We start from the raw sequence: 67,691 nt of genomic DNA, 5'->3' as shown, positions 1-67,691 counted from the left end.
CAGCCTGGGTGACAGTGCAAAACTCTGTCAAAATAAATAAATAAATAAACAAAATAACAGGGTGTGGTGGTGTGCACCTGTGGTTCCAGCTACTCCAAGGGCTAAGGTGGGACCAGGGAGGTCAGGGCTGCAGTGAGCCATGATTGCACCACTGCACTCCAGCCTGGGCAACACAGTGAGACCCTGTCTCAAAAAAAAAAAAAAAAGAAAAGAAAAAAGAAAAAGACAGAAAGAAAAAGAGGCCGGGCGCGGTGGCTCAGGCCTGTAATCCCAGCACTTTGGGAGGCTGAGGCGGGTGGATCACGAGGTCAGGAGATCGAGACCATCCTGGCTAACACGATGAAACCTGTCTCTACTAAAAATACAAAAAATTAGCCGGGCGCAGTGATGGGCGTCTGTAGTCCCAGCTACTCGGGAGGCTGAAGCAGAAGAATGGCGTAAACCCCGGAGGCGGAGCCTGCAGTGAGCGGAGATCTCCTCACTGCACTCCAGCCTGGGTGACAGAGTGAAACTCTGTCTCAAAAAAAAAAAAAAAAAAAAAAAAGAAAAAGAAAAAGAAAGAAAAGAAAAGAAAGGAAAGAAAAGGAGAGGAGAGGGAGAGGAAAGAAAATTTAGCTTTTCTTTCTTATCTTTTTGTCACACTGTAAAGAGCTAAATTGTTTTGGAAAGTTTCTTATGAAAACCTGCAGCCTCCCACATTCCCCATTTCTTGTTCCCTAGAGGCAACCCCCTTCAGTTCTTTTAGCTCAAAATACCATGTTTATTGCTGCTTATTCATTTTCAGTTTGAGAGATTACCGATGAAAGATAAGGATTTACCTACCTCGCCTCCAATCTTTATTATATACTTAATTCTGCACACACCCTATCAATATAATAATATCATATAGAGGAAAACTTGATATGGCTAGATCAGTATCCCATTATTGGAATTACATAAAACCTTATTTATAACATAAACATATAGAATATTACAATTACTTTTCCTCTTCTGCATGTTTTTTTCCTCTAAAATTAATCATTGTTTTTGTTTGCCTATTTTTCTGCAAATATATCACTACTCCAACCTCAAACTCTCTGCCAGTTGTCTAAATCACTTCTCAATATTTTCAGACACATGAGGTATTTCAATCAGTTTCATTTCATGGGAGAATCTTTTCTTAACCAAAGTTTCCCTCTTGCTCTGACCTGTGCTGGCTGCTGTCTATTCCCGCTGCCTGCTGTCACCTTGGCAAGTCCCTCTGCTTCCCTCTTAAGTTGGATTCCTGATTATTGGACCCTGTGTCTTTTCCTTTCTTTGCTTCCTCCCTTGTTTTGGTGTAGTACATCCTCCAGTAGCCCAGTAGCTTCCTGAGAAGGGGTGCATGGCAGATAAGTATTTTTGGAATTTGCTCGTCTTGAATTTCTTCATTCATCTTACATTAAATTGATAGTTTGTGTGGATACAAAATTCTGTGATACAACTTTTCTTTAGAATTTTGAAGGTATGGTTCATTGTCTTCCAGCTTTCAGTGTTACTCTTTTTTTTTTTTTTTTTTTTTTTTTTTTTTGAGAAAGAGTCTCACTCTGTTGCCCAGGCTGGAGTGCAGTGGCATGATCTCTGCTCACTGCAGCTTCTGCCTCCCAGGTTCAAGCAATTCTTGTGCCTCCACCTCCAAAGTAGCTGGGACTACAGGCCTGCATGGCCATGCCTGGCTAATTTTTGTGTTTTTAGTAGACACAGGGTTTAGCATGTTGGCCAAGCTGGTCTTGAACTCCTGACCTCAGCTGATTTGCCTGCCTTGGCCTCTCAAAGTGCTGGGATTACAGGCGTGTGCCACGGCCCCTGGCCTTAGTGTTACTCTTGAGTTGTCTAAAGCCTTTCTAACTTTTGAGCTGGAGTGCAGTAGCATGATCACGGCTCACTGCAGCCTTGACATCCTAGGCTCAAGCGATTCTCCCACCACACTCAGCTAGTATATTTCCCACTCCCCCCTTATTTTTTTGTAGAAATGGGGTCTCACTATGTTGCCCTGGCTGGTCTTAAACTCCTGGGCTCAAGTGATCCTTCTGCCTCAGCCTCCCACTTATACGAACATTTTTTTCTGTCTTTCTCAAGAACTTAAAGGATATTTTCTGTGGCCCTGGTACTGATATTTGGAAATGTGCTTTGGTGTGAATCCATTTTCACCAGTTGCATGGGCTTTCAACCTGGAAACTCACATATTTTATATCTCTGAAATTTTCTTAGCTTATTTAATTGGTGAGTTATTTTTTCTTTTTCTCTATTTTTGCTTGGTGGAACTATTGTTAGTCAGGGGTCAGACTTCCCGGATTGGTGCTATAATTTTCTTGTCTTTTCTCTCCCATTTCCATTCCATTTGTTTTATTTGCTTTCTGAGAGATTTAATTTTATCTTCCAACTCCTATTGAAATTTTAATTTCTGCTATCCTGTTTTCAGTTTCCAAGAGAATATTTTTATTCTCTGAACATTCTTTTTAAAAAATAACAGTCTGTCTTGTTTCTTGAATGCCATATTTGACCTAATCTCTTTGATCTAATCTCAGTGTTAGTGAGATTTCCTTTTCCCTGGATGTCTCTGTTTCCTCCAAGTTGCTCTTTCACTGTGTTTATTTTGGGTCCCATTTTTCACATTTTAAGGTTTCTTTAGATGTTTCAGGTTTTCAGTCAATTTTACCTTCTCTGAAGAAATCTCTTCTGAAGTCTTCTAGCCTGCTCCCATTTCAAATGTCACAAGCCACACTTGGTGATCAGCTGTCATTCCGAGAATGCCTTGTCTGCCCCTGTTTGAGAACTAGGCACTAAAAACTTACAGGGCTGGCTGAGTTCTTGGCTGGGCTTACCCACAGTGGGGTCACTGTAGTGACCTGGCTGGAACTTTTAGGGGGAACCCTTCAGAGTCTATTCCTCATGAGCTGGTCTGATTCTCTAAGAAGGACTCTTTTTTTTTTTTTTTTTTTGAGACGGAGTCTCGCTCTGTCGCCCAGGCTGGAGTGCAGTGGCCAGATCTCAGGGGCTCACTATAAGCTCTGCCTCTGGTTACGCTATTCTTCCTGCCTTAGCCTCCCAAGTGGCTGGGACTACAAGCGCCCGCCACCACGCCCGGCTAGTTTTTTGTATTTTTTTTGGTAGAGACGGGGTTTCACCGTGTTAGCCAGGATGGTCTCGATTCTGGATTCGTATTCCCGCCCTGTCTCTCGGCTCCCAAAGTGCTGGGATTACAGGCTTGAGCCACCGCACCCGGCCAAGAAGGACTTTTAAACCCCTCCCCTGTGGGGTTTAAGACTGTGGACAGGGTCTGGGTGCTGAGTGGAAGAAGAGGTTTGGGAAGGGTGGTCTCGAATTTTAACTCATAAAGATTCCCTGTCCCCATGTTTCCTGAATGGTAGCCCCAACCCTCGGCCGCATCTGGCATCTCACAGCTTAGAGACTGTTTATTTTAACCTCTCCATAATAAACCTTCATCTTTTGGGAACTGGAAAGGGAAGTTGCCCAGCTGTGTTGAGTGTGGAAGAGAATCTGAGAATATACCTGTTTCTTAAATAGGCTTTTAAACAATCTTTTTTTTTTTTCTTTTAACCTACCTTCTTCTCCACTTCCAGAAGTAGCTGGTACCTCCTATACCAGGGTCTTTAGGGAGTTATGTGCAAAGCAGAGCTCTGACTGTGCCTTCTCCACTGCTCGTGTCAGAGTCAGTTATTTTAGGTTTGTTATCACTCACTGTTTGTTTCCAGCTTCCACAAAAGCCTCCTATTTCAATCACTGTGTTTGCCTTTGCCTTTTCGAGAGTCTCTCTCTGTCACCCAGACTGGAGTGCAGTGGTGTGATCTCGGCTCACTGCAACCTCCGCCTCCTGGGTTCAAGCAATTCTCCTGTCTCAGCCTCCTGAGTAGCTGGGACTACAGGCAACACCATCAGACCCAGCTAATTTTCATATTTTTAGTAGAGATGGGGTTTCACCATGTTGGCCAGGCTTGTCTTGAACTCCTGACCTCAAGTGATCTGCCGCCTTGGCCTCCCAAAGTGCTGGGATTACAGGCGTGAGTCACAGTTCCCAGCCACCTTTTCCTTTTAAGGTCTTCAAAGATCTTGTTAAAAGAACCCTTTGAATGTGATAACCAGACAGAAACTTGGCTCCACCCAAAGAAATGAAGAGTGGTAAAAATGGCTGATATTAAAGATAAAATTTGTATCTTTTACATTTTGTATTTATCTAAAGGATAATTTACTATAAAAATTAACTCCAAATGGATCATAGACCTATGTAAAACTATAAATGTCCAGAAAAAAACGTATAACATATTTTTTACTTTCAGTAAGGCAAAAAAATTTTGAATACCACACCAAAGGCATGAGCCATAAGAGAAACTATTGATAAAATTGGACTTCGTCAAAATTAAAAATTTCTGCTCATCAAATGACATTGCTAAGAGAATAAAAAGACAAGCCACAAACTGGGAGGAAGTATTTGCAAAACATGTATCTGATAAAGAACTTGGACCCAGAATATATAAAGAATGCTTAAAACTAAGTAATAAGAAACAAACAATCCAATAATAAATGGACAAAGGATTTGAACAGGTGGTTCAGCAAAGATACATTAATAATAAGCACATGAAAAGATGCTAAGATCATTACTCTTAAGGGAAATGCCTATTAAAACCACAATGAGATACTACTATACATCTATTAGAATGAATAAAAACAAACACACAAATACTCTAAAGCCCTGACAATAACAAGTAATGATGAAGATGTGGAGCAATTGGAGCTCTCACATGTTCTTAGTGGGAATGCAAAATGGTACAGCCCCTTTAGGAAACTGTTTGGTAGCCTCTAATAAAATTAAACATACACTTAACAACTTTTATAAAGTTAAATATACACCTAATATAAGACCCAGTAGTTTCACTCTTTGATATTTAGCCAAGTAAAAGAAAACAGGTTCACTCAAAAATTGGTACGTGGGACCTGGCTCAGTGGCTCACACCTGTAATCCCAGCACTTTAGGAGGGTGAGGCAGGTGGATCACTTGAGCTCAGGAGCTCGAGACCAGCCTGGGCAACATAGCAAGACTCCGACTCTACAAAAAATATGAACATTAACCAGGCGTGGTGGCTCACGCCTGTGGTCCCAGCTACTTGGGAGGCTGAGGTGGGAGAACTGCTTGGGCCTGGGAGGTCGAGATTGCAGTAAGCTGAGATTGCGCCACTGCACTCCTGCTTGGGTGACAGAGGGAGAAAAAAAAATTGGCACATGGGTGTCTATAGTGGCTTTTTTCATAATTGGCAAGAACTGGAAATAATCCAAATGTCCTTCAACTGGTGAAGGGATACACAAACTATGACACAACCATACAATGGAAAACTATTCCACAATAAAAAGAAATGAACCATTGATACACACAATGATGTAGATCTCAAATGCAGTATGATAACTGACCAAAGCCAGACTCAAAAGGCTATATATTGTGTTATTCAATTTATATAACATTCTGGAATAGTGAAAACTTTAGAGACATAAAACAGATCAGCGGGTGTCAGCAACTGGAGGTGGGGAAGGGAGCTGACAACAAAAGGGCACAAGAGAATTTGGGGGTGATTGTGGATTACAACTGTGTGCATTTGTCAAAAATAATAGAACTGTCCTCTAAAAAGGAAGAATTTTGCTGTAAGATCATTGTACTCTAAATAATGCTAACGTTAATCCATTTGATCTTATTTAGTTGTGTTTGGCCAGGAGACAAAAGTACATGCATGTGTTCCATCTGTAGTTTTCACATGAACACCATTCTGTATGCATGTTTAATATAGCTTTAGAATTTCCATTGTGTTGTTTATTTATTCACTTGTTCCCATGTGGGATATTAAGGTTTTTGTTATTAAAACCAATGCTAGGCTGGGTGTGGTGACTCACGCCTGTAATCCCAGCACTTTGGGAGGCCGAGGCGAACAGATCACCTGAGGTCAGGAGTTCGAGACCAGCCTAGCAAAGATGGTGAAACCCCATCTCTACTAAAAATACAAAAATTAGCCGAGTTTGGTGGCGGGTTCCTGTAGTCTCAGCTACTTGGGAGGCTGAGGCAGGGAGAATCACTTGAACCTGGGAGGAGGAGGTTGCAGTGAGCCGAGATTGCGCCATTGCACTTCAGCCTGGGTGACAGAGCAAGGCTCCGTCTCAAAACGACAACAACAACAAACAATGCTACAATAAATACCTCCCTCTAATTTGTGCATTTGTTATATGAGATACAGTTCTAAAATTGGGATTCTGTGTCAAAGGGCCCCCATTCTCTTCATGAGCGGGTGAAAGCAGTGAGTGTAGCTTTAATCCCAAGGGACCGGCAGGAGTGAGTGGAGCTGCCCTGCTGCAGCAGAGCCCTCCATGCTTACCCACCCCTCCATCCGGGAGGAAATCGAGTCTTTTTCCTATTACCTGCCAACCTTACCTCAGGCTCAGAAGTTTTACTAATGACTGACAATTAGTACTTTGCGGCAATTAGACTGATGTTCATAAAGTTTTAATAATGCCTGAAAGAGCTTATGTGGTTTATAAAAATTTGCATCAATATGACTACAGCAAGGAAAAAATTGAGTGCACTAAATGGGAGGAAGCCATCAAAAGACAGCATTTATCGTTGTCTTTGGTGGCTGGAATATGGGTGATTATTTTCTCCTCTCTTCATTTCTGCATTTTTTTAATACATTAAGAGGGTTGGGGCCAGGTGCAGTGGCTCATGCCTGTAATTCCAGCACTTTGAGAGGCTCAGGAGGTGGATCACTTGAGCCTGGGAGTTTGAGACCAGCCTGAGCAACATGGCAAAACCCTGTCTGTACAAAAAATACAAAAATTAGCTGTGTGTAGTGGTGCATGCCGGTAGTCCCAGCTACTTGGGAGGCTGAAGTGGGAGGATCTCTTGAGCCCAGGAGGTTGAGGCTGCAGTGAGCAGAGATTGTGCTACTGCACTCCAGCCTGGGCAACAGAAATGTTGATGGGTAGCTTTATAATGGAGGCTTCAAGATGTTACCAACTGAAGCCACAGGTCACTCTTGGTATCACTAAGAATGGGACAACCTGACATTCGGTGCCTTCTGGTGGCATGTGATGTGAAGTACTTAGTACTATCTCGGAAAGAAATGTTCTTATCCAAAAGAAAAGTTAAACTTGAATCGAATCAAGCCTTTAGATCTAACTTTCAGTTCTCAGGAAATACAGAGGATAAAGGAACAAGTTGAATGCCATCACAAAGGCACAAACAGGCTAATCTGGACTATGGGACATTCCGTAGGACAACCGGCCTAGTTTCTTCAATAAGAAATAGTTTGAAGGAGGATGAGGAGAGGATAGATGTTCTGAGTTAAAAGATATTTAAGAGACGTCATCAAATACAGTCTGCAGATCTTGACCAGATCCAGATTCAAGCCAACTGACTGTAAAAAGATATTCTTGGAACATTTGGGAAAATTTGAAAATGGATTAGATGTTAGAGAAAGCCAAAGAATGTTATTTTCTTAAGGCATGATACTGGCACTATGGTTCTGAGGAAAATATCCACATATTAGAGATGGATAGTGAAATATGTAGGGTTGAAAAGATGTGAGGTCTGGAGTTTAAAACAACAAAACAGAATGAACAGATTAGGCAAGTGGGGCAAATGTTTGACGATTGCTCATTCTGGGAGATGGAAATATGAGGATTTATTATATGTTCCCTCTATAATGTTATTGTATAATGTTTTCATAACACAAATTTAAAAGAAATATAGTAGGTGGTTATGTTGTAGAGATTACAGATAGCAAATGGGTGTATTGGGATAAAATTTCCAGGGATACCACCATACATGATGTAAAAACTGCTTATTCTCAAATAGTTGAGATAGAAGAGCTTAAACAGGCCTAGCAGTGAAAATAAAAGGGATATGAAAGGAGCAATTTGGATCAAATAGTTTCATAAAAACGAGAGAGTGACAAAGCTATATTTCTAAACTAGTCTATAATGTACTATATTATTTTACAAAATGTCACTTTCAATATGAAAGTGTATTAAAATTAACAATATAGGCCTAGCACGGTGGCTCACACCTAGTAATCCCAGCACTCTGGGAGACTGAGGCGGGTGTCTCACCTGAGGTTGGGAGTTCGAGACCAGCCTGACCAACATGGAGAAACCCCGCCTCTACCAAAAATACAAAATTAGCCGGTTGTGGTGGCACATGCCTGTAATCCCAGCTACTCGGAAGGCTGAGGCAGGAGAAGTGCTTGAACCCGGGAGGCGGAGGTTGCAATGAGCCGAGATCGCACCATTGCACTCCAGCCCTGGGCAACAAGAGCAAAACTCTGTCTCAAAAAAGAAAAAAATCAATTTAAATATTTTCAACAGTAACAAACCAAAGATGTGAGGATTAGAGAGCAATAGTTTTCATTTCTTTAGGTGGCCCAATTTTTCCAGTACCAGATAAACACATTTCTAGGTTTAATTCTTTTTGACATTCCCTTGAGGTATATTCTGTATCTTTATTATCTTTTATTTTGCATTTTGATGCATATAAAATAAGATTTGTGACATATATTTGGGATATAAATTATAATATTAAAATAAATTCCTGTGAATCAAACACCCTAAGACCAAAATGGTACCAATAATTCTGCATCTGTCTGTGTACTCCTTCCCGTTCCAAGTCCCTTGGTCTCCCTGAGAGTTTACTACTATCCTGAATTGTGAGTTTGTTACTTCTTTGTTAAGAAATTCTTAATCTGGCCAGGCACAGTGACTCACACCTGTAATCTCAGCACTTTGGGAGGCCGAGGTGGGCAGATCCCTTGAAGTCAAGAGTTTCAGACCAGCCTGGCCAACATGGTGAAACCCCATCTCTACTAAAAATACAAAAATGAGCCAGGCGTGGTGGTGGGTGCCTGTAATCCCAGCTACTCGGGAGACTGAGGCACGAGAATTGCTTGAACCCAGGAAACCAAGGTTGCAGTGAGCCGAGATCACACCACTGCACTCCAGTCTGGACGACAGAATGAGACCTTGTCTGGAAAAAAAAAAAAAAAATTCTTAATCCAATATTCATATATCCTTCAACAAAATATTATTTAGTTGTGCTTCTTTTTGAGCTTTGTAACTCTTTTCAAATTTCCCTGGTGTTATGGTTTGGCTGTGTCCCCACTCAAATCTCATCTTGAATTCCCATGTGTTGTGGGAGGGACCGGGTGGGAGGTAATTGAATCATAAAGGCAGGTCTTCCCCATGCTGTTGTCATGATAGTGAATAAATCTCACAAGATCTGATGGTTTTAAAAAGGGGAGTTTCCTGCCCAGCACGGTGGCTCGTGCCTGTAATCCCAGCACTTTGGGAGGCCGAGGGGGGTGGATCACGAGATCAGGAGATCAAGACCATCCTGGCTAACACGGTGAAACCCTGTCTCTACTAAAAATACAAAAAACATTAGCTGGGCATGGTGGCAGGCACCTGTAACCCCAGCTACTTGGGAGGCTGAGGCAGGAGAATGGCGTGAACCTGGGAGGCGGAGCTTGCAATGAGCCAAGATCGTGCCACTGAACTCCAGCCTGGGCAACACAGGGAGACACCGTCTCGGAAAAATAAATAAATAAATAAAAGGGAGTTTCCCAGCACAAGCTCTTTTCTCTTTCCTTCCACTGCCATGTAAGAAGTGCCTTTCGCCTTCCACCATGATTGTGAGGCCTCCCTAGCCACGTGGAACTGTACATTAAACCTCTTTTGTAAATTGCCCAGTCTCAGGTATGTCTTTACTAGCAGCATGAAAGTGGACTAATAAACATGTTCTACTGGGTTCCTGGTCTACTGGGTTCAGGACAAGCTGTCTTTGAGTTAATTGAATTGTGGGGAGAATAATCTGGACCCTAAGTTCTCCTTGAGACCAGAAGAGGCCATGGGAAGCAATTTCATAATTAGCCTTAAATGGGTCCAACCAATCAGCACCCTGGACAGATCAGGGTCATTTCAAGTATTCTGCTACGTTCCCTTTCCCTGAGGTCAAAATAATTTCTCCTCCTTCCTGGCCTCAGTTTTGCAACACTGTTCCAGGTCCTTACCTGTTGGTTCTGCTGGTTCTAGATTTTTCCCAAGGCGAGAGTCAAGGAATTTGTACTAGGTCCAGGCTTGGGTGGTTGGGCCTTCCTTCTCCATGCAATCCTGGATAAAGATCCCAGTTTTCATTGTTACCCCATCACCACAAATGGCAAAGAGAAAATAGTGGGAAAAAAGTATTTCCAACAATATCCCCAGAAGATTTATAGCCCGACCTGGCCTCTTTCAATTAAAAAAAAAAAATCAGAATCAGGGGAATAAACAGGAACATTATCAAGGCCTGGATCTCTCCCAGGGAGTGTTTCACTGGGTATCTCAAAGTCTCGGGAAGATTTCTGGGCTGCAGAAATGTTTTTTTGAGCTCAGGCAGGAGGAACTTTATGACACTGGATTATGGATTATTCCCCTAAATTAACTCAGTCAGAAAAGTTATCACCCAGCAATTACTCTTCTTGTTATAGGAAGCTGAGCCAGCTCCTAACTGGTTTAGGTAGCTGTCCTCACCAAACCTGACCTAAATCACTACCACAGTCTTTGCCCTGCTCCTCCTTTTTTCAAGCTTTCCTTCTTTCCCCACCACCATAGGCATGGGTGCCACCTCCAGCATATGGTGATAATTGTAATTGATAAGCTGGATGTGCACTTTCACACATAGTCACAGTAAGATAAACACTGAGTGCCGTTTTGTGTTTTTGTTTTTGTTTGCTTTTTGAGACACAGTCTCACTCTGTCGCCCAGGTTGGAGTGCAATGATCTCAGCTCACTGCAACCTCCACCTCCGGGCTTCAAGCAATTCTCCTGCCTCAGCCTCCTAAGTAGCTGGGATTACAGGCGCCTGCCACCATGCTCAGCTAATTTTTTGTATTTTAAGCAGAGACGGGCTTTCATCATGTTGGCCAGGTGGGCCTTGACCTCCTGATCTCAGGTGATCCACGCGCCTCAGCCTCCCAAAGTGCTGGGATTACAGGCATGAGCCACTGCACCCGGCCCTGAGTTTTGTTTTAACCAAAAATTATCATATAATTATATGGAGAAGATAAATGGGGAGGAAGCGAGTATATGGCCAGTGTAAGAGTGCTAAATCCTCATCTTCCTTAATAGATCAATTATTAATAATATTGCTTAAAACTGATGAATCAAGACATGAATATCAGGAGGAGCATGGTATTCCTATATAGGGAGGAAATACCAGAAAAAATAGCAGAAAGGGTTTGGGATGAATGACAAAGGGGCTGAAAAAGAATGAAGCAAAGAACCATTGTTTTTTGTAATAAGAACTTTATACACTTAATATTTATTATTATTATTATTATTATTATTATTAGTTAATCAAGAGAGGTCTTGCTAGGCCGGGTGCAGTGGCTCACGCTTGTAACCCCAGCACTTTGGGAGGCTGAGGCGGGCGGATCACGAGGTCAGGAGTTCGAGACTAACCTGGCCAACATGGTGAAACCCCGTCTCTACTAAAAATACAAAAATTAGCCAGGCGCACTGGCAGGTGCCTGTAATCCCAGCTATTTGGGAAGCTGAGGCAGAATTGCTTAAACCCGGGAGGTAGAGGTTGTGGTGAGCCAAGATTGTGCCACTGGACTCCAGCCTGAGTGACAGAGCGAGACTCTGTCTCAAAAAAAAAAAAAAAAAACTACATTGAGAGTGGTCTTGCTATGTTGCCCAGGCTGGTCTCAAACTCCTGGCTTCAATCAGCCCTGACACCTTGGCCTCCCAGAGTGTTAGGATTACAGGCGTTAACCACTATGCCCAGCCACATTTCATAAGTTTTAAAACACACACACATTTATGATAAATGTAAAAATAAATTTTAAAATAGAAAACCCTTAAAAGGGTTTTGTTCTAGTTTTCTTTGACAGGAAAATACAAAAACTTAGCCAAGCATGGTGGCTCACACCTGTAGTCCCAGCTACTCAGGAGGCTGAGGCAGGAGAATGGTGTGAACCCAGGAGGCGGAGCTTGCAGTGAGCCGAGATCGTGCCACTACACTCCAGCCTGGGCAAGAGAGTGAGACTCTGTCTCAAAAAAAAAAAAAGAAATATCAGCAATATAATCAAAGTCTTTAAGAAAATAGAAAAAGAAGTGGGAACTCCTCTGAAGTCTTTTATGAGGCCAGGAAAACATTTACAGAAAAATCTAATATAAGAAAAATTAGTGTCCAATTTCTTTCATGAGCATAGATGCAAAGTCCACGTAAATTATTAGAAAATTGATTCCAGTGATACATAAAGGGGATAATGCCTCATGACCAGGTGGGTTTATTCAAGAAATGCAAAAGTATTTGAAAATAAAATACCCTTGTGGGGCCTGTGCAGCTCCAGGCACAGGCAACCGAGGCTGCGGCGTGGTGCGTCCCTCTGGCTTGGGCATCTCTGGTCCTCGGGCTCTGCCCGGCAGCCACTGGGCCTGCTGCACCTAAGCCAGTCTGGTTGGGCGGCCGGGCTCTGTCCCCACTGCTCTGGGGAAGCTGGCATCCACACCTGCCTGCCTGCAGGCACCTTGGGACCCATGTGTCCCCGGCCACATCCCATCCTGGGGCCACCCCATGTCGGTCCCAGGTGTGGTACCTGGGGGCAGGCGCCCATTTCTGCCCCCTCAACCTGCATTTTTGCCAGCCTGCGACTTTCTGCCCTTCCAGAACTTTCTGCCCCCTTGTAGCTGGAGATGTCTCTCCTGTGTGTGAGCTTCCCACAGCCTGAGCCTCCTTAACTGGGGAGGGGGATCAGTCACCTGACAGACACAGGATGCTCGGTTGTCTCAGGAACTGATGGTGAGAGGGACCACAGAAATAAGGGGTGCTGTTCCCTCCCCTTTGACCAATGCCAGAGCCCCCAACCTTTTTGGGGAGACGCTTTGCATCCTCCTATTTTTGGCAAAAGTCTCAGGAGACTTAAGGCACCAATTGGTGCCTGCAGGGTCACATGCTAAACTTGGCTCCCATCTCTCTCAGGGGGAACTACTGCTGCCTTGGGAAGGCCCCCAGGTGTGGAAGCGGCAGAGCTTGTGGTGACCCTGGCCCGGGCCATCTGAAGCCACTCTTGTCCTGTGCTCCACAGCTAAAACAACCCTCAGTCCTCTGTCCTAGGACAAACAAGACACCAGTGAAGGGGTAAGGCCAACAGCATCACCCCCAAGCTACAGAGGAGAAGACTGAGGCTCAGGAGGTGAAGGGAATAAATGGCAGAGCCAGGGCCAGAACTCAGGACTCCTGGCTCTTGGTCCTGGGCTCTTCCCTGCCCAGGCTGCATGGGAGGTGGTGGGAGGCAAATGTGCCAGCCTCTGAGGGCTGCGGTCCACTAGGCCCAGCTTGGAGGACAGTGTCTCTCTTGGGCCTGTAACATCTTGCTAAATGGAGGAGAAGGGAGGGAAGGCCAATGTGACCTGCCTTCCGCATCTCCCACCTTTGCCCTCCCTCCCTAGGGGTCCTCGGTGAGATGGCTTCCCACAGAAGCCAAGGCTTCCCTGCTAAACTGGCACTGGTTCAATAGCTCCCTTCCTTCTTGTCCTCATTCTCTTCCCTCCCAGGAAGGCACCGTGGACAGACACCTCCTCCTTCAAACCATGTGCACACACATACACACACTTTGCCCAACGTTAGCCGACAGAACTAAATGCAGGGGTTCCCATCCCAGTGTGTGATAGGCTCTGGGGTGACAGAAGCAGGAGAGGTTTTAGTGGAAACTTAGGGAAAAGTCCCTCTTATCAGGGCTCTGGAGGAGGGGTGTCCTGACCAGCTGTCCTTGGGAGGGATGTCACCTAGAGGTGAAGAGGCACCAGCAAAGGGGGCCTGACCTCCTTCTTCCAGACCATCTGGGCAGCTTTTGGGAGTGGCTAGGGACACCTGGGTCTCCCAGAACAGGGGTTTCCTGACTTGTGCATTATCTTTGAAGATGAAGATGGGCAGGCGGGGATGGCCGGCAGTCCCTAGGAATGTAACAGTGTCCGCTGCTGCTGTTGATCACTGCTGGGCTGGGTCCAGCCAGGGCCACATCCTTGGAGGCCTGATACTCCACGCAGCTGATAGAGCAGCCACCTGTCAGGTGGGGCTTGGGATGAGACTAAATTGGTTCTTTCAAGAGCCCAGGGTGCCCTCTTGAGGATGCCTGGAGAATCTCACCACCTTCATCCTAGATAGACTATGGTTGACTCTCAGGCTTTTCTCTCTGCTTCCTGCTCCTGCCCTGGCCCTTCCAATCTCTTCGTCACCCACACCCCTCCCAGAGCCCAGCCCACCCACCTACCCTCCTCTGGACAGATGCTTCATTTTGAGGGGCCTCACATATTAGGGGTCAGCAAGGCCCAACGTCTCCAGGGGCCTGGCATCCTGGGGCATAGTGCCCACGGTTTGCACTTGCCCATCAAAACCACCCCCTCCACATACCTTAGGGCCTAGAGGCATCTTGCTGCAACCTGAAGACTTTGCACCATGTGATGACATGTGTTAATGAGATGTGGGCCATGCAAGGTGGCTCACGCTTGTAATCCCAGCACTTTAGGAGGCCAAGGCTGGAAAGTTGCTTGATCCCAGGAGTTTGAGACCAGACTTGACAACATAGTTAGACCCTATCTCTACTAAAAATTAAAAAACAAAACAAAAACAAACAAACAACAACCCAAAAACTAGCCAGGTGTGGTGATGTGCACCTGTAGTCCTAGCTAATTGGGAGGCTGAGGCAGAAAGATTGCTGGAGCCCAGGTGTTCAAGGTTGCAATGAGCTATGATCGTGCCACTGCACTCCAGCCTGGGTGAGACCTTGTCTCTAAAAGAAAAGAGAGAGACTTGAGTAGCGCTCTAGAACCCCCACCCGTGGAGCCACGCTCTCCCAGCCCCTGGAACCACCTGCCTGAGTCCCATGCATATCTAACTCTGGCCTGTCGGGATCTTGATAGCTCTGTGTTCCCCTCTGATGGTAATGCCTCTTAGGGTACAGATGAGGAGAAGATGAGGGTGTGTGTGGCAAGAATCAGGAAGACCAGTCCCTGATCCACCACGTAAGGCCAGGTGATCTGGTCAAGTGTCTGCACCAGAAATAGGTCATTGGATGAGCAAGACTTGACCCAGGCCAGCCTGTGAAGGTCTCTCTGAAGTCCTACACTGCCTTCCCTGACCATCTTAAGGGGAACAGAGTGGATTGCAGGGGGAGAGTGCTGAGCCTCTCCTCCTTTTCTACCCCTGCTAGAACTAGAGGGTCTCTAAAAGGGGAAATCACTTATAAAATGTGTCCTTTGCAGTAAGGAGGCACCGTTAAACTAATGACCAAATGGCAAGGTCCCTTGAGCATTCCCTAAAGGGATTGGACATGGCTGGGCAATGTAATCCAGGATCTTTAAGGTGCCTGTGTCAGAACTGGGACTAGAATAGGGCAGCCTAGAATAAGAGAGCTGTGCACCCTTCCAGGGGCAGACTGAGCCAGTGGAATTGAGATCGGATGTAAGATTTCTGCATTCTCAGCAGGTGTCGGTCAGGGGCTGGGGGTTACCCCACCACTGTCCCCACCATCTTCATTCTCCCCGAAACAGAGAGGGTGGGACTCCTCTGCACACATCCCCCTGGACTGCATGCCATCCAGGTGAAGCTGGGAGGCACAGTGCTGGCCCAGCAGCCTCCTCCTGCCCTGAACACCCACTCCACTTTGACCTCATGGAGGGAATATGAATGCCTGGGCCTCTCACCTGGTTCAGCACTCTTTTCCCTCTCTGTTTATTACACACACACACACACACACACAGACACACACACACACACACACACACACCCTTTATTCAGAAGATGCAGGGAACTGGGGGTTTTATGTATTTTTGACTTTTTTTTTCCCTCCTTCCAACCCAGGCGTCCCTATCAGCTATTCAATAACAATTAATAAAATTTTAAAAGATTGCTTAAATCCCTCAGTTTGGGGTTGGAGGGGCCAAGGAGGCAAAATGAGAACTGAGACACCTCCTGCCTACCTTCCTCTCCCTCTGCCAGCATTGCTTGGCCTGAGCATTTCCCTTGCTGTGCAAGATCCATCCTCCTTTGCTCATCTAGGGAAGCGGGTCCCTGGCTTTCCAAACTACTGCACTCCAAGCCTGGTCAAGCGCCATTAAGCCTCCAAACTCTCCCCTTTGCCCCAAGCCCACCATGTCCTGCAACCAAGGCAGGAGGTCTGGGTCTGTGCTTGGCTCCCCATGACCCAGTGGGGATGGGTACTCCTGTGGGACATCTGGACTAGGCTGACAGGCTTGAGAAGGGGGCCCACCATTCCCTTCTCAGATCACTGACTTGAGCACCCCACCCTGGGATTCCTGGTGGACAGGAGGTGGCACCGCTCCCTGAACCCCTGGCTAGTGTGGGCCCCTCACACTCTGTCCATGGAGCACAGCCTGGGGCCAGAACCCCAGGCTCCCTCAGCCTGGCCTAAGCTCCCATCAGCAGTGACCCACAAAGCCCTGGCCAGATGGGGGACATTTCTAAGGAGACCACAGTCCTTCAGAAGGGACTGCCCCCTCATCTGCTGGGCCCCAGAAGGAGCAAAAACAACCTTACCTCCCCTTCCAGTTGTTGAGGTGGTAGCTGGGCTGTGCCTGGGAAAGGACTCGGGGGAGGATGGTGGTTTAGAGGGCACAGCCACAGAGGCAGAGGAGTTTTGAGGTTTTTTGTGTCTCCCCTGGAAAAATAACTTGGGAATTTGGTCTATTTTAAACTCTGGTTCTTTTTTTTTTTTTTTAAGGTGGAGTCTCACTCTGTCGCCCAGGCTAGAATACAGTGGCATGGTCTCAACTCAGTGCAACCTCTGCCTCCTGGGTTCAAGCAATTCTCCTGTCTCAGCCTCCCGAGTAGCTGGGATTACAGGTGCACGCCACCACACCTGGCTAATTTTTGTATTTTTAGTAGAGACAGGGTTTCACCATCTTGGCCAGGTTGGTCTTGAACTCCTGACCTCGTGATCCACCCGCCTCTGCCTCCCAAAGTGCTGGGATTACAGGTGTGAGCCACTGTGCCCAGCCTAAACTCCGGTTCTTAAAATACGTGGCAGTTTGTCACAGGCTAGTGGGTCAGGTGCTGTGGTGCTCTGAGGGGAAAGGGCCCGGAGAAGGACAGTGCATGCTGTTTAAAAATATCCTGAATGTGTGCAGGCCTTGGCTTTTTTTGGAATGGGTTGAGGTTATTTCTGGCATGTGGTGTCAGGACAAGTGTGTTCATTTTGACACTGTAAATAAACTGGAAATGTGGACCACCGCTCCTCTGCAGGGGATGAGGAGGAAGAAAAAGATGACAATGTGAAGGGCTGTCGTAGCTCAGGGGCCCCCTCTGTTCCTGCCACTCTGCCACCCCCCAAAGAAAGCATGACTTCCCCCTGGGACACTAATTGAACCAGAGCAGGACTGGGGTCGCTGTTGCTGCAGGTGGTGGGGTGGGAGTAGGGGAAAGGGGCTAAGAGAGAACGAAAGAAATGAGGAGCCTGGGTCACCTCACAGACGTTCTCCTTTAAGACACGAAAGAAGCCAAATGAGAGACTGAAGCCTCTGAACAGAAGGGGAAGGCAACCTGACCAAGATCACACAGCTTCAGAATCAGAGCTGGCCCCAAGGGCAAGAGCAGAGGGGAGGAAAGGCAGCTGTTCCTGTTCTTCCTCCCTCCCTTCCGCCCTTGAACACTGATCCTGGGGGTCAAAGCGGGATACTAGCACAGACCTGACTTAGGGTGCTGAGTGTGGGGGCCAGCACTCTGTGCCAGACAGGGGGCCAGGGGCCATGTGGTTTTCTACCGGTTGAAGAGTTTGGATTTTCCTCTAGGCACTGGGAAGCAGGGGATGTATTTTAAGCAGACATGAAGTGCCACATTTTCTCTTGAAATATCGCCCTGGAAGCCGGGTGCGATGGCTCACGCCTGTCATCCCAGCACTTTGGGAGGTTTAGGCGAGCAGATCACCTGAGGTCGGGAGTTTGAGACCAGCCGTCTGACCAACATGGAGAAACCTCGTCTCTACTAAAAATACAAAATTAGCCGGGCGTGGGAGTGCATGCCTCTAATCCCAGCTGCTCGGAAGCTGAGGCAGGAGAATTGCTTGAACCTGGGAGGCGGAGGTTGCGGTGAGCTGAGATTGCGCCATTGCACTCCAGCCTGGGCAACAAGAGGGAACTCTGTCTCAAAAAAAAAAAGAAGAAGAAGAAGAAGAAATACCGCCCTGGAGGCCACCGCAATAGTCCAGGCAAGCGTTGATGAGGGCCCAGCCTAGCCGGTGAAATGGAGAGAAGGGGCCAGTGCAGAGAGACACCTGGGGTAGAAGTGACAGGGGATCAAGCAGGAGGGAGGATGACCTCTGGGCTCTTGGCTCAGGTTGGTGATGGCTGTATTCAATTCCTGAGGTTGCTGGAACAGTACACCACATATTGGGTGACCTAAAACAACAGGAATGTATTCTGTCATAGCTGAGGCCAGGTGTTAGCAGGGCTGGCTCTTTCTTGAGGCTCAGTGGGAGAATCTCTCTCAGACTCTCCAAGCTTCGGGCGGTTGCCAGCAGCCTTGGCACTTTCAGCTTTCAGATATGTCGCTCCCATCTCTGCCTACGTCTCCCCGTGGCCGACTCCCGTGTGTCTGTTTCACACACTTGTCTTCCCTTGCGTACGTCTGTCTGCCCAAATTTCACTCTACTTATGAGGACACCAGTCACTGGAGTAGAGCCACCCAAATCCAATGTGACCTCATTTTAACTTGTCTTTGCAAAGATACTATTTGCAACTAAGGTCACATGCACATGCCTGGGGACTAGAAACATTTCTTGGGGGACACAATTCATTTTACCCATGACAGTGGCTGAGGGCTTTCCGCTGACCTTGAGCCCACATGTTTTTCAATGAATGGTCACAGGCCAAAGTCTGGGACAGTCTTTATTGGAGCTGGGAATGTCATAGCAATTCACCCTCATCAGAGGCAGACTGTGAGAAAGAGCAGCGATGTGGCGGACCCCCAGCAGGGGGAAGGCCGGGCTACATGAGGGAGCCCTGCTCGCCTGCAAGCAGGGCACAGATGCACACGCACACACTCTTCTACATGAACTTACACTCACACCTGCGCACTCGCTGCCGGTGGGTCGGAGGCCAGGCGCCTTGGGCTGCTCCCTCCTCACGGAGAGGCCTCCTCCACTCTGGGGGATCCGCTGAGCTGAGACGGGAGGGAACCACTTGAGGATCAGGGACGAAGGAGCTGGAAGCTGCAGGCATTTTGCAGTTAGGGAGAAGGGATCCAGGACAGGAAGGATGGCCAGGGACCAACCAAAGGGAGCTGAAGAAGGCCCTGCAGGGCCAGGGAAGGGGAAGAAGATGCTGGAGATGGGCAGGGGAAGGGGAGGGGAGAACAGATCATCTCTCCTTCACTCACTGCAACCTCACTGCCAGGGACAGAGCCCTGGGCACAGAAAGCCTGGGGAGAATCAAGGGGTCCCCTGTGTCCTAGGAAGGCACTGAAATGGGGAACAGATCCTGGGAGCCAGAGTCTCCCCCAAGTACCCCAAAAGGGACAGGAAGGGGGATGGTGAAGCGGAAAGGGTCCTACATGCTGGTTGTCTGGGGCAAGGAGACTGGGGAAGCACAGATTCTACTTCTCACCCCAAACGGTGGGGTGCGGGGTGGGCTGATATGCAGCCCCTCTGGCCAGCAGAGGGGAGGGAGGGCCAGGGCTGCCCCTTTGGTCTCAAGGGCAGTGAAGGGGGGAGCCTGGCCTCACCCATGTGTCCGTGGTAGGGGATGGAGGCAGGAGGAGTGAGGAACCAGAGCCTCCTGCCCCCGGGGCCAGGGCTACCAGAGCACGGCCCCATCCATGTTCCCGTAGCCTGGCTCGGCCCGCAGCCTCCAGTAGGTATTGTTGGTCACCCACCACTCCTTCCCGCTGCTATCTGTCTGCCGCCTGGCGGGAGAAGGCGGTGGCAGTGAGGGGTGAACATCTAGAAGGCAGGCTAGGGTCCTAAGGTGCTGCCTCCCACACCTGCCCTGTTCCAAGCAGGGCTCAAGGGGAGACCCAGGGCGGAGGGCGAGGCCGAGGCACCTGAAGAAGCGAGCCTGGTGTACGATGTTGTTTTCCTCCATGACTTTGCGCCTGTCTCGCTGCAGCTGCTCGATCCTTCTCTTCTGGGCCTCAGCAGCCTGTATGTTCCCCTCCTCCAGGTACCTGAGGATCCAGATCAAACTCAGTTGAACTGTCCATCTGCAGGGCCCCCAAACCCAAGGCCTCTGTCCCTGCCCAGCTCTGTCCTCTAGACAAGCCCCATTTCTCTGAGGCCACTCAGGGAAGGAAGGACAAAGCCCCAGCTCTGTACTCCGTGCAGGGAGTGAGACAGGTGGTTCTAGGCTAGCACCCATCCGGCACTGACCTCTGGTCTGGCCGGAGCCTCGTGTCGGTGGAAGGCAGTGACCGTTTCAGCTCTGCCGTCAGCTCATTCAGCTCCAGGGCAAACTGGGTGAAGCCGAAGTTGCGCTCATGGTCGGGGGGCATTGAGTCTGGGGGAAGGCAAGGGGCTGGGGTAGGTGCACCATGCCTGAGCTGCTCCAGCCTCATCCAGCCCTCTGTGACCCCTCCACTTACTGGGTTTCCAGATGCACTGGCCGCCTGGTGTGGGTCCCCGGTACAGCCCCTCGTGCCACTTCCCAAAGAGTCGATGGAGGACACGGCCACTCCGACTGAGCACAGCACCCTGCACCTCGTGGACATTGGAACTCCAGTACTTGGCCTGGGGTGGGGAAGGCAGGGGTTAGGGAGGTGTCCTCTTCCGCCTAGCCAGGGTGACCTCCAGAGACTGAGGCTGCCGGGGGTGAATGGGCAGGGTCAGGGTGGCACATGTACCTTGCAGAAGGTGATCTTGCAGTGGCAGGAGCTGTCCTGTGTGTTCCGGATGAGCACCTCCCCATAGTGCTCAATCCAGCGCTGACCGCTCAGGACATTGTGAATGCAAGACGTCACCTTGTTCCACTCAAAGTGGTCCCCAAACCTGAGAGAGACAAGGAAAGGAAGGGCAGCTGGCCGGAACCCAGCGAGTCAGGGGCCTCCTGTCTTGCTGGAGCAGGTCACGTCGGTCTGTGACAGGAACCCTGGGGTCCCAGCTCTGGTTCTGCAGTGAAGGATGACTTATATTCACAAGGCAGAGCAGCCTTCACAGAACGTATTCAGTGAACACATCTCCACTCATCTACAATGCCCCTGAGTGCCTGAGCAACGCAGATGAAAATACACAAAGTGTCCTGCCCTCGGGCACCAGGAACCATGTGTATGTTCACATCCATTATCCTGCTTAATCCTCACCTCTCTTGGGTTTTACTTTTTACTGTCATGTCACAGGCAAGGTGTCAAGTCTTTTTGCTGCTTGCATCACTAACTTTTTTTTTTTTTTTTTTTTGCTCTGTTGCCCGGGCCGGCTGGAGTGCAGTGCAGTGGTGCAATCTCAGCTCACTGCTACCTCCGCCTCCCAGGTTGAAGCAATTCTCCTGCCTCAGCCTCCCCAGTAGCTGGGACTATAGGCTCATGCTAATTTGCATCACTGTTGAGTGGCAGAACTCACGGCTTCTGACTCCAAACTCCAGGATCTCTCCCACAACACCCAGACCGCTCTCAACACCCTTTTTCTTTCTGGCTTCAGTCCCCTGCCTGTAAAATTAGCTAGATGAGAGTTTTTCAAATTTTGTCTGTGACCCCTAAGTCCTGAGATCAATTTAGGTTTCTGTGTGCGTGTATGTGTACGCGTTGGCTTGAAGTCTCAAAGGCATTTCTGACTGTGAGTCATGGTCAAAAAAGTGTGAAAGCCGCTGAGTCAGATGACCTCGATGGGCCCTTCCAGCTCTACTACGTTCTAAGGCTTTTCATCTTTCTCTATTGGCGACTGCTGTAAATATAGGTGTAAAACCTACAGACACTGACCCACTGCAAGCAGCTTCAGGACAGACCTTCCTATCCCATCCTTATCCTGTCCCTAAGGCCACGTCCTCTCCAGCCTGAAGGATTGCCTGTGGCTTGGCCTGGCTGCTGAGAGTCTAAGAATCCCACCTGGGCAGGCTGACATTGACTGTTCCCACAGGCACAATCTCCAGGGATTTGCCCCAAAACTTGTTCTTCCACTTCATATCTGGAATTGGATTAGGGGAGGGAGAGAGAACAACAGAGATAAGGCCAGAGGGTGTTCCCTTTGCCCAGGGCCACCCCGCCCTGCCCTCTACTCCTCACCTTGCCAGAAGGCGAAGTTCTCAGACTCCGCATGGCAGGCCGAGATAGGGGGGTGGTGGGAGACCTTGGTGAGCAAAGAAGTTCTCTTGAGGCTGTCCCTGAGCACCATTAGGGCACCCCAAAGTCCCTTACTCCCAACCCCACTTCCCCTGAGTACCACAAGACCAGTTGGTCCCAGGTCTCTTGTCCCTATCACCCTTGGCCATCTCCCAAACCCATCATCCTCTCTTCTTCCCATGAGGCCTCTATGTTCTCCCTTCTCGCTCCCTCTTCCTCAGGAGCTCCCCTGGCTGGCCTGTCTATGGCGTCCTCCAGAACCCCTGCTCAAGCCTGAAAAGTTCCCCGCAACAGTGACAGGTGGGGCCTCCACCCCATGCCCTGCCTGAAACCCAGCCCTTGTCGACAACCCTCTTCCCCACCATCTTCCCTCACCACACCCCAAAACTGATCATCACCCTGTAACCACTGATAGGTGGGGACCTCATCCCCTGCCTGAAATGCAGCCCTTGCTGATGACCCTCTTCCCCACCATCTCCCCCACACCCCACCCCAAAGCTGATCATTGCCCTGCAACCTCTACCCCACACCCTTGGAAACACTTGGCCTTGTCCCCACTTGGAATGGCTCCACATCTGAAGCCTTCAATTCCAACATCCCACAGCCTGCCTGCCTCGCCTCTCTCTCCATTCCCTGTTGCCCACGGCTCCAGCCAAGATGTCCAGGTCCCCAACTGCACTGCCCTCCCGTGGTCTGCTAGCCCCATCCTGCCCTTTACAGTACTCTCACCTAATACCCTCAGCCACCTCCACCACTTGCCAGAAATGCCAGCACTGGCCTCCTCTGTACACCCCTGGCTCTGACTCTGTTGCCAAAACACAGACACGACCCACACTAAGAAACTGCTAAATCTACAATGTCCTGTATCTGGGCCCTTGACATCCCTCACCAATCCTTCTCTGAGGACCTAGGCACAAGCCAGGCCCTTCAAACCTCATTCGCCTCCCACAGTCTGCGGCAGAACAGAGGTGGGTCAGGGAGGTGATTCCTTCTGCTCTGGCCGCAGTCAGCCTGCTCCCACCGATGCCCCCCAGGTTCCCCCGTCCTCCTCCTTCCGCACCTTCAGTCTTTCCCTCTTTATTTCTCTTTCTCTCTGAATATAAAGATTTTCTGTTTCTTTCACCTTAAAAAATAGCAAACCTTTCTTTTCTAGACACACACATCTTTGTTCACATATGCGTAAAACATTTCTGGGAGGAATCCCAAAAGCTGGTAGCAGTAGTCCCTTCGGAGCGTTGGGATGAGACGGAGGCTTATTTTCTATTGTACACACGAGCGTACTGTGTCAATCTTCACCATGTTTTCAACAACACTTCAAATCCAAACAAACAAACACACAAACTGCCTCGACCTCTATCCCCCACCAACTGCCACCTTCTCTCTCCTCTGTCCCTCATGGTAAAATTTTTGGAAAATAGTCTGCTTTTTTCTCTATTTTTTATAAAACCTACACTCTACACCCTCTGCAATCCAGTCTCTGTCCCCATCCTATCTCGGAAACCTTCCTCACGCAGGTAGCCGATGACACCCCTCAGGTCCCAGGGACCCGCGCTCCCTCCCCTTTGGGGCTTCCCAGCGCTCCTGCCTACCCTCTTCCCTAGACACTGCGGGCAGTCCTCCCGAGGGCGGTCCTCCCTTGATGTCCTCCTCCCTCTAAGCTGGCGACTCCTCGACCTGTTGGTGCCACCTGGTGCTCTTGGAGGAGCTCCAAGCCAGCGACTCCAGAGCCTCCTGGCCATCTCCCGTGGAAGTCAAGCCCACATAGTCAGTGTGCTCCCACACACACTGTCCACCTTGCTAACTGGCACCACCATGCACCCACTGAATTCCCCAGATCAGGCCGCCCAGACTTCTCCCTGTCGACAAAAACCTCCCCTTTCCCTACACGAGAGAGTACCCTGCTAAGCACCAGGCCCTGTCAGGGGCAGCACATAAACAGCTCTTGAACCAAACACCGCAGCCTAAGCGCAGGGCCTCATTAGCTCTACAGAAATGACAAGACGGACCCTGTTGGCCTCCACCAACCAGGCATATGCCACCCGGGTGTGCTTTGCACACTGAGATTCTGAGCAGCCACTCCACTGCCTCGAATCCTCCATGGTGCCAATGCCTTCAGGATTTAAAAACACACATACAAAAGCCCAAAGCCTCTTTCCCTTCACTGGCAGGACTCCTCAGCGTCTGGCCCACCTTGTCTTCCAGCCCCATCTCTAACCTTCCCAAGCCTGCTCCATGCATTCCTCTACACCATCTAGAAGGAACATCCTATTCTCCCCAGCCCCTGTACTCCCAGCTCTCTCCAATTCATCCTCCAGTTCATCCTAGCCCAAGATTGGCCCCTAGAGCATGAGCTCCCAGGTGGAACTCCTGGGATCCCGTGGCTGGACCTCAGAACGTGGGCCAGGAGCACCACAGAGCCCGGCACAGAGCCAACTGCCCATGCTCCTCTCCCAGGCCCTGGTCTCTCTGCCCCAGCTCTGGTCCCAAAGCCCAGGTCTCTCCTTGTCCCAGACACCCAAGGCCAGCCGTCTTCTCCCAAGGCCACACCTGCTCACTGATGAAGCGGAAGCCTCGGTCAGGCCGCTCACACTCATAGGTCTCCCCCAGGACAGGGTTGAAGGGCTTGCAGCCAGCTCGGTGGTATGTAGAGGAGTAGGCTGAGACAGCAAAGGCTGCGATGTACACCTGCGGGGAGCAAGGCAGGTGCAGGGTGCTGAGGATAGGGCCGCCACCCCAAGCAAGCAAACTATGGGATCTTGGGGTGGAACTTCAGCAGCAAGGAACAGCCCAGCCAGGATTTTCTGGGAGAAAAGGTCCCAGGGAGAAGGAAGCAGCCTTGGGCTGGGCATAAGGACAGGTAGCAGGTACCATGCGCTCGCAGGGGTCGGCGATGTGGCTGGCCTGGTCCAGGAGGCTGCTGTACTCCAGCTCCTCGCAGAGCCGCTGCAGAGTGTTGAGCGGCTCGTTGAGCTGCACAGGCATTGACACCTTGGACAGGTCTTTGCCGATGTTGTTGCGCAGAATGTTCCACAGGCTCACGTCAGCCCCAGGTCCGCTGGCCGCCGGCAGGCAGCGACGGCGGGGTGGCCCCATGGGTCTCCCTGGAACACACCCCCCTGGGGCCGCCCTGCCATGTCACTCTCCAACTGGGCACCAGCCATCCCAGACACGGCAAGCCCACAGCCCAGTCCAGGGCCCAGCTGCCTCCCAAGCCCCTGGGACACTCCCCCCTGAGCCTGTGTCTCGACTCACAGCAGGGCAGGGTGACTGGGGCTCTAACTGCTGACAAGTTCCCAGGGACTGAGTTGGCTGGCAGGGGTGGGAGCCATGCAAAGGGGCGGACGGTTCCCACTGCCAGAAACCCTGCACCCCAGGAGCCCCTCCTGAGTCCTCACCCTTGCCTTTTGTTCCCTTTATAAACACAGAAACAGAGGTCAGAGTGCAGATTACCCAGCCCATCTTATGGATGAGGAAATAGGCTCTCAGAAGTAAAATGACAGGTCCAGAGCCACACTGCTAACAAGCAGCAAAGTGGGATCTCTTGCCTCCCTCCAAGGCCCTAGGCAAGCCTGCTGCAACAGAGGCCAGCCCCAAGGCCGGAGCCTGGCCCACCCCAGCAGAGCTACTCCTGGAATATTTCCCAGTTCATGACCTGGCCTTCCTTAGCTCCTGGGGTCAGCACCCAAAGCCACTAGCCCATCAGTCACCACAAGGGATGGCCTTTGCATGGGCCTGGGCTGTGGACAAACCCTGTTTTTCCACCTGCCTCCCACCCCTCCCTGCCTGCCCACCCAGCTGGCACCTTTCTGACAGCGCTCAGCTCCCCTGAGGTCCAGCACCTCCTCAGACAGGCTGGTGGTGATTTCACTGGTACACGACTCCTCCTCCTCTGAGCCCTGGGCCGGGACAGATGACAGGCCGGGCAGACTGGGCCTCCCCCGGGCAGCTGGGCAGTGCCCAGGGCCTGGCAAGAATCTGCCCAGCTAGCCCTTTGGTGGGAAGGGGAAGAGAATGTATTGGGGGAGCTCTGAGCCCTAAGACATTGCCCCGGGACACCTGGCATCACAGAGTGTGCCCAGCCACCTTGGGAAAGGGAGGGCCGGGTCCTGTGGCTGGTGGTAGAAAGCTCAGGGACTTGGCCCTGTGGCTGGTGGGAGAAAGCTCAGGGACTTGGTGGGACACAGACAGAAGGTAAGTTGGGGATTACTGAGGTTCAGGGTCTGAGAAGAGGGGATCAAGGGAGCGCTGAAGCTGAGACAGGGTCATAGGAAGATGACTGGGGTTGCAACTGTGGCAGTAGTTTCAGGAGAACCCCATGGGGATAAAAATGTCACACTCCTCTAGGAGAAGAGTCCCCAGCAGAGATTTCTGAGCAGGGCCACACAAACCCAAGTGATCTGGACGTATTCCCAGAGACAGTAGCTGAGGTGGTGAGAAGGGGCTGAGGAATCTATGGTCTCTGTGGACCCCACCCTTCTGTTCCCAAGGTCCCCCCCAACCGCCCCGCCTCACTGCCAGCTTCCCTCTTCCCTCACCTCATTCTCAGAAGAGCTGGCGGACAGGAGAACCTCACAGGCATCGAAGAACTCTGTGTGGGAATCAGCAAGGGACAGGATGCTGGTCTGCGACAGCTGGGGGGTGAGCTCGCGCCCCTTCATGTACAGAGCTTCTTGCTGTGGGAGCAACCAGATGGATGTCAGGCTCCGGGGCCAAGCCGGGGGAGTCAGGTTGGGCACCCGCTTGCCTGACAGTTCCCGTGAGAGGGAGGCATGACCGGGCACTTTTGCTGAGTCAGACACCTTCTGAGCAGAAGAGGCAGAGGGGAGTGAGCAGGGGACAAAGGCATAGTAGAATGAGCCCTGGCCTGGGAGTGAGGGCACGCAGGCTCCATGATAACTGCTTACACTTCCTGGCACTGACCCTGAGCCCCACTCCAAGCCCTCTGTGTGCACTAACCCACTCAATCCTGACACCCACCCCGTGAGGTAGGTGCAATTATCACCCCCAATTTGCAGATTGGGACGCTGAGGCCCAGCATCACAAAGCTGGCAGGCAGCAGAGCCAGATTTGAACCCGTGGAATGCAGCTCCAGAGTCTGTGCTCAGAGCCCGAGTCTCAGTTCAGCCCACCTATAATTGCAGGAGCCTCAGCTCACCCGTTAGACCCTTTGAGTCTCAGTTTTGTTATGTTGAGGGTGAGAATCACTGCATCAGAGGACTCTGAATTAAAAGAAAAAGTACCCTGCACATTGTTACAAAATGACTGAGATGGGGCTGTCGCCAACCTTATGGGAAAGACAGTGGAGCCAAATTTTGGGGCTGTCTTGGGACTAAAAATCAACCTTGCCCACTGCCCTGGGCCTTGGCTCCCACTGGGAGAGAAGGCACAGGAGAATCGGCCCCCACAACCCACCCTGGCTCCGCACCTCCTCAGGGTTGAGGGAGCTGAAAGAGTCCGCCGTGGTGTCAGAGGAGGTGGACAGTGAGTGGAGGCGCCTCTGGCCAGTGGGGGCCTCGGAGACCTGCAGGGAGAGGGTGAGGGACACAGTGCCAGGAGGATGAGGTCCTCCCCACCTTGCCACCTCCTCTCTGCAGAGACTGCCTCTGCCAAACCCCCACCCTCACCCAGATCTGCTATCGGACCCCAGGCTGGCAGTCCTCAGCTTCAAGCCCTCTCCTCCCACCAGCCACCCTGTCCCCCAGGCCTCACCCCCATCCTTGACAACTCTGAGCCCTGGTGCATATCCCTCAGTCGGTCCCGTTCCGTGGTGAGGGCGGCCAGGACGCTGCTGAGGGAGCTGTGCACTAAAGGGGGTGGGGCAGACCATCAGAGTCCTCACTCACTCCTGCCCGCTCCCTATCAGCCTCTCCCAGCATGCACTTACCCTTCTGGGCCAGGGCCCAGAAGCTGCGCTGCAGGTGGGCATAGTCTGTGGGTGGCAGCCCACGGGTGCCCGAGGAGTCCCGAGACTCCAGGTAGCGAGACAGGTTGGGAACAGAGCCGTGGAGACGACCAACCTGTTGGTGAAGGGGAAGGGCTGAAGGGGCCGGCCTCCTTAGAGCATCCTGCCCCAGCTATGTGAGGTGCATGCCCCACCTCACCCGTCCAATGGTATCATCCTTGGCAAAGCTCTGGGTACACCACATGCGGCTGGTCCGTTTCCCCTTCTTGGGTCTTTCAGTTGTCACTGAGGCCTGGCAAGTCAAGGTGGGGGCAATTTTACTCACAGGGTGGGGAAAAGGGGCAGCAACCGTCACAGCCTGGGAGAGGTAGACGGCCTCCTACGCCATGGAGGAGGCCGCAGATTACCCAGCACAGAGGGTGGGGCCGCTCAGGCCAGTGGATAGAGACAACTGACATCCCAGTGGAAGATGACAGCCACCCCGGCAGAGGCATGGGCGTGGAGGAACAGAGACAACCTTGACACAGTTTGGACATGGGGCAGGGGTAGGGAGGAAACCAGGCGATGCGTGGCTCTCCAGGAAACTGCAGCGATGTGGGAGGAATAGGACCCATCCTGGGGAAATGATGGGATCGGGGGCCTGAGCAGGACCCTGTGTGTTCCCCTGGATCTTACCTGGTGTGTAGGGATAACAGGGGCTGAGGGGATTCGGTGCAGGGACTCCAGGCTCTGGAGGAGCCTGTGTAGTTCCTGGAGCTTCCCCTGACACTCAGAGAGCTCTGTGGCAAGAAAGAACAAGGACATCACTCTCTCTTCTTTTTTTTTTTTTTTTTTTTTTTTTTTTTTTTTGAGACAGAGTTTTGCTCTTGTTGCCCAGGCTAGAGTGGAATGGCATGATCTCAGGTCACTGCAACCTCTGCCTCCCGGGTTCAAGTGATTCTCCTGCCTCAGCCTCCCGAGTAGCTGGGATTACAGGCATGTGCCACCACGCCTGGCTAATTATTTTGTATTTTTAGTAGAGATGGGGTTTCACTATGTTGGTCAGGCTAGCCTTGAACTCCTGACCTCAGGTGATCTGCCTGCCTTGGTTTCCCAACGTGGTGGGATTACAGGCGTGAACCACCAAGCCCAGGCTCAAGGACATGACTCTCCCAACATTGACTTCGTGGAGATCCTGATACTGCTCCCTGTTACCTGCTCAAGAGCTCGGGTCCCTACCCCTGTGGGTGTGGTGCCCCCTGGTTTCCTGGGAGGGCCTGAACCCTAATTTCTACTCTGTCTCTAGACCACACCTCACCTCTGCTGCCTTTGAGCAGACCGGGGATGTGCTCACCCTGCCCTGCCTCTCTCTACTTGGTTTATACTTCTCCCTTCACGCCAACTTCACAGACCCTACTGCAGGAACCCTTTTCTAGAGCACACCCCTTCCCTGGCACTACTCCTCAGGCCCCTGCCCCGTGTGGGTATTCAGTATCTGCTTTGTCATGATTCCCATCCCTGCATCCATGTCTGTCTATGTGCCCTGACAGATTCTTACTCTTCTGTAAGACTGGGACTGCCCAGGACAGGGCCCAAGTAGATTGGATCTCTTTGGAGACAGAGGCTGTCTCATTAAATTGGGTCTCCCTGAGGTGGGGATGGAAGTAATATTTTCCCATCCTGCTAATGCTATCTAGACCTGCCAGCTTGGGCCCTACCCTTGGAGGTGCTGTGCCTAGGGACCCTCACCATGAGAGCAACGGTCCAGCCCATCACTGTCCCTCAGCCAGGAAGACACCTTCTCCCGCGGTCCAAGCCCAGGTAGGGCTGAGGCAGTAGCTGCTGTTGGAAGCTGGGCACCAGGAACCTGTGGGGTGAGCCCAGGGTCAGGAAGGATGGTGCCCACCTCCCTGGGTCTCACAGTTCCCCATAGCCCCTGCCCCTGAATTGCCACATTACCTGTCTGCATCCCAGGGTCCACCTTACCTTCCGGTGAGCGGTACTGGGCAGTGTGCCACGGGACATGTCCAGGCGGTGGGCTAGGCGGTGGGCACGCAGCTGTGCCACCCAGCTCTGGAACAGGTCCTGGGATTTGATCTGCAGAAGTGATGGAGACGGGGAGGGCTATCTGAAGGGAGGGAACACTTTCCAAGAGCAAGAAGTCAGGGCTCTGATCCCCAGACAAGCAGAGTCCCTTCTTACAGAGCCAGGTTTGTGCAAAGCTCACTTGCAGAGAGACAGAGTGCAAGGTGCCCAGGATTCTGAGCCCTTAGATCTGTGCCTGTCCATGTAACAACCAAGAAGTGCAGGTTTGCCCTTGGCAGTTTTTACAGGATGGAAACTTACTTCTTGTCAAACTCAGAGACAGACCCTGAGCTCCATAGACCCTCAGGCCCTGCCCCTGTGTGTTCCAATGCCTCTGCCAGGCTGGGGGCCAACACATGTCCTGCCTCCCAGGGATGTCACCTTGAGGTGGTAGATGTTGTCTTCAGTGTCAAGGTCAATGCGCTGGGCCTTTTTGTTGATGGACATGACCGACAGCCGGACATCGATGGAGCCATGGAGCTTCCCCTTGGTGATCTGGGAGTGAAGTGTTGGTGGGGGTACACGGGACCTATTTTAGGCTCTCAGAGCCATAGAGCTACCATCTCCCTGAAGCCTTTCTAGGTTCAAGGGCCAGGTGGCAGGTTCACTCTCATGTCCAAGTCACACTATCAGTAGAGACTTGTCAATCATCCTCCCATGTGCAGAGCGCTCCCCTATGTCAAGTCACATCTTGAGCTCTAAGAAGTCACAGATCAAGAAAAACTATTCCCACCCTCAGGGGTCTGGAGGGTTGTGGAAGGCAACGCCCTCCCAGAGAGATCCTGGGTACTCAGGCCTTCAGTTCCTCATTCCCAGCCTGAGAATGGGACCAGGATGAGAGTGGTAAAGACCCCATTTCTTGGGCACTTATTCTGCCCTGTCCAGAGAGCCTTGTGTGTATGACCTCCCTTACCATGACAGCTCTGCACCTGGGGGAAGGCACTCTCCTGTTAGAGATGAGGAAGCTACGGCCCAGGGATGTAACTTGCCCAAGATCACACATTCAGCAAGTGGTGGACCTGGGATTCAGACCCTGCTCTGGTCGATTCCGGATACCCCGTGCCTGCCCAGGACATACTGGGGCCAGACTCCTCCCACAACCCCAAGCCACTACCCGGACTCACGTCTTGACGGGTAGTTGCATAATGAAGGATTCCATCCTCGAGCACAAAGTATCTCTGTGATGTTGCCCAGGAGTGACAGGACCCAGGAGGCCGAGCGGAAGGGCATGAGGGAGAGGGTAACCACACAAATTAGCTTTTCTTTTCTTTCTCATCATGCAAACACCATTGGACTGCCTGGCAGCTGCCCCCCATTCCCACCCCGCCCCCATGTCTGGCCCCTCCCTTTGCCTGCCCACCCTACCTTGTGCCAGCCCTTCAGAGGCCACTTCCTCTTCTTGAGCAGGTGACCTTCCTGCCTCTCAGGCATGACACCCTCTGTCCCCAGCCTGCCCCGAGGCTCCTCCACCACCTCCCACAGCTCAGAGGCCTGCAGTCCAGGACAGAGGGAGGGGAGCACTGGTGAGATGGCCGCCTTGGCCCCTCCCGGTCCGGTTCAAGCTTGGCCCACCCACCACTGCTTTCGCGCTCTCTGACCTGCTGAGCACTGCTGGGCTTTGAGGACTGAGCGCTCTCAGGCAGGAAGGGCGGGTCCCTCTCTTGGAAGTCCATGGAGAAGGGAGAGGCCACTCCCTGCTGGGGACGTAGAGCAGGGAGCAGGGTGGAAGGGGAAGGATGTCACCTGCTCCTGATGGAGTCCTTGAAGCAAGAGAAAGACCCCCTTGGCGCAAATTCTGATCACCTTCCCCGCCTCCAACCCCTCCCACATCCTCTGAGATAAGGACTCACTAACACACCCTCTGCTCACCTGCCATGCCTCTCCCAAGTCTGCCCCTCTGTCCTGACCCCACCCATTTTCACCTGATATGGACACTGCCCTGAGACATGAACTAGCACACAGCAGACAGGCAGATGCCCAGGGAAAACCACAAGACATATGCGCAGCCTGCCTTGGGCACATACTTTGGGACTCCAGGAAATATTCAGTGCTTTCTTTAGAGGCTTCCCTGGGAGTGCTCAGAGGTGAAGAAAGGGAGTGACAGAAGAGGCTCCGAGAAGAGACAGAGGGGTTCAGAGACTGGACAAGCGAGACCTCCTCAATCCAGCTGCCTCTGCCTTCAGGACCCCTCCACCCTGCCACCGTGACTCAGAGACTTCCCTGCCATGATCCCCTTGCAGAAAACTCCCCAGTCTCCCACCAATTAGTCTCCATATTCTCTAGTGCTTGGAGAAACTGAGGCCTGAGATAGCCCCATTTTCCCATGTCTCCTCCTACCAAACATGCCCCTAGGATGCCCTCTTTGGACCCTCAGTGCCCCCTAAAGCCTCACCATCCCATCTACCGTCCCAGTCCTTGGGGCTCTGAGAAGTGCCACCCACCCAGAGAGGGCAGGACACTGGGCTAAAAGAGACACTTCATGAGAGAAGAGGGGGCCCAGGACATGCCCAGGTCTGCACAGGTCCTGCAGCAGTGCCCACAGGCACCCTTGGCACTGGCCCTGGCCATCCTGGCTCCACAGGGAGATCAATAATGCATGAGGCTCTGCGTGTGTGAGACGGGGGAGGGGACTAGAGGGGCAAGGCTGGTTTGAGGTGGGGGAAGCAGCCCAGATCTTCTAATGGAGCTAGCAAGCACCTGAGGAACTGAGGCCCAGAACGGACAGGGATGTGGAAGGAACGGGTGCCCAGGAGGTTGGGGCAGAGGGACCCTTGCTGCAAGAGGCTGACCTGGGAGGAAACTCCTGCATTCAGCCATTGAAAGTTCCCAAACTCTTCCGGTGTTCGGGTATCTCTGTGCCCTTCTCCAGGCCCTGTGGGGATCCCGGCCCCTCACTGCTTGTGGGTGGAGGGGGAGGCTCTATTGGTAGGAAGGTGAGGGGTCTAGGCGAGCCAGGTGGATGCCCCCTCTCAACCTCCATTCCCACCATCTCGGGAGCAGACCCACCAGCTTCAGGTGGGAGGAAGCTCTTCTCAGGAATGTCAGCTGCTGCCACGCAGCCCCCTTACCCCAGGGTCCATGGACGCCAGTGCTCCTTGGCCCTCACACCGCTCTGCCTCTGAGTCACCGTCTCCGAGTCACCGGCTCCCTCCTCACCAAGCTGAGCAGTGGCAGCAGCTGCTGCAGGAACCAGGAAGGAAGGAGACGTCGGAGCCTCTCCTCTAGCCGGATCTCCCCACCTCCCTCTCCCCTGTCCCCTCCTCCCGCCAAGCTCCGGGCAACCGCTCAGCTCTGCCCCCCTGCTCCCTGGAGGACTTAGGGCTGAGCAGACCGCCCTAGTATCCATGTGGCTTGGGAGCGGGGGCACAGTCCCCACTGGGCATGGTTCCAGATAGATCAGAGGACTGGGGAACTGCTGGCTATACGCCAGTGGTGGTAAAGGCTTTATTCAGACTACCACGGCAGTGACCCTGTTAGTGCCCAAGGCCAATTCCTAATTAACCCCCACCCCCCACCTCTCATTTTACATCTGAAAATAGACTGCAAAATTTGGAGCCAGCAAAAGTATCAGGTTGATGGTGGAGGGACAGATGCCCCCTCTGGGACAGTAAGACAATGCCAAGAGCACAGTCAGCAGGGGCAGTCAAGCCAGAAGAGGGACAGCCAGCAGTCCCCACACTGAGGCCCTTCACTGGGGTGATGCCCCACTAGGTCAGGCCCCACAGGGATCTAAAAGTGCCTGTGCATACGATGACACCCTACAGCCTGCAGTGTCTTGATCAGGAGCAGGCCTGGGGCAGTCACAGCTGCTGTTAAAAGGGCTGCAATGCTGGTCCCCTCCCTTCCCTTTACCCTTCTGCTGGAGTACTGTGTCTAGCTGCTCAATTCTCATGAAAAATCAGCTCTTAACAAAGGTCTAAAATTCATTCAAATGAAGGTGGCACAGACCTACAGCTTCAAGTGCAGCAAAGTTTTCTGGAAAGAAGTAGGTGGGGCCTCAGGTGAAGGATGTGATTCAAGTTTCTTCTCTGACCCCAAAAGTGACTTAGGCCACTTATCCCTTCCACTTCATCCTCACTGGGCCTGGTTCACATTTCAGGGTCTCACATATCTCTCAGGGACACCCACTGTCTTGCCTTTATTCAGAGCCTCAGCGCTGCTCCAGCCACCCCAGGTGGAGGGCATTGTTAGTACCTGGCAGGGTTCTGGGAGGGACAGGAGCACTGGGCAGCACTGGTCAGACAAGCTCTGGCATCCAGGAGCCTCAAGGGCCTTTTAAGTCACTTCCCAGTGATTGAGCATCCCGGGCATACAGCACAGGGCAAGGCACTGTGGGAAGCTGGTCCTGGCCCAGGCCACAAAAAGGCTGCTGCAGATCATCCCCGCCAGACAGTACCTGTCCAAGACTAAGGAAGCGGTGGCATTGCTTCAAGTCCAAGAAACAATGTTGAACAGCCACCCTCCCCGGGTCACCCCTGCATCCACCCAGAATGTGCTCCAATCAAGGATGACGGTGGGCTTCGAGTTAAGCATCCCATCTCCTTTATTAGTAATGTCTGGTTCATGAAGACTTGCATGAGGCCTCCTACCCTAGAGCTCTCAGAACTCCCCATTAACAGAGAATCCTAGTTTTCCCATAGGCCTTTTGTCCAGAACCACCAGAGACATGTTAGCTAGTGGGTATACAGCTGTCAGCTGCCTTTAACAGGGCAAGCATGTGCGGGATGCCATTTGCGAGAACGGGTGTAGGAGAAGAGGATTTTCCTAGGAAGGGAAACAAGAGTGAGCAAAGTCAGATGACAGAGAAGCTCCTGAGAGTAAGTTTATAGGGAGGATAGCCATGTAAACCACAAAATAAAGGAAGTAGAATGCATTTCATTTTATTATAAAGCAGTGCTCCCAAACTTTCCACAGCGTACACCTCGAGGGTGGAGAACTAACATCCAAGCTCACCTGGATGGTGGACGGGACCCACTTCTGGGTAACCTGATGAGGAAGCTCTAGGGTAGAAATTTGGGATGCGGTCTTCAGAGCAGAGGGCTTGGTTCAAGTCCCTGTTCTGCCACTTACTAACTGCATGACCTTGAGCAAGCCACTTAATTTCTCTGCTCCTTCTCTGTGAAATGGGTACAATGTGGTCAGGAGTAAAGGAACTAATACATGTACGGCACTCAGCACAAAGCCTGGCACACAGCAGGCTCTCACCTCAGCACAACTGCTTGGTTGAGCTACTGTGGCCGTGGCCGGTTGTGCCCCAAGGGGGTGGGCTCAGGAGCCTGTGCAGCAAGAGGCAGTGACCAAGGAGGCAGGGGATAATAGCCTTATCTTTTCAGGATCTCTGCCTTGGACCTGGAGAACGGAGAGAGACTTTGCTCCTATCAGGTCCCAAGTTGGGAAAACTAAGGATGAAGCCAGTGGCTGACATTTGAAATGGAATCCTCTGCATCTCCAAGTGGCCCTATACCTGACAATATCATTGTTAGTGAAAACCAAGTGACAAACGCACTCCCCCACCCCAAGTTCTTCCACATCTCCCTCGGAGGAGAGCACAGCCAATAGAGCAGAGTGTATTTATGCGCAGGGCTGGCTAAATAGGCTGGCTACGAGTCCAGAACAGGGTCAGGAGGATCTGGCTTCCCACTGGCCGACACAACAGAATCCTTCTCGCGTTGCTCTCTGATGTACTGGTCCAACAGGGTGGTCAGCTGCAGGGGCTGGTGCTGAAGCAGGGAGTGGGTCTGGGTCGTGAGGTGGGTGAGGCCTCCAACAAGCTCCCCCTGCACCAGGGGCAGGCTGGGGAGCTTGGAGTAGTTGATAAAGCCCTGCCTGCTGAGGATGGTGTCATCAATGCAGCCACCTGGAAGAACACAGGGTCAGCTGGGCTCCTTGCAGATGCCTTTCTTCTCTGAAAACAGCTTTCTGACTCTAGGAACTTGCTCTCCATTGCCCTTCTCAAAATCCTGCCTTCCCCAAGAGCTGGGTTCCACTGTGCCCCACACCACACCCACTCTGCTTGGGATTGATCCCTACTTCTTCACTCTTCCCTCAGAAAACTCTTAATATATCCACCTGGCCCCAACCCCTATTAAGTCAGTGTTTCCTAAACTTCCTTGTAAATAAGAATCAGGTGGCCAGGTGTAGCGGCTCATGCCTGTAATCCCAGCACTTTGGGAGGCCAAGGCAGGCAGATCATCTGAGGTCAGGAGTTCAAGACCAGCCTGGCCAACAAGGTGAAACCCTGTCTCTACTAAAACTATAAAAATTAGCCAGTCATGGTGGAGAGCACCTGTAATCCCAGCTACTCGGGAGGCTGAGGCAGGAGAATCGTTTGAACTGGGGAGGCAGAGGTTATAGTAAGGCGAGTTCATGCCATTGCACTCCAGTCTGGGTGAAAAGAGCGAAACTTCATCTCAGAGAAAAAAAAAAAAGAGAGAGAGAATACAGATGAGGCCAGGTGCAGTGGCTCACGCCTGTAATCCCAGCACTTTGGAAGGCCGAGGTGGGTGGATCACCTGAGGTCAGGAGTTCGAGACCAGCCTGGCCAACATGGTGAAACCATATCTCTACTAAAAATACAAAAAAAAATCAGCTGGGTGTGGTGGCAGGTGCCTGTAATCCCAGCTACTTAAGAGGCTGAGGCAGGAGAATTGCTTGAACCTAGGAGACAGAGGTTGCAGTGAGCTGAGACTGCGTCACTGCACTCCAGCCAGGGTGATAGAGTAAGACTCCATCTCAAAAAAAAAAAAAAAAAAATCAGATTCCTGTCCCGCCCCCTCCCCACAGAGACCTATGAAATCTGGATTTCCAAGGGACACGTGCAGTATTCTCTGCCCCTTAAGTGAGTCAGCATCAGGGGAGTCTGAGAAACACTGGTCACTGGCCCTCGGCACCCTTTATTTGGGTTACTTGTTTTAAGTATCTTCATCTGTGTGGGTTTCAGCACCCACTACCCCACTGTTAGACTCAAGGTATCTGAATTTTCTCTCCCTGCTCCATGTCTGCCTTTCCTAGTCTTCCCTCCAGTGCAGAAGTGACCTGGGGTAGTGAGACAACACAGGTGTGGGAATGACAGTCGGCCCTCAATAAATGTGCTGTTGACTCAGGCCCCATCCGTGAAAGGATGCTCTCTCCAAGAACGTTCACGGTTTTACCAAGACAAGCTGAGCAGATGGCAGCAGACTGCTGTAGCACCTGCCCCTCTTCATCCCACCCCTAACTGGCAGGGGTGCTTGCTCACCTAGCAGTGGCAGGAACGGCACAGTCCTTAAGATCCGTACCATCTCCTTGACCTTGGGCTCTTCACTGACCAGCAGTATGTTGTGCCCCACAAAAAGGGGCAGCAGATTTTGGTACTTGGAATCCTCCAGGAAGGGCTTCAGGACCTGGGACAGCAGGAAAAAATGACATCGGGAACAAGTGGGAGGAAGAGCCACCTCGTGGGTCATGGGCCACATTAGGCTGAGGGTGCAACCCAAGGGTCGTCTCATCCCCTAATCAGAGCTTAGACACCAGATTAGACGGTGACTCATGGAGAGGAGGAATAAGAAGTATCATCTCTGGGGAGCAGATGGTGAGGTCTGAGTCTGGTGGGGGTTGGGGGAAGATGGGCAACCCATGCCAAGGGGCCTGCTCCCTACCTGGTTGGGGAAGACCTTCATCAGGATCTTGTGTTTCCGCAGCTGGTGTCGCATAAGAAGCTTGTCCTCTGCGCTCAGAGCCACGTTCTGGCAGACGGCTATCATTCGGTTGTGCTGGAAAACTGCTGCTATCTCCCGGCGGAGAAGCCTGATGAGGCCTGTCTCCTGAAGTTGGAAAGCAATGACCAAGGAAATATCAGCTGACTTCTCTTGGCAACCTTGCTCCCTCTGTGGTAGGTTCTAGGGCTTCCAGTGATGCCCAAATGTGCAAAAGATCGGGGAACAAGTAGGATAATTGGGCCCCTGACTCTCAGGGACATGTAACATCTCCCACTCCTCTAACCTTTTCACTTTCATTAGATAATCGCAGTCTTTAGCAGTGTTTTTCAAACCTGAAAATGCTCAGTTCCACTCCCCCGAAAACAGGTCTGCAGTCTGCCCCAGTCAACAGTGCTTGACAATAATATTGTTCAAATTACTTCAACTATCAATCTGACACTATACTCATGTTGAATCATTTTGCCAATCATAAATATAACTCTTTTGCAGTGTTAGTTTAAAATTGAGAAATTTGGCTGGGTGCGGTGGCTCATGCCTGTAATCTCAGCACTTTGGGAGGCCAAGGCGGGCGGATTGCTTGAGGTCAGGAGTTCGAGACCAGCCTGGCCAACAAAGCAAAACCCCGTCTCTACTAAAAATACAAAAAATTAGCTGGGCATGGTGGCATGCGCCTATAATCCCAGTTACTCAGGAGGCTGAGGCAGGAGAATCACTTGAACCCAGGAGGCAGAGGTTGCCATGAGCCAAGAATGTCCCACTGTACTCCAGCCTGGGTAACAGAATGAGACTATCTCACACACACACACAAAAAAAAGATGGCCGGGCGGGGTGACTCACGCCTGTGATCCCAGCACTTTGGGAGGCCGAGGCAGGCAGATCACGAGGTCAGGAGATCAAAACCATCCTGCCTAACATGGTGAAACCCCGTCTCTACTAAAAATACAAAAATTAGCCAGGTGTGGCTAATTTATTTATCATTACAGGTGCGCACCTGTAATCCCAGCTACTCAGGAGGCTGAGGCAGGAGAATCACTTGAACCCGGGAGGCAGAGGTTGCAGTGAGCCGAGATCGCGCCATTGCACTCCAGCTTGGGCAACAAGAGCGATACTCCGTCTCAAAAAAAAAAGATTGGAGAGATACTCTCCCCAACCCCACTGGCTCAGGTAGCTCTCACACACATTTTTGGAGACAAGAAGGAAATTCAGCAGGCCCGTCCAATCCAGAGCCCAAAAGCCAATATAGAATCAAGTGCAGATTTCATCTTAAAGTATCTGGATCAGGCAGTCAAAGTGAAATAATTACGTGAGTGACAATGGCTGAGTGTCCTACTTCACTATGGCCAGAGACAAGATTACTTTAATCCACCATCCCACCACCAAGTGACATGTATCCAAACTCCTCCTTACCTCCTGTGGGGGGCTGGGAGGAGATGGCAGGCATGCTGGGTGGATGGCTGGTTTTGGGGGGATATATTCAGTCACAGCCATCAGCTTCTGCCGCTGAAAGTGCATCACACGACGGTGGCGGGTAACAGCCTTGGAGCCATAGCGGACAGTCTGGAGGGTAGGCAGCCGGCCTGTGAGGGGATACAGCAACATGGTTAGATGCAACCTCTTGGAGGCCCTAGTTTATCCCAGATGGAGAAAAAACACACCCTCTAGCAGAGAAAAGCACAGCTCACAGAGCTAGACTCAGCACAAGAGTGGGACAAGGAATTGTCTACCCCAAATTCTAAATTTCCAAAGCTTCTCTTCTCTTTCAATAAGTGACCTGAGGTCAATTACTTAATCTCTTGAGGTTCCCATTTCTCCAGCTCTTCTTAATGTGCAGAAATGCAAGAAAAAAATGAGAACAAAGGAGAAAATATTTTGAACACATTAAGAAAAGGGGAGGCCGGGTGTGGTGGCTGACACCTGTAATCCCAGCACTTTGGGAGGCCGAGGCGGGCGAGATCACTGGAGGTCAGGAGTTTGAGACCAGCCTGGCCAACATGGTGAAACCCCATCTCTACTAAAAATACAAAAATTAGCGGGGCATGGTGGTGCATACCTGTAATCCTAGCTACTTGAGAGGCTGAGGCAGGAGAATCGCTTGAACCCAGGAGGCAGAGGTTGCAGTGAGCCGAGATCATGCCACTGCACTCCAGCCTGGGCACAGAGTGAGACTCCGTCTCAGACAAAAAAAGAAAAAGAAAAAGAAAGAAAAAGGGGATAAGGTTGAATAAACTTTCTTAAAATGGTCAAATAATAAATATTTTAAGTTTGGGGCCCATGTACTCTGTCTCTAACACTCAACTCTGCCAAAAGCAGTCACAGACAATATGTAAACAGACAGCCGAAGCTATGTACCAACAGAATTTTATAAAACACAGTGACTGGCCCTGCCATAATATGCCAACCCCTGGTCTAATCTAGTGGTTCTCAAGGTATGCCCCACCTGTACCCCAACCAGCAACATCAGCATCATTTGAGAACTTGTTAGAAACAGAAATTTTGCTGGGTGTGGTGGCTCACGCCTGTAATCCCAACACTTTGGGAGGCCAAGGTGGGCAGCTCACTTGAGGTCAGGAATTCAAGACCAACCTGGCCAACATGGTGAAACTCTGTCTCTAACTAAACTACAAAAATTAGCCAGGTGTGGTGTCACACACCTGTAGTCCCAGCTACTCAGGTGGCTGAGCCATGAGAATTGCTTGAACCCAAGAGGCAGAGATTGCAGTGAGCCGAGATTGTGCCACTGCACTCCGGCCTGGGCGACAGAGGAAGACTGTCTCAAAAAGAAAAAGAAAAAGAAATACAAATTCTCATGCCCTGCCTAGACCTACTGAATCAGCAACTCTGGGATGGAGCCTAGCAAATAGTGTTTTTTGTTTGTTTTGTTTTGTAGAAACTAGGTTTCACTACGTTACCAAGGCTGGTCACAAATAGTGTTTTAACAAGTCCTCCTGGTGATGCTGACGCATACTAAAGTTTGAAAACCACTGCTCTAACCACTGTTCTGACATCCTCTCCTATGATTTGAAGAGCAGAAAAAAATGTTACACCATTCTCACAGCTCTCAGACAAGTTTCTCTTTCCTCCTCTCTTCCTGTTTACAGGTAATGCTACAGAGCACCCCACGGAAAACAAGTGAGGCACTCAAAAGCCCTGAGCCAAAGTGACCCTTTCATCCTCAACACAAGGGCCAAGACTAGAACTTCCCACTTTCAGCCATTCCCAAGACTGGGATGTGACCTCAGAAAAGGGTCCAGATAGAAGGTGGCTCTAACAGTCAGAGAGTATGGATATTTGCTGGGGTAAGAGGTCTTATTGGCCAGCAGCCACAAAACCTAACTGTTAAGACTGCAGGCAGGCTTTGGAATCAAATGAAACTGGATTTTTTTCTTTTTCTTTTTTTTGAGATGGAGTCTCGCTCTGTAGCCCAGGCTGGAGTGCAGCGACGGGCGATCTCAGCTCACTGCAACCTCTGCCTCCCGGTGTAAGCGATTCTCATGCCTCAGCCTCCTGAGTAGCTGGGACTACAGGCACGTGCCACCACGCCTGGCTCATTTTTGTGTTTTTAGTAGAGTTGGGGTTTTGTCATGTTGGCCAGGCTGTTCTCAAACTCTTGACCTCAGGTGATCCCTCCGCCTCAACCTCCCAAAGTGCTGGGATTACAGGCGTGAGCCACCGCGCCAAGCCGAAACTGGATTTTAATCTCTCTTCCGCCAATTACTAGCTGTGACTTTGGCCACCCAACTGGTCTGAACTTCAGTTGCTGCGTCTGTAAAGAGGAGATGCGAATGTCTTTCTCACAGGGTGCTTCAGATTTAAATGATTTAAAAGATTTAAATGAGCTAACACATATAAAAATAGTCATCACAGTGCCTGGTCTATATTGAGTGCTCAAATCCATTCATTAAACAAATATTTATTGCACCCTTACTAACATCAAGCACCATGCCACCTGCTGGCTATGCTGAATTAACATGGTTCTGCCCTTGCGGAGTTTAAGTTTAAACAAGCAACTGTTTAGTTTAAATGCAAAATTACAGATTGCGATGGGGCTAAGGAGTCAAGGGTAGACCTGAGGTGACATTTAGGCTGAGACATTAAGATGCAGACATAATGCAAAGGTCTGGGCGAGGAGTGGTCCAGGCAAAATAAACTCTGGAGACAGGCAACAGCTGGACGCTGTTGCTGTGATTACCAGAGTCTGGAATCACAAGGAGCTGCACGGGGCCAGCGATCTAGCTGGGGTCAGAGATTATGAGAAGAATCAGTAGTAGAGGAGGGCAGATGAGGACTAGAGAGCGGCGGCAAGACACGCCGTGAGGACCTGGGCCACTCCTTACCCGCCTGGGGCAGGAAACCACCACGCAGCAACCCAGCCACGGCCGCAGCCATCTCCACCGGAAGAATGGACGGAAGCCGAGTGGAGACGGAAAGAGCTAAGGATTGTGGGGTAGCGAACCCCGGGGCCGGAAGCAGTGGGCGTACCCGTCAGCTGTAGCTGTAACACGCATGCGCTAAGCCGGGCCAACGGATCCTGTCTTCACCTCCCCGCTCGGCGTCCAGTTTCTTAGCAACGACTCCGGCTTCCTAGGAACTGCTCCTTTCTCAACCATTCCTGCCCACTGCGCCCCAGCTTGCTGCCAGCAAAGCCCCTCCACACCCCTCAAACTCCAGACCCTTCACATCAATTTACTGTTGTCTTCGACCTCACCCCAGCAATTTTCTCTGAATCAACCCCTTTTCCTCCTCTCCCAAGTCTCTGAGTTTCTCTCTCCTGCCATCCTGGTTTCTGCCATCCTTAGGGGCCGCCCAGGCTGCTAGGCTCCTTTTCGTTCCTCTCCCCGCTCAGATCAGCAGTCTTTTATTTTAGATCATGTCTGGTGGTGAGTAGGGAGGGGGGACGGTGGGTAGAGCAGTTGGAAAACAGCGGGGTAAGTCCTCCAAGGATGAGGAAATGTGACAGTTGGACTCATCTTTTCACAGCGAAGTCAGCCCAGGGTCCAGAGGAAGGGGGCGTCTGCATCACTGAAGCCCTTATCACTAAGCGGAATTTGACTTTCCCTGAGGATGAGGAACTGTCAGAAAAGATGTGAGTGCATGGGAGAGAAAAAGGGTTCTAGAAGGCTGAAACACTCAGGATGACCAGGCCCCTGAGCTGTACTGATTTGTCAATTGATCTTTGTCTCTCTCCTTATTAGTCCACACATCCAATCAGTGGTAATGCCCAGTTGATTTTCCCTTCTTAAAAATAATTCCATCTCTTTTTCACCATCCTCACTCAACTGTCTTAGATAAGTCCATATTAACCCTCTCCTATACTCCCAGCGCTTTGGGAGACTGATGCAGGAGGATCGCTTGAGCCCAGGAGTTTGAGACCAGCCTGGGCAATACAGTGAGAATCTTATCTCTAAAAATAAAAATAAATTAGCTGAGTATGGTGGTGCACACACACCTGTAGTCCTAGGTACTTGGGAGGCTGAGGCAGGAGGATCACTTGAGCCCAGGTACCTGTGGCTACAGTAAGCTATGATCATGCCATTGCATGCCAGCCTGGGCAACAGGGTGAGACCCTATTTCTAAAACAAACACAAAATAAAGTATTTTTAATTACTTTTTTAGAGATGGGGTCTTGCTCTGTTGGCCAGACTGGTCTTGAACTCCTCAAACAATCCTCCTACTTCAGCCTCCTGAGTAGCCAAAGTGATCCTTTCAAATAACAAATCTAATCAGGCACTCACTGACAGAAACTTTCTTGGCTGTTACCTCCCAAATAAAATCCCACTGCCTAAGCTTAAGTTGTCTTCTGCTTTTCAGCCTTCTTTCTGGCCACTTTCCACAAGTGTACAATTTCCCACACTGCGTACTCACACCTTAGTACCTTACTACTCAGAGTATGTATGTGTAGGCGGGAGAGGGTGCAGGGGTAGGGCAGCAGCACTGGCATCACAGGGGGCTTGTTAGAAGTGGAGCATCTCAGCCCCTCCACCCGATCTACTGAATTAGAGTCTGCATGGGCATATTGGAGTTTCGGAAGGGCTGTGTTAGCACATACTATTCCTTCTGCTTGAAACGCCTTCTCACCATATCCCCCTATCTTCATGGCTAATGCCTACTCATCTGTCACCTCCTCTAGGAAGCATTCCCTGATTCCTCCTACTCTGAACTTAGTGCACAGACTATGTACTCCCTTTGTCCCCTGTACTTGCTTCTGTTATCCACTTGTCATAGATGTTTGGCCTTCTTCTTTCTTTCTTTCTTCTTCTTCCTCTTTATTCTTTCTCCTTCTTCCCCTTCTTCCTCCTCCTTCTCCTTCTTCTTCTTCCTTTCCCCTGTACTTGCCTCTGTTATCCACTTGTCATAGATGTTTCGCCTTCTTCCTCTTTTTTTTTTGAGACGGAGTCTCACTCCGTTGCGCAGGCTGGAGTGCGGTGGCACGATCTCGGCTCACTGCAACGACTGCCTCCTGGGTTGAAGCAATTCTCCAGCCTCAGTCTCCTGAGTAGCTGGGACTGCATGTGTCCGCCACCACACCCAGCTAATTTTTTTTGTATTTTTAGTAGAGATGGGGTTTCACCATGTTAGCCAGGCTGGTCTTGAACTCCTGACCTCAGGCAATCTGCCCGCCTCAGCCTCCCAAAGTGCTGGGATTATAGGCGTGAGCTACCTCACCCAGTCTCTTTTTTTTTTTTTTTCTTTTAAATGACATAGGGTCTTGCTCTGTCACCCAGGCTGAAGTGCAGTAGCATAATCGTGGCACATTACAGCCTCGACCTCCTGGGCTAAAGCGATCCTCCTGCCTCGGCCTCCCAAAGTGCTGGGAGTACAGGGTGAGCCACCAAGGCCAGCCTGCCCTGCTTCTTTAATAGTGGTGGGCAGAGACTCTGTCATTTGTCTCTAGTAGCCACTCAGCAAATGTTGTAGAATGAATGAATGGGTGGATGAAACAAGTGCTTTTTCCTCCATGAACCACTCAAAAGGAAGGTGAGGAAGGATCTTTCTGCAATGTCTCATCTCTGTCCTACCCCTGCCTCCACCATCCAAGCTGGCCAGAGGAAGGCTTCTCTTGCTGCTGAATCTCTCCAGGAACCATAAGCTGCCATGCTCCAATTTCCCAGAGGGTCCTTACTCCTCTCTCTCACCCTTCCCAGTGCTAATGATAAAGATACAAGTCTGCAAGTCAAGACAGTTTCATGATCTAGACACCACCTCAAGATGTCAAGAAGATGTTTCTCACATTTGATTAAAATCACTCAGCCAACTACCCCTGCTTGAAACCCCTTCCCTCCTCCCTCTCTCCCATCCTCCCTGCTAACAGACCACATGAGTGGTGTTCTAACACCACCCTTACTGACTCTTCTCCCAGGTTTCACACTCTTGATGAACTGCAGACTGTCCGCCTGGACCGGGAGGGGATTACTACTATCAGGAACTTAGAGGGCCTCAAGAATCTTCACAGCCTCTATCTGCAAGGGGTAACTTCTTTCTCCATCCTTCCCCTCCCCTTGACCCCTGTGGACCTAATCTGTCTCATCTGAAAGGAGTCAACCAGGTCATTTTGCCCATTCCCTGGTGTTCAGGCAGGCAGACCTTCAGTTAAACCATTCCCAGATGAATGACGTAGGGTCCTGAACTGAAAGACTAATTCCCCTAGAATAGATCCTGAACATGACCTGTGCTCCCTCCACTGTTCTTTAGGCACTTCTCTTGATCTAGAAGTTCTTCTTGGCATTTACTCTAAATCTTTCACGTTAAATAGCTCCAGCCTATTTCCTGTTTTGAAGAGGAAGAGGAAACTATGAAGATTCCTCTACATCAATCAGATCCTACTTGAAGGCTGTTTGGTGGTGGTGGTGGTTGGTTGATCTTCAGCCCTCCCCTGGTTGAATATTCCCAGCTCGCTTCGACTTTCCCCATAGAAACTTTTCCCATCAAGTTCATGTATGCTTATTGTTCTCTCTGTGTATGCAAGCCACCACCAAGGCCCTTTCCATTTTCCTGGTGGCGGCTTGGTTTCCTTTTCTGATTCCCAGGTCACTCTTTGGTTGTGGAATCAGAAGAGTATACTTAGTCAGGTTTAGATACCCCAGGTTTACACCCCTAACCATCCACCTGGAGAAAGAAAATCATCTTTCTTAAGGTAGTGGCAACCTGTTCAAGGAGTGGGGTTATCATTCCCAAAGTGCCAGATCTCCAGCTGCAGGAGTAGACATGGTCTTGAGACTTTGTCCCTGTAAAGGGCCTCCCACCCATCTGATCTCAGCTTGGTTTCCCCACTTCGGTTTCTTCTTGCAGAATAAGATCCAGCAAATTGAGAACCTGGCTTGCGTCCCCTCCTTGCGGTATGTGGTGCCAGGGCTCAGGCAGGGGAAGAGGGGTCGGGGGAACCTAAACACACCCCAAAGAACTGGTTCAGATTTCTCCAAGCCTGGGTCCTTTTCAGCCAAGGACCAGCAAGCCTAGCTCTACTCCCTCACCCCAGAAGGCCATGTGTCCCCATTGGTCATCAGCTGCCTAGCCCAGGGGCCCCAGTGTCAAGTGCCCTCCTCTTTTCCTCCAGCTGTTCTATGATTCAGCTCTGCCTCTCTACCCCTTCCTTCCCCTACAGCTTCCTGTCTCTGGCAGGAAACCAAATCAGGCAGGTGGAAAACCTCCTCGACCTCCCATGCCTCCAGTTTCTGGACCTTTCTGAGAACCTGATAGAAACGTTGAAGCTGGGTAGGAACCCACTTGCCCTGGCTCACCAAACACATCCCCTGTGGGGCCTGCCCTCCCCTCTGCACCCAGCTGCCTGTGCTTGCATTAGCCACACCCCTGCAGGTCCACACCTCATCCTCAGGGAGTTCAAGGGGTTGTGCCTAGAGGTAGTGGCTTTGGACGAGAAAGTGGGTGTGAGAACCCCATTCCCATCGCTTCATGGCCTTTTGGCTAAGATCAAGTGAGAACCCCATTTCCTCTCTCTTTGCTGTGTGCAGATGAGTTCCCCCAGAGCCTTCTCATCCTCAACCTGTCTGGCAATAGCTGCACCAACCAGGATGGCTACCGGTAAGGAGGGGAGGGTGGGAAGAAAGGTCTAGTTGAGCTCCACCTGCTAACTCAGCCCAGGCCCCTCTCAGCCTGCAATCCTGGGGTTACTATCCATGGCACCTTCTCCCCAACCTCCTACCTAACTCATGAGCCACCACCCCTCCAGGTGTGGGTGCTGTGGTGCATATCTTTGCATCCTCCACGCCAGGGTGCCCTCCTAGGTAACCTCTGCTCCTGCTCTGCAGTGAGCTGGTGATAGAAGCCCTGCCACTTCTCTTGGACCTGGATGGGCAGCCTGTGATGGAGCGCTGGATTTCGGACGAGGAGGATGAAGCTTCAAGCGAGGAGGAGTTCCCAGAGCTGAGTGGCCCATTCTGCTCAGAACGAGGTGACCCTGCTTTCCAAGGCTTTCAGCTTCCCCAGAGCCCACCTCTTCCCTGTGGGACACAAGGGAAGCTAAGATGGCAGTGGCGTCTGGGGAGGGGAGCCCCAAGTTCAGATCAACATCTGGGCCAGAGTAAGGTGTCAGTCCGGGACCCCAGCCTCAGGCTGCTTCCCAAGAGGGATGGCAGGGGCCAGCCAGAGACTTCCCTGAGCTCAGGGACCCTCCTGCTGAGCCCAGAGCTCCACCCACCCTGCACCCTCCACCCCCTGGCCCCTCATAGGCTTCCTCAAGGAGCTGGAGCAGGAGCTGAGCAGGCACAGGGAGCACCGGCAACAGGCGGCCCTGACACAGCACCTGCTGAGGATGGAGATGCAGCCCACCCTCACCAACCTGCCCTTGCTGCCTGGGGTGCCCATGGCTGGGGACAGCAGCCCTTCTGCCACTCCTGGGCAAGGGGAGGAGACAGTCCCTGAGGCCGTCTCCTCACCCCAGGCCTCCTCTCCCACCAAGAAACCATGCAGTCTGATTCCCAGGGGCCACCAAAACTCTCTATGGGGAAGGAAGGGGGTCCGAGCAGCCACAGCCCCCAAGGCCTCTGTGGCTGAGGCCCCCAGCACAACCAAAACTATGGCCAAGAGAAGCAAGAAATGATTCTCTGTCAACCTTTCTCTACGAGTGGAGTGGAGTGGGGCCTGCCCCACTTCTCAGACCAATGACCTGTGTCAGGAGTTCATCCCCAGTAAAGTGTCTCTAGGCCCTGAATATGCTTTTCGTGTTACTTGGGGGTATCTCAGGGGAAGCAACCAGTGAAAGCTCCAGGAAACAAAATACAGAACACAGTGAGCCACCTGATTCTAAAGAGCAAGTTTTGAATCTTTCAGGAGCTACCCACAGGGCAGGCATGCCTCAGGCCCCCCGCTGGCTTCCTGGCTCCCACATGGGCAAGAAGCAGGCACCACCTCATAGAGGATGCCATCTCACTGCCACCCCTAGGGAGTGCCCTTCCCCAGTCCAAGCCAAGGACCAAGGAGCTGTGGTCCTAGTCGTCCCCAACAGCAGCCTGCTCCTGTCCCCTCCCTGTCCTCCTGCCTAGTCCCCATCACTCAGCCACTCAGGAATGAGTACACAACCACAGGCCCCACAGCTGCCTTTGGGCCTCACTTGGCTCTCCCACCCCCACTGAACCTGGGATAAAGTTCACTGAAGAGAAAATAAAGCACATTTATTAAGGCAAAGGCCAAGCTGGCCGCTCAGAACATGGCCAAGGAGCATGAAGGGATTGCTCCAACTTCACCACCACTCAGGGCAGTTGGTCCGAGGGGTTCTGGGCCCACCCCAGGCCAGCAGAAGCTATGAAGCTTATGCATAAGCCTGGCTCTCCCTCTTCACGAAGGCCTGGAAGAGGCTGCCCAGCTCCTGGAGGGATGGGGCCCACTCACTGGCCAGCAGCCCCTGTGTGGCCTTGAGGCCTTCCTGCTCCAGATCCTGCTGTTTCTGCTGGAGCTGCTGCCCTCGATCCTGCCCCAAGGGAAAGCTGAGATGAGTCTGTCCAGGACAGGCTTCCCGCCAGGTGAAGGGGGGACTGTGTACCACCTCACACAAGCAGGAGAAAGGAGAGACCCCCCAACATTCCCCAAAGGCAGTTGCTGGCTTTGAAGGGAGGAACTCCTCTCCCCAGCTCTGGAATCTCTTCCACTCCCAGTTTCCCTCATATTTCCAGAGTTTCACTGGGAGTGGGAGGTCTGTCATCACCTCAGGGTAGCCCCTACTCCCTGGGGGATACCTGATCACTCTCCATCAGCCCCAGGGCTGCCTGGTGTCCACGATAGAGGGTGTGCCGGCGATCTACCCGAGTCTGGAATCGGGGCAGGGTCCGAACAGGGTCCTGTGCTCCAAAAGTGGGGGACAGCACCTGGGGGGCTTGGGCCACCCCCACCCCAAAGATGAAAGGTTTGAACACAGACCTAGAAGGGCACGGATGGAAGGACGGAGATATATCATATCCTCTCTTCTCCCCAGCCTTCCCCATCCTCGTTCTTCCCACCTGGATGGGTCTGGCGTGGCAGTAAGAAAGTGCACGCAGGGCTGTGTGGGATCCTGGGGCAGGACAGACACCATGCTGGCCGTGGTGCGAAAGCCTCCCGAGTCCATGCAGATACCACTCTCCTTGTCCCTGAGGATGCCCATCATCACCTCTGCTGTGATGCCCCCTGCCAAGGAGTAGAGGGGGAAGCTGTGGGAGGGGAGAGTGGCTGGCACTGCTGTGGCCCTCCTGGCCCCCAGCCCCCTCCACCACTCACTAACCTTGCCATTGCTGCAGCAGCTCCTGCCCTGCCCGGAAGCGGGCCTTGGCAGCCTCCATTCGCACAGGCTGCTGGGTCAGGGAGAAGACCTGAGCAAAGTCAAAGGCACCCTGCCCATCCCACCAGCCCTTGGCCTGGGCATGAGTCCGCAGCTCCGGGTGTTGGACCGAGATGTCTGTGCCAATGCTCAGCTGGTTGGAGATGTTGCGGGCCCCCTCTGTGGAGGAGATGGGGGAGCGGTTCATTTACCATTGAGTGTCTATTCTATGCCAGGCACTGGGCAAGACGCTGAGAACACGGTGGAAAAGAGAACGACCTACCCTCATGGAGCCTACAGTGTGGTGGGGGAGGCAGACAAAATAGTCGAAGAGATAAATGTAAGCATGCAACTGTGTTGAATGCGATGAAAAAGAAGTACCTGCTTGCATATAAGCAGGAAACCTGACCACCCAGGGAAGTCCAGGAAGGCTTCTGAGAGGAAGCAGCAGGCTGTAGCACAAGGAAGACTTAACCGAGTGAAGGGGAGAAGGGTTCCCAAGTGAGCTCATCTCCCATCTCCCTGAATGTCCCGACAGGCTTGCACCTGGATCGGGCCCCTACCATTTCTCCCACTTCCCAAGGCTGGCAGAAAGGGAATGCCTCACCCTGGATCCTCTGTGCAGCCCAGAGCCTGCCAGCTGTCTCCAGCACCCATGCCTCTGTGCGGTCAGCCAGCAGGAAGGTGTTGTGGTAGGAGAATGGCGCAGGGTCCTCCAGGCAGCTGCCCCCCTGCCCATAGCGCTCCAGTAAGCCTGTGATCACATGCAAGGCCTCCTGGGCAGAGCTGCTCCGTTCCAAAGCCAGCCTGGCAAGAGAGAGGACCAAGGGACAGAAGGGTGACAGAGGGATCAATGGCTGGTGGCAGAAGCTCCAGGGGACAGAAGAGGCCTGGAGAGGTTTGGTGATAGGCCCAAGTCACACAGCAAATCTGCTGGCACTGATCGTATCAAACACAATTACACCAGTGGCTTTCAATGCTCTCGTTCCATGTGCTATGCTTTGAGGGTTCCATGAAAAGGCCTGAAACACTGTTTCAGAGAGAAAAGTGTCCTGAGTCCCCAACCTCTCTCCACCCAGAGCTGCTCCATCCACTATTACTGGTTTTATAAATCGGGACTCTATGTGAGATTTCAACTGAAAATAAATAACCACTGCTCTATTTCTGGGCCAGGAGAGGCCCAAAGGTGGCTGCTGTTGCAGCCTTCCTCACGAGGGCACGAGGGCAAAGTCTGCAGAGAGGAGGAGGCCCCTGTGAACCAGGCTGGGGGAGGAATGGATGGGCCCAGGTCAAAACTCAGCCCCCAGATTTCTGGTGTTTCAGGCAGATGAGGAAGGGCAGGGTCTGCACCTGAGCAGGTCCATGCCCAGCAGGGCTTCCCCCTCCCCAACTGGCTCCTTCGTCCACACAGCCTCGTTGCCAATGCAGACACCATGCTCGTTGGCGCCCATCTCAGCCCCCCACAGCCAAGAAGGACGGCTCAGAATCACAGCGTGCGTCTTCGACACCTGTTCCACTTCAATGTATGTGCACTGGAGGTGAGGGAGGAGAAAGGAAGTGTCCACTCAGAGAGGGGCGGCCCCTCGAGTGCTGGCACTCTGCCAATCACCTTATAGATCCCTTTGAGGAATGTCTCATTCCCATTTTATAGAAGAGGAAACTGAGGTAGACTGAGGCTACATAATGGGCTCAGGTCCAGGTTGGTAGGCTTAAAGCTCATGCTCTTCAACTACTTCTGGCAGCCTCCCAGGTGTGGGGAGCAGGGGAAAAGGTCTTAGAAGAATGCAGAGCTCTGTCACACCTCCCAGCACCCCATAAGGCCTAACCCACCTGGAGCCGGCTCCCAGGAGTGTGAGAGCCTGCGGGGACAAACACCACCTCCTGCACCTCATCCCGGGGTCGGTCCGAGTTCTTGGCAAAGATCACAGCTGGGATGGCTGAGGCCGGGGGCACAGAGACAAAGCAGTCGCAGGAACATGGAGAGTCAGGGCTCGACGATGCCATGTGGGGAGAGGCGGGCCTCTCCATAAACCTGGCCACAGCTCAGCCCCGGGGAGCCGCCTACCCCCACACGTGTAAACGACGCGCAGGGAAGACACCGCCGTGGCTCCTGGACGCTCGGCGCACACACCATGCACGGGTGTGCGGGAGCAGAGGTGCCCACCCTCTCCCCAGGCTCCAGGCTTGGGAGTCCGCAGGCGGGCACTCCGAGGATCCCGCCCCCACTGGGAGTTCCGGCCCTTGGGAGCAGTCGTGGGACCGTTCCCCTCGCTACCCCACCAAGAGTCCTGCGGCCCTGCGCGTGTCCAGATACCCGACCCTCTTCTATCCAACCCTTCTCTCACCCCCAATACTGTATTCCCCTCACTCTCTCTCCCTCCAAGACCCCAGCTCGGTCCCGGGTGCCACCTCCTCCGCTTCTGGCCAGGGCCGCCCCATTGGGCGGAGACTCCCAGGCGACCTGGAAGGCCTTCGGCCTCCGGGTCGGAGCCGGAACGGAGCGTGCAGCTCTGCCGTTTTCCACCAGGGCGCGCGCCTGCACCACTTCTCGGAGCGGAGCGGCCTTGCGAGCCACACCTGGCTTCCTGTCCTACCCGGGCGCCCATTTTAGGCCTGACAAAGGTTGCTAACCCCACGGAGTCACTGCGGGGAGCTGGAGCTAGGGGTGGAAAGGATCCCGCGTGAAAAGGGAGACTTTGTCAGAGAAGGGGGACTGCTGGGACATCTGGAGACTAAGGAAGAACCTCAGATACTTGAGTCCCGGTTTGAATCCCAGAGGCGCAATCCCAGGCTGGAGGCACCCAGGGGAATAAGATACAGAATACAAGAGTGGTGGAGGCTAGGTGCGGGGGGCTGGCCCCTGTAATCCCAGCACTTTGGGAGGCTGTGGTGGGAGGATCACTTGAACCCAGGAGTTCAAGACCAGCCTGGGTAACATAGCAAGACCTCGCCTCTACAGAAAATATTTTAAAATTAGCTGGGCGTGGTGTTGCGTGCCTGTAGTCCCAGCTGTTCAGAAGGCTGAGGTGGGAGGATCGCTTGAGCCAGATAGGTCGAGGCTGCGGTGAGCCAAGATCACACCACTGCACTCCAGCCGTGGTGACAGAGCAAGACCCTGTCTCTTAAAATAAATAAGGGAACAGGTGCACAAAACCCATCTGATCCCAGAGGGCCTATCTGTCCAATAGTGTTCCAACCCATAGGAAGATAGCTTTAAAAGCAAATTTAGAACTTTCTAGTTCAAAGATTTAGTGGGTTTACCTGTAGTGAAACTGAAACCACAAAGAAGTCGTGGCCAAAGGTGACACACAGTCATATGGGGGTATACTCTCACCCCAAATGTTTTGATTTTCAGTTCATTTTTCTCTACAAACCATCTCTCCATAGCCATCATTAAGACAAATGCATCTTACACCCTTTTGCTGTATGGAGCCCTCCAGGAATGGAGGGAGGGGAGATGCTGCAGGTTATCTGCTTTCAGGGGTTGCACTGAATCTATAGATGGCTTTGAGTAGTATGCACATTTTAGCAACAGTAATTCTTCCAATCTGTGAGCATGAAATATTTTTCCATGTCTTTGTGTCTTCTTCAGTTTCTTTTATCAATGTCTTATTTTCAGAGTACAGATTTTTCACCTCCTTGGTTAAATTTATTCCTAAATATTTTATTATTTTGATAGTTATTGTAAATGGGACTATTTTCTTGATTTATTTTTTGTATAGTTTGTTATTAGTGTATAGGAACACTACTGACTTTTGTACATTGACTCGTATCCTCTGACTTTACTGTATTTGCTTAACAATTCTAACAGTGGGCCGGGCACAGTGGCTCACATCTGTAATCCCAGCACTTTGGGAGGCCAAGATGGGCGGATCACGTGAGGTTGGGAGTTCGAGACCAGCCTGGCTCACATGGAGAAACCCCATCTCTACTAAAAATACAAAATTAGCTGGGCGTGGTGGCACATGCCTGTAATCCCAGCTACTTGGGAAGACTGAGGCAGAAGAATTGCTTGAACCTGGGAGGCAGAGGTTGCGGTGAGCTGAGATCACACCATTGCACTCCAGCCCGGGCAACAAGAGCAAAACTCCGTCTTAAAAAAAAGAAAAGAAAAGAAAAGAATTCTAACAGTGTTTTAGTGGAGTTTGGTTTTCTTTCAAGCCTACTCTGCTAGGGTGCTGGCGGTCAGTCACGCTAGGATTAATGGGAAGGTGAAGGCTGCTTCTGATACAATGTCGCGGGGGGCGGGGGGGGGTTGTGAGGTTGCCAATTAATGTCATTCCAGAAGCAAACATCAAGGCTGTGCGCTGACAAATCTGGGCACCCGAAGCAGCTTGCAGGAAAGCGGGTTCATCTCCTGCAGTTCCCCGGCTGCCCACTGTGGGGCGGCAACAGGCAGGAGGAGACGCAGAGAGAGGCCACAGCGCACCCCCAGGTTGCAGTTCCCAGGCTGTCTTCTTCTCTGTCACTTTCTCATTTATTTCATTCACCCACCCTAGAGGGTGGGAATAGATTCTACTTCCACTTCCCAGGAGAGGAACCTAGAGAGCCAGCCCAGATATTCTGAGTTCCCTAACCTATTCCTGGGCCCTCCATGATCCTCCTGCCAGGCACCCCATCTGAGGAGGGTCAGAGGTGGCCTTGGGCTCCGTTGGGGTTGGGGGGGGGGCAGGCCAGCCAGGCAGCATTTGCAGCAAGCAAGCAAGCGTCAGAGCCCCACCAAAGGCCCCTGCTAAGAATGCAGGTCAGCGGGAGGAGCAGCATGGGGAGGAGGGGTGGCCCCAGCCCTGCCCAGACAGGCCCAGCCAGCCCCACAGCTGCCCTCCTGTCCCTGGGGGCAGCGATGGGGGTAAAGGAGGAGGGGACTCACCAAGTTCCTAGGGTCTAACTCTCCTAGAATCAGGAAGACAAAAGAGGCACCTGGAGGAGTGGGGCTGGCATGAGGTCTCAGGAAAACACACCTGTCCTTCCTCCTCCCAGCCTTCTAAATCCAGCAGCAGATGGAAACAAACAATTGGCCCCCAAACCAGTCTGGTTTCCTCTACAACCCCTAAATCATTCATTCTGATGCCCCTATCCTAAGGTAGCCATAAACGTTGTGACCCCAGGATCTCCCAAATTAAGTTATGGGATGGGCCAGCCTGAGTACCAGATTTGGCTTTGAGAAATTGGATTAGGGTTAGAATGGTGGATCTAGAAATTCCTCTAGGGGAAAATAATAAATTTGGCAAAAAGGTAGAATAAGAAGGTGAAAGAACACAGTAACCCCCACCCCCAGCCCCCTTGGAGCCCAAAACCTATCTTCTGTCAACCTTCCTAACTTTGGGGCTCTGGAATCATGAGGCTTTTTACTCATTTGATGTGAATTAGGCATCAACTTTGTATCAAGCACCGGGAGACCTGGGAAGATGTATATAGATGAATATTTCTGCATATCTCTGCGGGCGGGTGCACACGGGTCTGGTGCAGGTATGTTTGTGTGCCCTGTGGTTGTGTAACCATGGTGGGTCTCTAGCTGTGAGTTGCAGTAGGAGCCTTTCCCTCATATTTTCCAGCTGGGCGGGAGCCCATCAGATAGCTCGGCTGCCTTTCATCGCCTTGTCCCTGATAAGGATCATCCTGGGTGAAGAAATCATTGCCAGTCACCCCCAGCTCAGTCACAGCCACGAGATAGACTGACATGCACCCTCCGTGGGGATGGAGTGAGGGAGCCAATGCCTAAGAAAGGAGGGAACCAGTGTTCTTAGCAGGGGAAGTGAAAGAAGGGGCTTGTATGTGGAGGAGGAAAGAGATATCTAGAAACTTCTCATAACCACAGGTATGAGACCAGGGAGGGACAGCCCCGGTATCAACCCAGAGGAAGCACCTCCCTCCTTCCGTACCAGCCACCTCTGGGGCAGGATCAGATCCCAGCTCCAACCCAACTCAATAGACATGAGGCTTTCCAAGGGGCTGCAGGATCATTGGGAAGCATCCACCCCGCTCTGTGGCCCAGAACTGGTCCTCACTGCTGGGGGACACTGAGTCCAAAAGGAAACAGAGCTGGAACACAAAGGAAGCATGATGTAGTTGATGACTTTATTGCATAAAAAACACAGGCTGTTTCTCCCTCCTCCTACCCCCTCAAAGTGAGTTCACAGCAGTTAAAGAAAAAATAAATTCCTACATTTTTCCTCTAGGGGGGCTGCCTAGAAAGACAGGCAGCCAAGCAGCCTAGATCTATAAAAGAGGGGAGCAGAAGAAAACCTATCCAAAGTCTCTACCCGCATACCTCAGAGCTTGGGGCTTCCATTGGGGGGAGCATCTGTGTCCACCACCAACACCCATTTGGGAGTTCCCCTTAGGATGGCCACTGGAAAAGGCTGTCTTGGTGGCACAGGGAGGGGGTGGCTGGTTTCGATGGGTGGAGGAGAAAGGCATCCTACACCCACAGTGCCCTTCCTCTCTCCCCCTCTTCACCTGGCCAGGCAACTTGCAGGCACTGCCAACTCTCCTTCTGCCCCCAACCCTCTCAGCAAGGAAGGGGATCTCTGGTTGGGTTAGCAGGAGGTAGGGAAAAGAGAAAGAAAGAACATTACTTCTTAAACTACCCCAGGCCAGTGAGTCCCTCGGGAAGGTCATCCTGTCCCTTTTAAGGAGGCTCCCTTTGTATACAAACACATATTCCCACCCAGATCCCAGCCCCCACTTCCCATATAGCTCCCAGACCTTGGACTGGGCTCCAGCATCTACAAGGGAGGAAGAGATGCTCGGCCCAGATCCCAGGATCTTGGACATGATGAATAAGATGGGGTCTCCCTGGCTGGAGACCCCAGGCTCAGTAGAGAAACACACACACATGCACACAGGTACACACAACATGCACACACATAACCTAATATTAAATAAAATACCCTTTGCTTATAACTTAAAAATCAATACAGAGCTAATCTCCACAGAGGGCTCCAGGTGAAGAAAGGGAGCAAGGGAAAGCGGGAGGGGTGTCAGAGGGACTCTAAGGCCCCTCTCTCAAGCGTGGGAAAGTCGTCCAGCTACAGAGGCTGTGGCCTGCCAGACCCTTCCTCATATCAGCTTCTTTCCCCTCTGCCTAGCTCAGCCTCTGCTGGGCTTCTCCCCTCCCTCCCTTCCTTTCTCCCCCACCCCATGATCAGAATCAAAATGTATTTCTAACATCTAAAGGAGAAGGGAATGGGGACAGGTTCCTGGATGTCACCTCAGAAGGCAGAACCCCTTCCAGTGGGAGAACAACTCTTTCTTCTCCCTTCCCCTGTGAGATGAGCGGGAGGAAGGAATCCCCCAATGAACATGCTATGGCAGGGGCAAGGGAAAAACAAGGGCCAAGCTAGAGGGACAGTGGGGTTTGGTTTCTTGGTGACGGCTAAAGAGATGGTCAGGAAGGCCGCAGGCCTCCACTCTGAGTGGGAACCAGTGGAGGTCCCTCTGCTGAGACACCCCCAATCTGTCCCCAACAAGCCCAAGAAACCTTTTCCTTCCATCCCGGAGGGGAAGGCAACTGGTGGGAACTACATGGATTCTACCGCTGGCTGCCTTGAAAACACACCTAGGGTAATAGATGGGGAATGTGACTACTGAACTTTATTTATCATAAAGACCAAGAATTAAGGGCTGAATCAGAGGTGGAGAGGGAAGGGGTTAGTTCCTTCCATACCCCACCAAATCCCTATCTCTCATTTTAGAAGGGGACTTCCCTACTCGCCCCCTACGTCTAACTCTGTCCTTTATTGCCAGCCCTGGCTGAGAGGCTGTCAGGAATGCCAGCCCTCTTCCCCTCTTCCTTCATGACTCCATCAGACTGGGTCTGAAAGGGTTAATAAGGAAGCTCATCAAAGGAGTTATTTTTACAGCAACAACCTTCCAAACCAGAGAGAGAGACACCCCTGCCAAGGGGGACCCCCAGGCTCCCCCATCCCATCTCGGCTCTCCCTCCGGAAACCCTAGGGGCAGAAGCACTTATAAGTGGGATGAAAGGGACCCCGCCGCAGGGCGGCTCCGGAGGCGCTTTTATGTCCTGGTTCCCAGGCGCTAAGGACGTGTCCAGACAGCCACCTCCAGCGCCCCAGGCCGGTCCCACTTCTCTCTGCTCCGGCATTGCTGTCTCCTCTAGCCTGTCCCCGCCAGCCAGCCGCGATACGGGTGTCCCACCCCAACCCCCCAGCCCAGGGGCGAGGGAAACTATGAGGCAGGGGAGAACAGAGGGGCATTGCGCAGCTCCTACCGGCCCAGTCATAATGCATCCTGCCTAGTAGCCCCAGAGACTAAGAACTCCTAGTGCCCCATCTCCCTGTCCCTGCACCACTCTTCCTCCCCGCTGAATAAATACGCACCTTCCCCTCTTCCTCAAGCCACCCCCAAGGACGTCAGACCTGGGGGCTCGCATCCTGTGCCCCCCGGGGGACCCGCAGGGCGGCGGTACCGAGGAGCTCAGTTGGAGGGAGCCGCGCTGCCCTCGGCCTCGCGTTTGCCCTTGCTCCCGGGGGGCTCCACTGCGCCGCCGGCCTTGCCCTCTCCCGGGGCCGCCCCGGCCGCCTCCTCCTTGGCGCCCTCGTGGGTTTTCATGTGCTTGGCCAAGTGGTCGCTGCGCATGAAGACGCGGCTGCAGACTGCACAGGGGAACTTCTTGGTGCCGGTGTGGGTCTGGAGGTGGCGCTGCAACTCGTCCGAGCGCGTGAAGCGCTTGCCGCAGAAGAGCCAGTTGCACACGAAGGGACGGTCGCCGCTGTGCCAGCGCAGGTGCGCCTTCAGGTGCGACGTCTTGGCGTAGGCTTTCCCGCAGCCCGGGATGTGGCAATTGTGCAAATGCTTCTTCTTGCCCCCATCGGGCCCACACGGAGCCCCCAGTCGCTCCGCCTCCAGACAGTTGGGGCAGCGACAGACGGTCTGGCCTGAGCTGCGGGGCACCGACCGCCGGGAGCCTTTGGGACGCGCCGCCCCGTCCAGGCTGGAATCCAGCCCTTGAGACTCCGGGGCGGCTGCTTCCAAGGCCTTAGCCCCGTCGGGCGGCCCTAGGAGATGCTGCCCTCCGGCAGCTGGAAGGAGGTGGTGCGGATGCGGGTGGGGTGGCGGGGCACAAAGCTGGTGGTCTCCGACGTAGCCCCCCAAGCCCGCCTGAAGCGCCCCCGGGTGGCCAGGTGAGGTCAGCGCGCCCTGAGTGTGGGGGAGGTCCATCCAGCTGGTGCCCGGATGAAGGTCCCACCACGAGCCATCCTCCGCGCCTGGGTGAGTGGGCCTGAACCACGATTCATAATGGTGTGACATGTCCGGCTGCAGGAGCTTGGAAAAGGGGCCCGGGGCCAACGGACTGTCGCTTTCCAGATCCTCGCAGGTTACCCGCGAGGAGGCCCCTGGCAGCTCATAGCCCTGTGAGAAGTCCACCTCCGGGCCCAGCGGGAGGCTCTGCAGCTCTCCAGGCTGCAGCGGGGAGGGGTAGTCCCCGGCCTCAGGGCTCGTGTGGCCCTGGTAAGTCTGGAGAGGCTGCAGGTCGAGGCGCGGCGGGGAGGCGTGCGGCGCTTCCGTGTGCTGGCTGCCCAGAGAGCCGCAGACAGCGGTTAGCATTGCCGGGATCCGGGGTGGGGTGAGGGCAGGGACGGTCAGGGGCACCTCAGACGGGACCTAAAGGAGGCCAAGAAGCAGAAAAGTAAGGGAAATAACCAGCTCACTTTACCTCCTAACCCACGTGCCAGCCCTGCAAAGTCCTCCTCTCTGGCCCCAGTTGTGAAAGAAGGATGCACCTCTGGAGGAGGACTAGAGATCAGTTCAGAGAATTCGAGAGTGCTAGGAAGGGTCCAGAATGTGAGGTTCTCATCCAAGCACAGAGGATGATGGAGGTCTACCGTCCTCTGGGTGATCCCTGCCATATGACCCAGCTCATCTCTAGAGTTGGGCCACTCCCAGGATGGTAGGTCAGATACACCTACAGCACAGTGCTAGAACCATCCCACCCCAGCTGCCCAGGCACAAGGTCAGTGGCATTTTCCCCCTGCAGACCTGCTGTCAGCCCAAATGGAGGATCTAGAGCCGTCTCAGCTTCCCCAGTTTAACTCAGGATACAGATGGGAGAGGAGATGGTCTGTTTCTGAAACCCAAAGCTTCAGGTGACCTGCCCCTCATAAAGCCCCAAACGGGTCCTGAGTCTTTAGAGAAAGAGTTCTCATGCCATTCCCAAAGCATGTTCAGTAATGAAAAGCATTTCTCCGTCTACGCTGCTCCCCGCCTGTCCTGGTCACATCAGGCCCACTAAACGGACTCCCATGCCCCCACCCCCTTCCCTCAAGCAGGGACTTCACCTCCCTGGGGAGCAGCTTTCTGGCCACCAGATACCCCCTGGAATCTGGGAGGCACCCCCACCAGAGAAAACCAAATTCCCATCCCTCTCCTGACTCATACCAGTGCCAGGCAATTCTCTGACTGCTACCCATCCTCTTCTCCATGCTAGGGGAGGCCCTGATATAAAGTTGGGAGGGAATGGCTTCCCCAGAGAAGAGCTTGACAACAAGCTCTGGAAGGGACAGTTGCACCCCTTTAAGTGATACAGGGTTAGAGTGCAGGAAGAGGAGGGCAACAAGGGAAGTCAAAATCACAGAACTTAAGAGCAAGAATTGCCCAAAAAGATGACATGAGCGAGTGCATCCCAGGCATGGATCACCCCTGGGTGATTCTTCCATGCAGCCAATGTTGAGAACCACTGCTCCAGGCCAATCTTCTTATTTTGAAGAGGAGGAAGCAGGCTGAATGACTTGCCACAGTGACTTGGGCAAGGATGTTCATTTTTTCATTCAATCAACCAGGTCTCCTAACTCCTGGACTCCCAGTCTGTTACTTTCTGTAAACCAATCTTTCTGTAAACCATTAGAACCCTAGAGACCCCCAGCCCTTTCTCAACCACATATCTGTGGCTTGAAGGTCACTCTCTTCTCACCACCTCTCCCTAAGGCCTGGAAGACCTGGTGCCTCAGCTGGGCAGGTTTGTGTGCCTGGGTCTTCTCTACCGGTGGGAGAGGAGACCGGTGACTTAGGGCAGGATTGCTTCCTTCCCACAGCAGGGCTTAGCTGATGGTACCATCTTCTGCCTCTGGGACCAGGGAGGTGGCACTGATAACCTGGGAGAGGGAGGGAGAGGAGGACGGGGGCACCTACTCAGGCTGTGGCTGCCTCACCACAAGACAAAAACAGGGTGAAGCTGCAGTAATGGAGCCGGAGCCGGGGCAGGGAAGCACAGAAGGGGCTGGCACAAGCTGTGAGGCCAGGGACCCTAACAGCTTTTGGCACCTGGGAACTGCCCCAGGGGCTGGAGAGTGGGAAGCCTAGAATAATCTGGGCTCTGGAGTGGCTTCTGGCAGAGAGCTGAAGAGCCCAGGTCTGGGATGCAATGGCCTGCTACCAAGATTTCGGAAACCCAAAGCGGGGTGATTGTCAGGTTCTAAGACCGGTCCCACTGGGTGGAAAACTGCCCTGGAGCTGGCTCAGTCTAGCAGAAGATGCAAGACTAAGACCCAGGAGAACAGAGGAGGGGGCAGGTCCTGGGGGTGATATGGAGCCACCCTTAGGTGGCAACCCTTAGGTTGCCTCTGTGGTCCTTGACCCACCTGCCCCAGATGGGCAGCACTGCCCTGCCCCAGAAATGAGAGGAAAGAAGGGAACAGGATTGAGTGCCAAGTATGTGTCCGATTCACTTCCAGGCCTAGAAAGATTTCAGGAAAGGAGAGAGCATGGCGCACATCGCAGGCTTCCCAAGCCCTGAAGTGGGAAGGCGAGTCGGGGCACCCTTATGCCCCATTCCGCTCTGCCTCTCCGGATCACTGGCTAGTACTCCCCGTTCTCAATGTCCCGGTCCTCTGGTTGTCCCAGTCTCTCCAGTTGCCCCAGTTTAACAGCCTCCTCGGTCCCTCCAGTCTCTCCCCTCTGCCCGGTTTTCCCTCCATCGGGGTTCTAACCCCTCAAATCCTTTAGGACTACCCCGCTCCCAAGGTCATAGGAGGCTGGGGCGCGTTCGGAGTGCGTTTTTTCGAGACGATCTCCGTAGCGCTCACCCCTGGCCACCCCGACCCGCGCTCCTACCTCAAGGCTGCGGCGGGCTCCGGGCACGGTTGGCTGGTGCACTACAGACAGGCGCTCATGGGTCCTGTGCGCCGGCGAGCTCTCGAGCGGTGAGGGGCAGGAGCCCAGGGCGAGCCAGACCCGGCAGCTGGCGGCAGGCGGCGGGCGGCGGGCGGCGGGCGGCGGAGGAGGTGAGCGCTGGCGAGAGGGCGGAGGACGGAGGGCGGGCAGGAGCCAGCGAACGAGCGAGGCCAGCTCCGCCCGTGACTCACCCGCGCTCTCTGCCTTCATCCTCTCCCCAGCGCTGCTTTTTCCCCAGATCTCGCGGCCCCGCCCACCTCACCTGCTGCCGCCTTTAACCCTTGCGGGCTCGGCTGGACTGGAGGCCCAGTCCGGCCTCGAGGAGGGGGCGGGCGGGAGTAGGGGAGGAAAGTTAACTAGGGCGTACGCCGCCCGCTCCCTCGCTCCTCCCTGGTCCCCTCCACCCCCAAGGCGAGGGGCCCGGGTGGGGTGATTCCCAGGTTCTAAGACCCGCCCCGCCGGGTGGAAAACTGCCCTCGAGCTGGCTCGGTCTATCAGAGGATGCAGGACTAAGACCTGGGGGGAATGGATAAGGGGGCAGGTCCTGGGGGTGATACAGAGCCACCCTTAGGCAGCAACCCTTAGTTGCCTCGATGGCCCTTGACCCACCCTCTCTGGATGGGCAGCGCTGCCCCGGAACTGGGAGGAAAGAAGGAAACAGGATTGAGCGCCAAGTATGTGTCCAGTTCGCCTCCAGGCTTAGGCCGTGTGAAATTTGTCTTGGCTGCCCTCCTTTGCCATTCCCCCGACCCCCGGTCGCCTGTCCCGCCTCAACCCCCGCACCCCTAGCCGCTTCTCTCCACCACCACCCTTCCCTGTCCTTTTTTCCCTCTCGCTTTCGGGGTCTCCCTCTCTGACATTTCTGGGCGACCACCTCCTCTCCTCCCCTCTCCCAGCCTCCGCCCCCGCAACCGGTCTCTGCCGCCCCCACTCCGGTCCCAGGTCCCAGCAGGTCTCACTCTGCCCCTCCCCTTAGGCAGCAACCCCAGTGCCTCCGAAATCCACCTCTCAAATCCGCCTCTCCTCGCCCTCCTGTCCTTCGGGAAGTGCTCAGCCTGCTCACACCCTTGCCCCCAGCAGCCGGTTCTGAAGAATGGGCAGGCGCCTGAATGGCTTTGGGAAGGGACACTTCTGGAAGGAATTGAGCTATCCCTTGCCACCATTCCTTCCTAATTCTCGCCAGAATGTCTAAACCCAAGGTTCTTAACTTTGGGGAAGGGTCTTGGATTCCTTTGAGAAAAATGCACACGCCCAGTGCAATATTCTGGTAAAATTTCAGCGCCCTTGCGGAGCTCACAAAAACTTCTCTCAAGATCTGGATGGGTCGACATTTCCGAGACCTGCCAAGCATCGGTGGGTAGGGAAGTTCCATCCCCACCCCACCCACCCATCCTTCTGCCTGGGCGCCGAGGTGGCCCCATGCTTCTTTCCGGATTGGTACCTCCCATGCAGCAGTGTTGATCTCTCCTTGTGACCCTTTTTTTTTTGCAGGGGAATGCCAATTAATTTTCCTATTTCTTTCATTTTGCTGGTTGGTCTCCCCTGTGCGCTTTGCCGTCGGCTTTTTAAAATTTCGTTTTCCTCTTTACAGTCGATTTCATATTTGAATTTAGGCTGATTTAATCTCGCCTCTACAGACCCTATTCCACCATCATTGGTTTTTCTGTCCTGCATCCCCGTTCGGGACACACTCAAACGGTAACTCAAAAATAGCTAAACGGAGTGCACAAGTGGGGTGAAAATCCATGTGTGTATGCGTATATGTGTGGTACCCCCCAGACACGCACACGTTCTCATTCAGAATCGACGTCAGATTCATCTGTGCATGTCCCTCTTTTCTAAGGCTCATTTCCCTCATCCGGACAATCTGGGTACACATTGGTAGGGTCTCCTGGGGGCATAAAGGAATTGATGTGCCTAAAAATGCTTAGCCCACGGGGCCCCTGGTAAGCACCGGGTAAATGGAAGATATCCTTGTTATAATTATTAAATAAGTCAGTTCCCAGTAAATATTGTTGGATTAAGGTATATGCACAAAGACCTGTGGACTAGAATTTGACGGATTTAAATTCTAGCCCCAGCCCTGCACCTGCTAACCTGACCTTGGCAGGTCAGGTGCCTCTAAGCCTCAGTTTCCTCCTTTGTGAAATGCTGTAAGAGCAGCCACCATGCTAGAGAACTGACAGGCATTTGGAAGCCGGAGGCACCGCCTAACATCGGGGGATTGAGATTTCTGATCAGTCGGGGTTTGCTTTTTGCCTTCTTGTTACTTGGGGCCCTGGATGTGGATTCACAGGAACTGCTCTGGATCTTTGTGGCCACAGCTAAATTGACAATCTTCTTCATCAACGCAACTTTCTCTCCATCCATTCAGCCTACAAATCCTGGCCAGTTGGGTTTGTATCCTAGTTCACAGCTACCTCTGGGTTGGAGTAGAAGTTCATCAGGACCAAAACAGCTCCCAATGGGGGACTCTGATTCCTGATTTGACCTCTGGGCATTCCTGCCTCCTCCTCCAAGCTGCCTGCTCGTGCTGCATCTAGTGTTCCTAAGGTGCTAAAGCCTGTGCAGGGGTCTGACTCTGGGTGGGGGGGACCAAGTTCCCCCTCCCATTTATATGCATCAGATTGCCTTCTCTTCCTGGCCTCTTCTGTCTTTCCCTGGAAAGCAACAGGGATTCAGCCCGAGGATGGTAGACATTCCCCGCTACTTTCACTCTAGGCCCCCTTTAGCCCTACCCCAATCCAACCATACCTGTAACCATCTGGAATCCCATGAGCAAGGACCCTCCATCTGCCTGCAGCTCATCAGCAGGAAATTCAACAACAATGCAGTTGTCTCTGGAAACTCTCAGCCATTCTGATTTCCTGCTCTGCCTAGGTTTCTGCTGCTCACTCAGGGTACTGGCACTATCCTTCCTCCAGTCCCCCTCTACTTGCAGTCCTTTGCTTCCAGCCCTTTTGGTTTGCACTTGCTAAATGTTTTCCCACTGAATGATGGCCCATGGTCTGATGCTGACATAATGAGCAAGGTGACCACAGCCCATTGCCCATATACTTATTGCTACTCAAAATTGAACAACGCAGCCCATCACATCTCCTGTATAAACTGAGATCTGTCTTGAACTTGGGCCATTTCTGCTGCTCCTCCTCATTCCCTCAAATAAATAGTCGGATTTCCCCTGCAAGTGTCCAACCCCCATTCCTGCCACCCCACTTCTTCTGAAGCTTCATCTATAGTCAGTGACCCACTTTGTACCTGGAGAAACCTCATTAGTCTGTGTGTTTATCACAACCAGCATTTATTTACTGAGCACCTACTATGTTCCAGGTGCTTTACACAAATATCTCTAATTCTCATGAGCATGCAGCAAAGTAATTATTATTATTCCTATTGTACACATGAGGAAGCCAAAGATCAAAGAAGTTAAATGATCTACCCAAGATTACAGAGTTGTTGAAAGACAGAAGAAGAAACTGAGTTCAGATCTCTCAGGTTCCAAAGCCCATATTCTGCCTGCTAGTCCTTCTGGCCTCAATATGGCAGAATTGATGACCCTGGAAGTCCGGCTCCCCTAGAGCCTGAAGGCAGAGGAGATAGCATTCTTAAACGAATGCCTAGATCAAAGCCATCTCCTATCTTGAGTCTAATGGACAAACTGATCCCATCTTGAATTGCTGAGACAAGTCAGACTCTGCACTTGTGATCCCTTCCAAACCTCAACTGTCCTGTAGAGATTGCACTATGAGAATATCAAAGCTGGTCTAGCCCCAAATTGTCTAGTCCAAGCCCTCGTTTTACTGGTAGAGAAACCAAACCCCAAAACAGGGAAGTTAGTAGCAAGTTAGAAGCAGAGCTGAAACCAGACCAGGGTCTGGTCCTGTTTTCCTCTTCTCACTCACTCCTCTCCTCTATTTCCCACTCCCACCTCCAGGCTGCACTTACAAGCCTGCAAGCTGATGACCCTGGATGCCAACATATTCTTTATTTCCCCTCCTCTCCCCACCACACTTCCCTGATTCCTAGAAAACCAGGTAGAGCCTAGAGCTGGGGTCAAATAGTTTTCTTTCATTCATCCTTTATTCGTTCAACAAACACTTATTGAGGGTATACTTAAGGTCAAGCACAATGCTGGACACTAATTTTATTATAAATTTCAAAATTGCTAGCTACCACCGTCCCTTTTCAGTCTAGAAGATGAACCCGCCTGAGGGTAGTGCATCTGTGTGTTGGTGTGTGTATATCTACAAATGTGTGTACATATCATGCCTGTGTGTACCTGTGGGCTGGAGTATAGAATGTCTTCTCTCCTCCATCATAAACACAGTTCCCCATAGGATGTGGGTAGTGGTTTCTCCCTTACTATCCTTGCAGGTGTTCTGTCATTCAAGATCTTCCAGGCAGTGAGTGTGTGTGCCCTGTATTTCTATTAACATTTATTTGCCCTTCCTTTCTCTCAGAATAAAGTACCCAGCTATGAATCCCTACCCCACTTCTCCACTGGGCTGACTACCCCAGCCCAGTCAAAAGACCTCCAAGGGATCCCTTTGGTTCTCCATGCAAACCCCACCAAGATCTCCTTCTTATCTCCCCCTTCCCAGTTCAGAGAGAACCAGAGCCTTCTCTATGACCCCCACTTTAGAGTGGAGACCTGATCCTCTTTATGGAGGTTCCCTGTACTGGACAGGGAACAGCCTCTCTTACCAGTCCATGGAGCCCAGAGCTGGCGGCAGCAGTGAGGGCCAAGTGGCGGTGATAAAAGAGCCAAGCTTTATAAAGGAGGCGACAGGCAGTGCCAAAGGGGGAGGTGAAGGAGGGAGCAGGGATGCTGCCAAGTCCTCACGGCCTCGGAAGCTTTTAGGATAATCCAGGAAACAGTGGCCCCCAGCTCTCCTAGGGGAGTGGTAGGGGGTGAGATCTGAGTCCGTGAGGTCTGCCAGGAAAGGAGGATTTCAGCTGGGAGTGGGGGCTGGGGGCACTTCCTTCCTTCCCCAGAGTTGGTTGGGCAGTGGGAGAGGGACAAAGCAGTTCTTGCAGGATGGAGGAAATGACAGCATTGCTAGGGTGGAGAGCTGGGATGGCTGGAACTCTCCAAATTCCATCCCCTCTTCCTGAGGTTTCCTCCATGGACTTGGTAAGAAAGAAAGAAGTTCCATTTTTGAGACCTAGAAGGCGCATGCCCCCCACCCAACACACATACACCACACAGCTTCAAGTCAGTTCCTCCTTGCAGAGCTTCATGTCAGTGTTGTTGGCCTCTCAGAGCCACAATTTCTCTCTCTCCCTTTTCATCCTCTTTTTACATACTCACTTCCCAACTTGGATCCCCCAGGAGGACCGAGGGTAATCTATCTTTTGGACCTGGGGTAATCTATCTTTTGGACCTGGGATCTCTCATTGTCAAATGGGAAGGGAGGACCTTTTCCCTGACTTCAGATGGAGTGGGGCAGCTTAGGATGGACAAGAGGTCACCTAAGACCAGAAAGACCAGAGGCAGAGTCCAGCCAAGAACTGTTACAGAGAGTTCAGGACTCCTGGAACTCCAGGAGGGTGAAGAGGGTGGGAAGGTGGCCTGGAAAAGGGAGAAAGGACCTGAAGGTGAATTTAGGGGGAGCCCCTGGATCTCTATTTATATCAGCCTAATTTTAGGGTGGTTGTAAGTTTAGGTATACTGGCTAACAAAAACATGTCCTAGGGCAGAGATGGACGAAAGACCAGGAAGGAGAATGGAGATGAAACAGAGTAAGAGTTGTTTCCCAAAGCTCACTGATGCTGGGAACTCTGACCATCATAGGAGAGTGGCCTGAGGACTTTTCCTGTAAT

The 67,691-nt window shown here is 52.2% G+C and overlaps 5 protein-coding genes across 11 annotated transcripts; 1 reads left to right on the top strand and 4 right to left on the bottom strand.

Annotated features, from left to right (window-relative positions):
* Positions 1 to 18,933: 18,933 nt before the first annotated feature.
* On the bottom strand, positions 18,934 to 33,534 carry OSBPL7 (oxysterol binding protein like 7). Of its 6 annotated transcripts, none has more exons than XR_639043.3 (24): positions 33,362 to 33,533; positions 31,892 to 32,053; positions 31,659 to 31,784; positions 31,418 to 31,471; positions 30,675 to 30,788; positions 30,195 to 30,305; positions 29,958 to 30,075; positions 28,905 to 29,008; positions 28,429 to 28,521; positions 28,212 to 28,344; positions 28,037 to 28,131; positions 27,753 to 27,848; positions 26,863 to 27,000; positions 26,130 to 26,223; positions 25,196 to 25,443; positions 24,875 to 25,012; positions 22,271 to 22,334; positions 22,094 to 22,172; positions 20,900 to 21,044; positions 20,642 to 20,786; positions 20,430 to 20,556; positions 20,105 to 20,227; positions 19,787 to 19,966; positions 18,936 to 19,274 (listed from the first exon to the last, which is right to left on the bottom strand). XR_639043.3 is itself a non-coding variant. In XM_003912652.4 (23 exons), exons 2-23 carry the CDS (start codon positions 31,964 to 31,966, stop codon positions 19,858 to 19,860), a joined length of 2,529 nt encoding a protein of 842 aa, XP_003912701.1. In that variant the 5' UTR covers positions 31,967 to 32,053; positions 33,362 to 33,533; the 3' UTR covers positions 18,934 to 19,857. The 6 variants fall into 6 exon arrangements, 3 of the variants coding, with proteins under 3 accessions (XP_003912701.1, XP_009188414.1, XP_021784636.1); XR_002518065.1 differs by having other exon boundaries at positions 19,118 to 19,225; XM_003912652.4 differs by having other exon boundaries at positions 18,934 to 19,966.
* A 1,618-nt stretch (positions 33,535 to 35,152) lies between these two features.
* MRPL10 (mitochondrial ribosomal protein L10) lies at positions 35,153 to 42,430 on the bottom strand. Its single transcript, XM_003912653.4, has 5 exons — positions 42,325 to 42,430; positions 39,398 to 39,567; positions 37,931 to 38,095; positions 37,531 to 37,675; positions 35,153 to 36,150 (listed from the first exon to the last, which is right to left on the bottom strand). Exons 1-5 carry the CDS (start codon positions 42,374 to 42,376, stop codon positions 35,894 to 35,896), a joined length of 789 nt encoding a protein of 262 aa, XP_003912702.2. The 5' UTR covers positions 42,377 to 42,430; the 3' UTR covers positions 35,153 to 35,893.
* Positions 42,431 to 42,446: 16 nt separating this feature from the next.
* LRRC46 (leucine rich repeat containing 46) lies at positions 42,447 to 48,155 on the top strand. The gene is made up of 8 exons (XM_003912655.4): positions 42,447 to 42,867; positions 42,968 to 43,073; positions 45,348 to 45,456; positions 46,277 to 46,323; positions 46,590 to 46,699; positions 46,957 to 47,026; positions 47,254 to 47,396; positions 47,674 to 48,155. The coding sequence occupies exons 1-8, from the start codon at positions 42,858 to 42,860 to the stop codon at positions 48,042 to 48,044; spliced, it is 966 nt and encodes a 321-aa protein (XP_003912704.1). The 5' UTR covers positions 42,447 to 42,857; the 3' UTR covers positions 48,045 to 48,155.
* Positions 48,156 to 48,600: 445 nt separating this feature from the next.
* SCRN2 (secernin 2) lies at positions 48,601 to 52,354 on the bottom strand. 2 transcript variants are annotated; one of them, XM_021928945.1, is made up of 8 exons: positions 52,102 to 52,354; positions 51,564 to 51,670; positions 51,084 to 51,265; positions 50,341 to 50,540; positions 49,698 to 49,913; positions 49,438 to 49,603; positions 49,177 to 49,357; positions 48,601 to 48,911 (listed from the first exon to the last, which is right to left on the bottom strand). In XM_021928945.1, exons 1-8 carry the CDS (start codon positions 52,337 to 52,339, stop codon positions 48,753 to 48,755), a joined length of 1,449 nt encoding a protein of 482 aa, XP_021784637.1. In that variant the 5' UTR covers positions 52,340 to 52,354; the 3' UTR covers positions 48,601 to 48,752. The 2 variants fall into 2 exon arrangements, with proteins under 2 accessions (XP_021784637.1, XP_003912705.1); XM_003912656.5 differs by lacking the exon at positions 52,102 to 52,354 and having other exon boundaries at positions 51,564 to 51,910.
* A 3,438-nt stretch (positions 52,355 to 55,792) lies between these two features.
* On the bottom strand, positions 55,793 to 61,861 carry SP6 (Sp6 transcription factor). The gene has a single exon (XM_021928946.2). The coding sequence runs from the start codon at positions 59,304 to 59,306 to the stop codon at positions 58,176 to 58,178; it is 1,131 nt and encodes a 376-aa protein (XP_021784638.1). The 5' UTR covers positions 59,307 to 61,861; the 3' UTR covers positions 55,793 to 58,175.
* Between the last annotated feature and the right edge of the window lie 5,830 nt (positions 61,862 to 67,691).

Source organism: Papio anubis, chromosome 17 (assembly GCF_008728515.1).
Source record: "Papio anubis isolate 15944 chromosome 17, Panubis1.0, whole genome shotgun sequence".
NCBI classification, from domain to species: Eukaryota; Metazoa; Chordata; class Mammalia; order Primates; family Cercopithecidae; genus Papio; species Papio anubis.
Note: the sequence above shows the minus strand (reverse complement) of the source record. Positions and strands in the feature narration are given on the sequence as shown.

Excerpts from the sequence above, each read along its gene's own strand:
- OSBPL7 (XM_021928944.2), bottom strand. The coding sequence starts at position 31,966 with ATGGACTTCCAAGAGAGGGACCCGCCCTTCCTGCCTGAGAGCGCTCAG. Across the intron at positions 28,345-28,428 it reads AGGATGATACCATTGGACGG|GTTGGTCGTCTCCACGGCTC; the intron begins GTGAGGTGGGGC and ends CTTCACCAACAG. Across the intron at positions 25,444-26,129 it reads AGCTGAGCGCTGTCAGAAAG|GGGGGTGTGTTCCAGGGAGA; the intron begins GTGCCAGCTGGG and ends GGGCGGCCCCAG.
- MRPL10 (XM_003912653.4), bottom strand. The coding sequence starts at position 42,376 with ATGGCTGCGGCCGTGGCTGGGTTGCTGCGTGGTGGTTTCCTGCCCCAG. Across the intron at positions 39,568-42,324 it reads TGGTTTCCTGCCCCAGGCGG|GCCGGCTGCCTACCCTCCAG; the intron begins GTAAGGAGTGGC and ends ATCCCCTCACAG. Across the intron at positions 36,151-37,530 it reads GCCGTTCCTGCCACTGCTAG|GTGGCTGCATTGATGACACC; the intron begins GTGAGCAAGCAC and ends GTGTTCTTCCAG.
- LRRC46 (XM_003912655.4), top strand. Across the intron at positions 47,027-47,253 it reads ACCAACCAGGATGGCTACCG|TGAGCTGGTGATAGAAGCCC; the intron begins GTAAGGAGGGGA and ends CCTGCTCTGCAG. Across the intron at positions 47,397-47,673 it reads CCCATTCTGCTCAGAACGAG|GCTTCCTCAAGGAGCTGGAG; the intron begins GTGACCCTGCTT and ends GGCCCCTCATAG.
- SCRN2 (XM_021928945.1), bottom strand. The coding sequence starts at position 52,339 with ATGGGCGCCCGGGTAGGACAGGAAGCCAGGTGTGGCTCGCAAGGCCGC. Across the intron at positions 51,266-51,563 it reads CTCCTGGGAGCCGGCTCCAG|TGCACATACATTGAAGTGGA; the intron begins GTGGGTTAGGCC and ends CCTCACCTCCAG. Across the intron at positions 50,541-51,083 it reads CTGGGCATGGACCTGCTCAG|GCTGGCTTTGGAACGGAGCA; the intron begins GTGCAGACCCTG and ends CTCTCTTGCCAG.
- SP6 (XM_021928946.2), bottom strand. The coding sequence starts at position 59,306 with ATGCTAACCGCTGTCTGCGGCTCTCTGGGCAGCCAGCACACGGAAGCG.